Source organism: Ruditapes philippinarum, unplaced genomic scaffold (assembly GCF_026571515.1).
Source record: "Ruditapes philippinarum isolate M1 unplaced genomic scaffold, ASM2657151v2 ctg1323_1_1_1_1, whole genome shotgun sequence".
Taxonomy (NCBI): Eukaryota; Metazoa; Mollusca; class Bivalvia; order Venerida; family Veneridae; genus Ruditapes; species Ruditapes philippinarum.
Genome location: NW_026863126.1, coordinates 59,457 through 131,545, shown reverse-complemented (window position 1 = coordinate 131,545; position 72,089 = coordinate 59,457). Strand labels below are relative to the sequence as shown.

At 32.9% G+C, this 72,089-nt stretch overlaps 2 protein-coding genes across 2 annotated transcripts; both read left to right on the top strand.

The window, feature by feature from the left end:
• The first annotated feature begins 24,411 nt into the window (after positions 1-24,411).
• Positions 24,412-29,120, top strand: LOC132721211 (uncharacterized). The gene is made up of 2 exons (XM_060705474.1): positions 24,412-24,741; positions 27,924-29,120. The coding sequence occupies exon 2, from the start codon at positions 27,924-27,926 to the stop codon at positions 28,854-28,856; it is 933 nt and encodes a 310-aa protein (XP_060561457.1). The 5' UTR covers positions 24,412-24,741; the 3' UTR covers positions 28,857-29,120.
• Positions 29,121-35,839: 6,719 nt separating this feature from the next.
• Positions 35,840-56,248, top strand: LOC132721209 (protein mono-ADP-ribosyltransferase PARP14-like). The gene is made up of 27 exons (XM_060705473.1): positions 35,840-36,043; positions 36,648-36,812; positions 37,062-37,304; positions 37,533-39,188; positions 39,452-39,741; positions 40,437-40,605; positions 40,883-41,004; positions 41,258-41,506; positions 41,940-42,161; positions 42,459-42,567; positions 43,437-43,597; positions 43,851-44,069; positions 44,515-44,733; positions 45,191-45,287; positions 45,670-45,746; positions 46,781-47,002; positions 48,274-48,404; positions 48,735-48,822; positions 49,585-49,642; positions 50,061-50,323; positions 50,668-50,850; positions 51,146-51,242; positions 51,627-51,758; positions 52,451-52,605; positions 53,260-53,446; positions 53,761-53,956; positions 54,323-56,248. Exons 1-27 carry the CDS (start codon positions 36,037-36,039, stop codon positions 54,417-54,419), a joined length of 5,814 nt encoding a protein of 1,937 aa, XP_060561456.1. The 5' UTR covers positions 35,840-36,036; the 3' UTR covers positions 54,420-56,248.
• The last annotated feature ends 15,841 nt before the right edge of the window (positions 56,249-72,089 follow it).

Here is a 72,089-nt window from a genome sequence, read left to right as displayed (position 1 = left end):
TTTTGTTTCGTTGGGGGCCTTATATCTTTATATACATATATAGACCGATTATGTAAAATATTTGATTATGTGACTAGCGCCTGTGTATACGAGTAAAAGAAGTATTGAGTTGAGTCATGTCCGATAAATGCAGCAAAAAAAATCGCTAAAATCGTTGGCAACAAACCAACACAAAAGACAGCCCAGGTTTTATTTTCTGCCAACATTAATTGATATTTCATTATTGTTATGGGATAAATTGCAGAGCGCATAATTCTAATGAGGAACCTATATAAAGAATGTTTCCTGACAAAATCATTACTTTTTTTGTCAGATGACACTGGGTTTATATCTAAATGTTCAAAAATGCGGTTTCAAGTCCCATAAAAACACTGATTTTATTTCGTAAATACTTCTCCAACATGATACTAACTTAGATAATCTCAATCTGACCTTATTAACCAGCATATTTTTTAAGCGCCGAATAATAAATCTGTACTGATGACGTATTATCCGGAACCACGTGGAACACGCTCTCCTATGATTCATTTTTTCTCTTGAGCGGCCATTGAGCACATGGAATTGTGCCACTCGCGTGAAAATTTTATTTTTTGTTGGATTTAATTAGTTTATTTTGTTAAATGGCGGAAGTTCAGATAAGGAAATGTGTAGTAGCAGTAAAAGAAGGAGAAATATCTTTGGATAAAGATATTTCTAGCCGTTTTTCGGACACAAACACTGAACGTTCAGTATGTTTAAACTAACGTTCCGAGAAAAGTAACGATGACCCAAAATCGGGTAAAAGGAAGAGAACATCGGGTTATGACCAAATGGAAGAAAAATGGTCATCTAAATTCAATGGCCTTAGCTCAGAAATGTCTAAAATTAAGCACTCGTTGAATGTCATTTCGTCTTTACTTCAAAACAAAGAGTAAGGCAGCTCTGAAGTTTGTCAAAAAGGCATAGACTTGATAAGAGTGTTTCGCCAAAAAGGCTGAAACGTAGCAATTCTCGCCGTCACCGTAGAAGTGAACGGTTTCCGAGGCAACACATTTTCGGATAGTAGTCCTAGACTAAGTGATGAAGACCAATTGTATTTATATGACAGATCTACCGGTTTTTCATCTGATGAAGGTAATAAAACTCATTTATCGCCAAAAAGGCAGAAACGTAGCCATTCTCGCCGTCACCGTCGAAGTGAACGGTTTTCGATGCACACATTTTCGGATAGTAGTCCTAGTGATGAAGACCAATTGTATTTATATGACAGATCTATCGGTTTTTCATCTGATGAAGGTAATAAAACTCGGTTTTCCTGTTACTAAATAAAAATGTGGAAATGAGACAGGTGATAAATCTAAAGCCTCTGAAAAGTATTTAAGGAAACTTCATTTCAAAATGGACACATTAGGCAGTTTTGAACCTAGTTCAAAAAGGAGACTGGGGTCTAACATTGAACATAAGACGCTTATTTTCACTTAATGATTTACAAGGGATATCGCAAATTTCTTCGTTTTTGTTTCCAAAATCAAATTTATCAATTTCGGGCTTTTTGCTTCGGCCCTAAAGTGAGTCGAAGGGTCTTTACAAAAACTGTAGATACAGTAACAGCAATTTTACACTGTCAGAATATACGTCTAGCATCTTACCTAGACGATTGGCTAGTTGTAGATCAAACCAGAAATAAATTACTTCTAAAGAGTAATCCAATCTTGAGTCTCCTTTTTCGACTAGGATTCATAGTAAACAAAGAAAAGTCAAACTTAATCCCAAGTCAAGATTTAACTTACATAGGCGATTTATTTCTTTTGAAAACGGGCCATGTGTTTCCGACAGAAACAAGAGTAAAAAAAATAAAGACGTCTGTGATCGATTTGCTATCGGTTCAACCAACAGCAAAACATTTTCTTGTTCGTCTTGGCGAAATTGCTTCTTGTCTGTTGCTCATACCAAATGCACGACTGTTCATGCGCCCTATTCAGTTATATTTACTAGCAAATGGGAGTTCAGTCAGCATGAATTTAACACAAATAATTCCATTGACTCCAGAGCTTCGTTTACATCTGAAATGTTAGTTACAGGATCTTTCTAAAGGGTTACTATTTTCAAACAAGGTCATACCCACTTATAATTACCACCGATGCGAGTTTATACGGCTGGGGAGCACATATGAAGGTTATACAGTGCAAGGCCGTTGGTCTGCGAGTCAGAAACTTATGCAAATAAATTGTCTGGACATGAAAGCAGTGTTGTTAGCTGTGTCTCATTTCCTACCATTTGTGAAATCTCAGAAATCTCATAAACAATCGAGGGGGGGGGGGGGGCAAAAAGTTCCCAAAATTATACAAGATGAGTTAGTATTTGTGGAATCTGGCTTTAGAGAACAAGATGTTACTCCGAGCAGCATATGTCAAGGGCAAACTAAATTGTCTTGAGGATCTTTTGTCTCGAAAGGAGATAAAGGATACAGAATGGTCTCTGAAAGATTGTTTTCTTCAGAAAATTTTCCATCTGTGAGGTCATCCATTAATGGATCTCTTCGCCACAGAAAAGAACAAGAAGACAATGTTGTTTTGCACTTGGATTCCGTCCCAGTATGCATATGCGACGGATGCCTTGTCGGTTGCTGGGCAGAACATGTTTGCGTGTGCTTTCTCACATATACAACTTAATACAACTTATACCCAAAGTACTTTCTCACATGAAACAGTACAAGTGCACAGTCATTCTGAAAAGCACATTTTATGCCTCGACAACAGAGTGGTTCCAAAACACTTCTCAGCGTGTAATTGCGAATCCTCTACAACAACCATGCAGTCCAGATGTTGTCTCAATGCGCATGGGAACAGTTTCTCAAAATTGCTCAAATCACTTTGGCGTATTGGAACAAGGAAGACTATAGTTCCAAAATTTAAAAAAATTTCCGTTGTTGGTGTGCTTCACACAAATTAAATCCGTTATGAACAAAAGATTGCATTCATTTTATAACCTTTGATTTGTAAAAGGGTTGTCTTACTAAAACAATTTATATGTAAAGGTCTATGTTTTCTTCAAATTTTTACCTAAGGTAGATGATTATGCAAATTGGAAAGCATCATCCCATGCTATGATAAGAAAATGTTAAGAGCTGTTTTTTTAAAAAAAGACCCCCTATTAAGAAACTTGTTCTTGAATGGGATGTTTGTATCGTTTTAGGTTCTTTTGAAGATCTCTCCATTTGAACCCTTGAAGGATTTTGCTTTGAAACACCTAAATTTGAAAACTTGTTTTTTATTGCCATTAGTACATTTCGTCGATGCAGTGACATACAATCACTTCAGCTTGGTGATGAATCTGTTAATGTTCAGAAGAATGGTATTACTTTCATCAGAACTGACTTAGCTAAACAAGACAGACCAGGGCGACCAGGGCACACGAGTATATATTCCTTAGGAACACAGAACAATTTAGAAAAATCAGAGTCTGAAGAGGTTATCAAGTTACTTTTGGCTGTCAAGAAGCCTCATAAACCAGCGTCATGTCAGACCATTTCTAGATGGTTAACTAATACAATAAACAATACTAATAAATTTGGTTACAAGATAGCTAAAAAGAACCCTGGTAGTGTGCATGGTCATCAAACCAGATCTTATGGACCTTGTTTTGCACGATTCAAAGGAATATCTTCCAAGGACATTATGGAGGCAGCGGTATGCTTGATGTGTAAGAAAACGCACATAAACATTTTATACTGAGCGGGTTGCAAGTAGGAGTTTTTATTAAACAATTGTATATTATGGGACAATTAAATTGGTAAAGACAAGTGCTCTGCCTTTTGCCCTGTCCTGTTTTGTTTGGGGTCCTCCTGGGCTCCTTGCCACTGGCTCTTGTTACTTGGTCGGTGGGGGTTGCGTTCATTGAACGCCGCCTTTCCTTGTTGATCTTATCATATCATATCACTGTGGTACAGTGGATCTGTACATAGTTAAGAAGTGATTATGAGAAATTGCTTTTTTTAGCTCACCAGAAGCCGAAGCTCAGTGTGAGCTCTATTAGTATCAAACTGAAAACTGCTGGGCAGATTTACTACAAATTTGGTCTGTAGCAGTCACACTTGAATTTGCTCATGTCATTCAATTGGTCCCTTTTATGGGTCAGCAGAGCTAAAAAATAGAAAACCTTTTAAACATCTTTTTCTACAGAACAAAATGGATGGATGATCACCAAACTTTGTCTTGTAGCATTCTTGAGTAGTGTTTTATCACGTTTGCTCATATTAATTTGATTGGCTCCTTTTAGGGGTCTCTAGGGCTAAAAATAGAAAAACCTTTTAACATCTTCTTCTACAGAACAAATGGATTGATGATCACCAAACTTTGTATGTTTGTCTGGGCTGGTATAGCTAAAATTAGAAAAACCTTTAAAGGTCTCTTTCTACAAAACTAATGGATCACCAAATTTTGTCTTTAGCATTCTTAGATAGTCTTTTATCACATTTGCCCATATTAATTTGATTGGACCCTAATAGGGGCCGCTAAAGCTAAAGATAGAAAAAACTTTAATAGTCATCTCCTACAGAACTAATGGATGGATGATCACCAATCTATGTACCGGTAGCATTCATAGGTAGCCTTGTATCAAGTTAACTAATATCAATTTGATTTGCATCTTTTAGGGGCTCCTACAGCTCCTACACCTGATAGATGGATGATCACCAAACTTTTTCTGTAGCATTCTTATGTAGTCTTTAATCAAATTTGCTCATATTAATTTGATTTGCTTCTAAGGGCTTCTAGAGCTAAAAATAGATAAGCCTTTAGACATTATCTTGTACGGAAGTAAAAGATTGATGATCGGCAAACTTTGTCTGTAGCGAGTTTATGTTGTCTTCTATCAAATTTTCTCTTATTAATTAGATTAGCTAAAATGCCCCAGGCCATGGCATTTCTTCAAATTATAGTTTAAAGATATACTATGCTCATCCTTGGGTAAAATATTTGTATCACATAACTTTATTGAATTGTATGTAATTTTTAACAAGTATTTCCAATTTGAAATAAAAAAAATGTATAATTATCTATTGGAAGCTGTGTGCCCTATTACGGGTGTAGTAAAATTGGTCTTTTCTTAAAAAATAAGTGCCAGTTTTTTAATGAAACTTTATATTTATATTGTAACCTCCTATAGTTTGTAGAATTTAAAACACAGCTTTGTGTGAAGTTGAAACATGTTTATTTTATATTTACAAAGAGACTGTGTAGCAATTATAAGTATGATCAAATGTGAAATTTGATGAAAGGGAAACAGCTTACGTTGGAATGTCTTTCATAAATGTGATCTGTTATGCAATTATTCTAAGTTGGGAGTAATGACCTGTTTGCTGATTGTATTGTTTGAGGTCATGACCAATGGGGAGAGAAAAAATGATATTTACAAAATCACTTGGACATAATGATTAACAACAAACTGTATAGTGATGATTTATCAATGTTTTCAGAAATAGGTAATACTTAATTGAAAAGGTAGTATACAGCTATGTTATACAGTTAATGCTTTTTTCAAGTTTGTATACATTGAATCAATTATTATGCTTTGTATCTGAACTGTTAACATATCTGTACATAGTTTTTCATTTTAGATGCTAAAATAAAACCCTGATCCCAAAACTCACTAGACATGCACTATGGCAAAGTTCAATGGTATAGAAAAAATAAAGTTCGGATTTTTTTCACAAATGCAGTCTTGTTAAACATAAAATCTGCCCTAGAATTTGGATACACTGATTGTATAGGGTCATTGGTAGGTCAGTGAACAGAATTTTTCTCCAGGAAATAAAATTAGGCCAAAAGAAAGATTTTGTTTTCTGCACTTTAATAACAAAGATGAGTTTGTTTGCTCATTTTTATATTAAGTTCTGTTAAAAAAATGTTTTATTTTATTCAATCTTTATTGAAAGGGATTCAAACTTGGAGAAAGCACATTTCAATTAATTTTGGGGGACATTGTTGAACCTTGTTTCATGTCCATAGTTGAAATTTGATATCAGTTGAGATATCAGATATCACTTATGTGATTTTTTTATGTATAGACTTTATATTTAGACAAGAGGTGTAATTTCTGATGCTGAATTGAATTTTTATATCAGCTGACTTTCTTTGATTCTTTGATATCATTTGACCTACTTTCTTGTTTATTGACATACAAACTTGTAATTTGGATAAGGGGTGTAATTTGTGATGCTGAATTTGATTTTGATATCAGCTGACCTTCTTTCTAACACTAAAAAACAGTTGTTTCTGGTGAGCGACTAAGGACCATCATGGCCCTCTTGTTTTGAAGTTTCAGTCAAGAAACTTCCATCTTATTAATGATGTGGAACACATATTAAGGTAAGTGGAATTAAAATAATTAAATTTAATTTTCACTTAAGAAAATAAAATGATCCTACCACCCAGTTTGTACTGCTTACCTAAGGCAGTGTCAGGTATGAGAAATATTTACGAAATAAAAAAAAATGTTTTATTTTTTAATAAAAGTTTTATGAGTAAATAAGAAACTACCTGACACTGCAGGTTGCCCTCCCACCTCCCCATGTGTTTTATTTTTATGTTGGTCAATGGGCCGCTCAAGAAACTGAGTCATGGGAAGGTGTTTAACGTTGTTCCGGATAATACGTCATCAGTAGAGGTTTAGGTCATTAGGCAGTAACTTTTTCTACATATTTACATAATTTTGTATGTGTTTTATTTATTTCGTCTAATCACACCGTATTACCGGCGGCAGTGATGGCAGATCACTGCAGTGATGGCAGATATCTGAAAATTACCGATCGGTACAGGTAGGTTATAAATTTGGTTGGTTTAATTATATTACACAAATACGGCCCATTTCATTGCTATAAAACTATTGTCCATTGAATGGAGATACTGTAAGGTAATTTTGGACTCGTTTTTTCCTGTTTTAAGACTATTTTGAGCAGGTTAAAAGTGAAAGCCTTGGAAAAAAACCGTGAAAATGTCTGTTTTCTGTTCAAAATATCTCAAGTTTTAAGTAAATGGCAGGATTTCCTGTTATCAATATAGACGTTCATCCATTGGGGTCACGCAAGCCAAATATCTACCCCGTGAGTCTTTTCTTGAAAGTTTTACAGACGCTCAATCTTGTCCGGTCGAAGAAAAAATGCTGCCGTTGTAGGCAGATACATATTATAAATGCTGCCGTCGATGGCAGAAATACCACGAAAGTGGCTAACATTCTGACAGAAAATCAAGTTCAATCTTTTATCAATTCCTCTTTTCTTTGCGTCCTTTTAGTCGGAATTGAGACGTTAAACTATCATTTCTAATATTTTTCTCAAGATAGAAAAAGTTATTAATGCGGTGTGTGCATCGAAAAAAAGCTTTTTAGCAACATGCAGTTATAATACAAAAAGTGATGATTTAGTACGACAAAATTTCACTATAAATAGAGAAATGAACATGAAAAACTTCATTTTTCTATGTTCATGCATGTGTGCTTGATCTGTTCATATGAATTGAAAGGTCAAAAAAGAGAAAAAAGAATATAACAAATAAAAAAATTCTAGTTTTTTTTTTCCTATAAATACAGGATTTATTTTCATCTTGTGATATGAATCATCGAAAGGTTCATCTTTATAAATTGTCATGGTTACAACTAAAATGAATGAAAAAATACATAGTTAAATGGGAGCACGTGATGTTAGAACTGTTGTTATTAGTTTAGCATAGTAAATGTAATTCAAAGGCAAACTACAACGCTATTACAAACATGAAAATTTAAAGAAATGAATCCACGTTGTCGTGTTTTGCAAGAACTTGATAATATAGGAAAATATTTGAACTGTCAATAATATTATCTTTCCATTTTACATTAACACTGATACCAGTTGCGAGGTTAATAGTCTCCCCTTTATTACATCAATTTAATAATTTATAATCTGCGCCGATTAAGTAAATTTCAGCCTTTATTTGTCATAAAGCGATGAACATTATTACCTCGAGAAAATAATGTCATATGCTAGCAAATGAATATCCACTTACAGAAGTTACTTGCTGTAATATGCAATTGGCGTTATGTCTTAAAAGGGAGTGCGCTGCTAAACTTAAGATACATAATTATAGTATTGTATGCATGTAACTGACAGACACAACAGATCAAGCACACATGCATGAATATAGAAAAATGAAGTTTTTCATGTTCATTTCTCTATTTATAGTGAAATTTTGTGGTACTAAATCAAAACATTTTGTATTGTAACTGCATGTTGCTAATAAGCTTTTTTTCGATGCACATACCGCATTAATGAAAAAAATCAAAAAAATCTACAAAACAGCAATTTTCTTCAAATTATATGTGAGGCCATGTTTTAACATGGAAAAACGCGTTTTTGGGTAATTTTGTTTTTTTTCTTCATCATTTTCTGTTAACCCCATTACCAGATATATACGCCTTTCTACGCCTGTTTTCACTCCCCCCCCCTCCTTTTTGCTTTCTCAAATGGTGAAAAAATGCCTTATTTAGGCCCCCAAACACTTGTTTTTGTTTGATAAATGTTGTTTAAAAAATTGACCACTTTTTCGGCGCGGCCCCCACCCCAACCAAAAGATACATCAGGGGGTTGCCAGAAGGGGGATGTGCCCCCTTCTGTTTGGGGGGTTTGAAGGGGGCTGAGTCCCCCTCATCGCCAAGAAAACTTTGGACTTGTGGGAGGCTAAAAATGACCCCAGGTCGATCACAAGGTAACGTGTAACCCAATGCTGAAAAGCCTTTGACTCTATCACAATCCATTGAGAAGTGGCAGCACTTTTGAAATCAATTTTGATGGAAAAAATCAACGCAAAATAGTGATTTTTGGCAATTTTGAGATGTCCCTAGTTGCTATGGTAACAGGAAATTTCAGACTGAACATGTTGTTACAGGCAATGGTCCAGTCAACATTTGTGCCAAGTTTGATTAGTATTGAAGCAGTTTTTATAGTTTTATAGCAACTTGAACTTGTAACGGGAGACCTTTCAATGAAAACAGCCATTTTTCACAAGATGCTCATGGGGTAATGGGTTAATAACTTTTCTATCTTGAGAAAATATTAGAAATGATAGTTTAACGTCTCAATTCCGACTAAAAGGACGCAAAGAAAAGAGGAATTGATAAAGATTGAACTTGATTTTCTGTCAGAATGTTAGCCACTTTCATGGTTTTTCTGCCATCGACGGCAGCATTTATAATATGTATCTGCCTACAACGGCAGCATTTTTTCTTCGACCGGACAAGATTGAGCGTCTGTAAAACTTTCAAGAAAAGACTCACGGGGTAGATATTTGGCTTGCGTGACCCCAATGGATGAACGTCTATATTGATAACAGGAAATCCTGCCATTTACTTAAAAACTTTAGATATTTTGAACAGAAAACAGACATTTTCATGGATTTTTTTCTTAGGCTTTCACTTTTTAACCTGCTCAAATAGTCTGAAAACAGAAAAAAACGAGTCCAAAATTACCTTACAGTATCTCCATTCAATGGACAATAGTTTTATAGCAATGAAATGGGCCGTATTTGTGTAATATAATTAAACCAACCAAATTTATAACCTACCTGTATCGATCGGTAATTTTAAGATATCTGCCATCACTGCAGTGATCTGCCATCACTGCCGCCGGTAATACGGTGTGCTAATGTAACCATGACCATTGTTAGAATTTCACTTGGCGGGGATTAATTTTATATACATTTTCGTGTCATTCATGACATATTGGGGCTAAGAGTGAGGTTTGGCGCGCCTAAAACCGGTTTAAACTCCCCAGTGGTTTAACTACCACTGACTGTTCCAAGGCGGTACCCTTTTGTGTTCATTCATGTGTTTTTCTAGTCTGTATTTTTTACTTGTTTTTGGATGTTTACATGTTTTGTGATGTCTGTCTTGTTGGATTGTCGTTGACGGTAGGTATTTTCTCTCTCTCCCCCCCCCCCCCTTCCATTTTACCCTCCCCCCCCCCCTTTTCACCCGTACAGCCCTTTCCCTTTAATTCCCTTATGGGCCTGTTTTTGTTTATTTTATTTCACATTACATGTCCCGCTCCTTTCGCCCTTGTGTCCACTCCGGGTACTTGTTTGGTGCCTTCTGGGTGTCCTGCTTGGGTGTGTGTCCTGGGGCGGCGTCCTGTGAACGTTGCCTTTGCCTTGTTGATCTTTATTCTTGTTATTTTATTATCCGGCGCTTAAAAAAATATGCGGGTTAAATGGTCAGATAGAGATTATCTAAGGCAGCGTCAGGTAAGGCTCCCACGTTTACAAATATTTGTAACCGTTTACACGAATGTTAAAAAACGAAACGATTCCGTTTAAACGGAAGTTGCATGAGACTCCGTATTATACTTAACATTTTCTGCATGTCTGTACTGAATTTAATTGATGTTTTTTAAAACGAATATTTTGAGTGAAGCAAAACAAATTCAAATAATCATTACATGTTTTTTTATTGAACGAGGTCAAATATTTCTAACTTCAACGTATATATGACTACACATGACAATACTTGAGAGTACGTCGGCAATAGAGTTGAGCGATTTTTTTTATACAGAGTTAAATATACATACTTCTACTTGCTATTTGCTAAAGAATCTAGACTACACTATTTTGAAGTGGCGAACAAGTAAATACCTTTCTACATGAACAGTTTTATCTTCGAAAAATCTTTAAATAGAAATCTTTGAAATTTGGTTGCAAAGAAAACGAAACTGCAAGCGCTTTGATTGTAATTTCCTGCAGTGTGACGTCAGCTGTCACAAGTACCACCACGTGGAAAATCAATCAAGGGGCCGTATATTAGTTATCATTGCAATTTTTACTGCGCACTAAATGAGAGATTTTTATTTCGGCCTTTGAAAAAAAAAAGTTTCATTTAATCTGAAGAACATTTTCAACGTAAATTGAAAGCGTTACAATAAGAACAAAATATCTGCTGCTGTCTGTAGTATAATATTTTAACAAACGAATTGATTTAGATATATTCATTCCAGTAAAAACGACAAAAAACGTCTTTATTATCAAAGAACAACTGTATTACGTACCAAACAACAAGATATTTTATATCGATACCTTTTACAAATTCATGGTATTTTTAACACAAATCATAAAGTGCATATAAGAAGCTTAAAACATGCAACGATTTGAACAGATACAAGTTTTCAAAATTTCTTGAACTTCCTTCATAACACTACATTTTTTTCAAGTGTACAGAAGCTAACACAACCATAAACACTCACGGAAGTATAATATGAGTTTACAAATCAGGTAAGCTAGGTAGCTGAGGCAATGCGTTTGATATGCTGGACTCGGGCATTTCCTGTTAAACGGTTTTGCAAAGGTCCCCTTTTATTGCATAATCCGTTGAGGGCTTTGCGCGAGAAAAGGTTTTATGAAGAAAAACTAATTTATCTACAGAATCAGGGTCAAGTGATGCCCTCAATTTGGTAACAGTGGGACCTACAAGAGAGAACACTCGTTCAGACGGTACTGATGTAGCCGGAATACATGAAAGTTGCAAGCAAGAAACGCCAATTTGGGGAAATTTTCGCAGTTTTCTTTCCACCATTTAAATTGATTTTGGGAAGTGATTTTTGGTTTTTCATTCCCATATATTTCAACCTCTTCTGCGGCGGTTTGAGGGATAATTACTCGGCAATCATCATTAGAAATGCCATATCATTTTACGATTGCAGTTTGCAACGCTTGCTAGGGCTAGGTGTTTGACTGTCATTTAATGTGCATGAATTATCAAATTTGGTAATTTGTGCCAAAATTTCAGTATGGACCCGAGACCGTTTTTCTGGTGAGAAGAAGGGCAGTGACCTATATCTATGATCAAGGAACGTGCAGAGAATTGGCAAGCTTGTGCAAATGTCATCGGAAACGACCCCATGACGTTTAACTAGGTCAGCGTGTACATCGGCCTTAAATTTCGAGACTGCTGAACAGTCTGTAGAGTTTACCTTTATATGATGGCGAATAATGCTATAAAGAATCGGATAAACGCTCCAACCAGGGCTGGGAATCAAAACTGCGTCGTATCCTACAAAATGTAAACAAACGCCGCCATCTTGGAACGAAAAATGTATGTTTTTGTTAATAACTCTTTCTGTTGGAAATGACTGAAAACCAGATATATGTATTAACACGCTACACTATTTTCCGCTTCGTTCGGTATATGTTGCTTGCACAACCTTTTTGTAAAACAAAAGTTATAGCGAACTTGCAACTCGAAGCGGGGCAGAATTTTTATGAAAATGTGTGGATACGACGCAGTTCATATTGCTTTATCTATCGTTTTTTCCTTCAAATCAATTATATATTTGTTTCAGAGTTCACCATAAACTTCGAAATATAATTTTTTCATCATTGACTAAAATTTCATTAAAAAGAGATGTTTATTTTCTAAGAAAATAATGATTTTTACGAAATGATACGACGCAGTTGAAAATAAAATATGATACGACGCAGTTGTAATTTTAGCAGTCTTTTCAACAGGGATAATTTTGGCAATATATTTCTATTTTATGGAATAATCACTTGCGCTAGATAAAAAAAACCCAGATCATTTGCGGTGTATAGCAATGTTCTGTTGCTTTTGATTATTTAGAATACATTGTGTCATGTCCAATATAACATTTAATTTGAAAGTTTACATTGCGGAAGCTACTTTTCAGTTAAACATGAACATGTTACCTAATTGATCATAATATCTGAAATAATTTCTTATATTGTCCTGTATGTTCAATATTATCCCTATTTTTTTCGCAAAAATATTGTAGAAATCTATTAACTTGAATTCATTTTGGCTAGCTACGCTCTAAGTTAACTGTGGTTCTGCATGTTCTTGGTAATGACTGCTTTTTTGTGGTTTGTTTTCAAACTTTCACACTACACATAAGCTTTACTAGGGGCGAGGACCTCAGGTGCGCCTTTGTGCATTATTTCAGGCAAAATGTTGCACCTGCAGAGAACCGATCGACATTTTTAAACTAGCTTGATAGGTTTTCCACACGAAAGAATAAAAAGTCCCTGGTGGTTTTCGAATTCATAGCAGTTCAGTTCAAGTGATTTGAATTCGGTAAACATAAACAGCTCGGCCTCGGTCGGACACACCTGTCTGATTTGTTTTTTCAACAAAATTTGTTAACGTCAGCTGTACATCTAAGCAGCTTTTTATTAACTTCTGGCATGAAGTTTTAAGATTATAAATATTTTAATTAATTATAAAGAGAATAACATTTACATTTCTTGTTTCGGTATGACTAGCAGAGAAATTTTCAATGTAAACAGGGGGCAATCCTCTGTGAAGTCATTTTCTAAAAACTTTTGTGTAAGTTTTCAGGCAATTCATTATCAAATAAAAGTCACACTTTAGTATATATGAAGGTATGTTAAAATGCCATGTCTCTAGCCTGTTGAAAATTCGCAGCGATAATCTGACATAAATTTTCTGTTCAATATTGTGAAAACTTCTTCAATACTGTTGAAAGATCATGTCTGCCTATATCTGTATCAAATTTATCGGTACACAGCGTAAAATACCTTTGCAAAACGGACACCTTCTTTACAAAATGATTTGTAGTTGTATCATATGTAACTCGATTTTGAAAATTTAAAGTTTTTTAATGGAGAAAAATGATATTTAAGTGCAAATATAGAAAATACATTCCGTAGACCTTTCCTTATTGGCGATAAATAAAATCAATACGACAAAATCAGCGGCAAAGTTCCGCGGCGCTGAACATAAAATGACTAAACTGAACGCATAGCCTACTTGCAAAAATATATTGTAGCTTAACCATTTATAATATGATTTTAAAAAATTAAATGTTCAGTTTCAAATAATAAAGCTCATCTGTTCTCACCGATTATTAAGAAAATGAATACAATAAAATCGGCACGTAAAAGACATAAGTAATAACAGAATTGACGGAAATTATTGCTAATTACAAGTAACAAAGGTAGGCATGCAATTTGCGCATAGCTCTCTTCCCATAGCAAGAGACCTTTTCAAAAATTGTAATTCTTTCTCTTTTTTTTTTTTTTTTAAAAAAAGGTCATTCCTGATTAATACAGGGTCCAGGAGAGGTACACTGGAATATTGAATTTTGTATCAAAAATGGTAATCACTCCAATTTCAAACTCACGGGAACAATTTTAGAAGTACGCTAAGGCAAAACTGGAACATGTTGTCATATGGGTGTGCGATCACGTGTTTCAATGTATATCGCATTTGATACAGCTTTTCGGAATTTGTAGATGCTTATGATAGGTACTAAAATGCGACCTAATAGAATTGTATTACATTTCCATTTTTATGGAACCATTGAGTGGCCTCTGCTTTTGACTTAAGTTGTAAACAAGAAATGTTGTTGGACGTTATTAGCATACCTAGCACATAATTTAAATAGTTTAACCAATATGCAGACTGCAATGAAAATACAACTGCGTCGTATCATATTTTATTTTCAACTGCGTCGTATCATTTCGTAAAAAACATTATTATCTTGGAAAATAAACATCACTTTTTACTGAAATTTTAGTAAATGATGCAAAATTATGCTTTGAAGTTTATGGTGAACTCTGAAACAAATATATAATTGATTTGAAGGAAAAAACGATAGATAATGCAATATGAACTGCGTCGTATCCACACATTTTCATAAAAATTCTGCCCCGCTTCGAGTTGCAAGTTCGCTATAACTTTTGTTTTACAAAATAGTTGTGCAAGCAACATATACCGAACGAAGCGGAAAATAGTGTAGCGTGTTAATACATATATCTGGTTTTCAATCATTTCCAACAAAAAGAGTTATAAACAAAAACATACATTTTTCGTCCCAAGATGGCGGCGTTTGTTTGTTCACCTGTGTGTCTATCTTTGACCCCACGTGTGGCTAGAACAAAGTTCTGGTACAGCCATTCTGAAATATAGAAAAAAAATCATGAATAGTTTTACAAAAAAATGTAGATTATTATGAATGTTGGTTTAGATTTTAATAAATACATAAAATGGCTGGCGAATAAATATGTTGACAATCGTGAATATGGTGTACATGCATATAAATGTTAAGTGCAATCACAGTTAAAAGAAAACAAGAAACGCAAAGATATTGTCATTTATTAAATAACCATTAATTTAATAATTGACCACACAGAGGAGAGAAAGAAGAAAACAAAATGACAATTAGACAACAGATTTTTACATCGGGTAATATTTTTTTTTATTTTTACTCGTTTTAGAAATTTTGATTGTTGATTATTTAAACTAAAATTAACTATCGACTGAAATAATATATATGGAAATGTGTCAAATTGATTATGGAATTTCAGGACCGAGTTCAATATTACCATCATCAATGAAATGGCCAGTGACTGTGATATAGCCCTCCGCAGTCAAGCTTGTCCAATGATCTGATGTTAGGGCTACACCTTTCTGTTTCTTAATTAGATTGACCAAATCAGTCTTTTCCGTCTCATATAGTTTTGAAACATATTTTGATATGGTGGTTGCGCATGGAACATCGTAAGCTGGATTAAGCTCTTTACAAAACGCTTTGAAACCTTCCCCTTCAACAATCGATATAGGGCGCAAGTCGCGCGCACACATATAGGCCAACTTCTGTGTACATACTATCCACTTCTCACGAGTAAAAATGCAGTGATTGTTGCTTGTTTTTAATCGCTCCAGTATCTGAACTTGACAAGCTATGATTTTGCTTCAGATTTAGAGATTTGTGGACATGTTTTATGTGATCGTCATTGTACCTGTGCTGCCACCAGCGTAAGAAAGTTCTCACGAACATAAACTGCATTTTACCCTTATAGGTTTACCATTTGTTTCTATAGTTGAAAAATACTTCCAAACTTCAGAGCGCCTTCGTTTAAACGGCTACAAAAATCGTAAACGTTTATGGATTAAAAAATCGAAACGAAAACGTTTAAACGTGTAAACGTGGGGGCCTTAGTGTCAGGTAGGTTCGAATTTACTTATAACACTTTAATTTGTAACTAAATTTTCCATTTTTCCCCTAAATCATTATATGTACTTGTAAGGTATTAGAATGAAGGGTTTCTACACGTTTTCCGATTATAAAAGTGAAATAGTTGAAACGTAAACGAAGAAAACAAAATCCTGAATGTCAATTGCATTGCCTATATTTGGCCCTACGCAGAATAAACAAAAATTGACGTTGTACATATTTATAAGTACCATGTACATGTATAACATGAATATGAAAGGTCAAGGAAATTGTACAAATTAATGGTAGTAATTACCGATTAGATCAGTTACATTTATCGTTTTGGAATTTATTTTTTATGTTATGATTTCTTTATAGAAAATCACAAACAAATGAGCAGCAGCAACGGCTGCAAAAACAACATCAAAAATATTTCAACACACACCCGCTCGAAATAAAGAAGCAGTGCTGTTTCGTCCTTTAATGCTCATTGAAATTGTTACAATCCCATACCTCATAGTTCGAAATGACATTCTGAAAGTGCAGTGTAGCATTGTTAATCACCGAATCATTAGTTTATAAGTTGCTTTGCGATTTCTAAAAGGGGGAAACCGGCAAAAAGACTCTGGTGTGGTCCGACTATTCTTTTCTCAACTATCTAAATGAATCTGAGAAAGTCTAATTAAAAGAAAACATGTTTTTTTATAACTAAATAATCAAAAAAAAATATTCTTAGGATAAAAATGTCCTGAAAGAAGAAATTATTTCATTTAGGTTTGTAAATTATGACCATATGAGGAAGTACTTGAATTTTATTGTTTTATTATGCACGTTCTTTTTCTCTCTCTTTCGATCTGTGAATGATAACCGTATCAGAAAACGAGGGGACATATATCTATCAATATGAAGCATAATTTCGATGTATGGGGTAAGAAACAAACATAATGTGACCCGGAAGAGTAGAAACTTGAATGTTATTGGCTAAAATCAAATTGATGATAAAAACCATTCAACGCATTTGGATAGACACGTATAAGGAGACTCACTTTTGTGTTTCCTTTTCAAGAACGTCACACGTTTTTGAAGCACAAATATCGCAAAAAGATACGTGAAATTTAAATCAGGATTGGACTTTAATATAATTATACTTGCTTCTTTAATTGGAGGAGCTTTTTCTTCGAAGAAATCGATTGACTGTAGCGATATTCAGGTGGCGAATTACAGTTCAACTGGAACATACGAAATATTTCCATACCGACAGGATAAAGGAATTCCAGTCAGATGTGACATGGATACATCTACGGGAGGATGGACCGTGATACAAAGGAGTATATCTGACTCGGACATTTATAAGAATTGGCAGGAATATAAAAATGGATTTGGAAATCCCCAACAAATTTCTGGCTTGGAAATGAAAACATTCATAAGATTTAAGGCAGGTAAGATACGAACTACGAGTTGATCTGACAAGTTTTTCTGGCGAAACAGCTTATGCAGAATATGATGAGTTCTATATTGGTAACGAAGATTCTGGGTATAAACTGTACGTACGTGGGTATATAATGTACCGCCGGTGACGCCCTATCATTGAGAGGCAATGGAATGAAGTTTTCAACATTTGATAGGGACAATGATATCGACACCAGTCAATGCGCGATTAGGTTCCGTGGCGCATGGTGGTATGCAAAATGCCACCTTTCTAACCTGAACGGTGACTATGGGAATAACGCATTCGCCATTGGATCTGTCTGGCAACCGTGGAAAGGATACTACATCCCAATGAAAAAAACTGAGATGAAAGTTCGACGAAGCTGCTAGGAGAACTAAAAATAAAATTTAGACTAATGATTGATATTCAAAATTTAAAGATTTACTATTTATTTAACAGATCCGTTTGAAGTTATTTAAAGACAATATAATTTGATTTTCTGCAGACAATGAAATTAATATTATACACACTTCACTTAATTAATAATAGGTAACATAAACATCATTGGTTTTATCAGTACATGTATTTCCAAAACTGGCAGCAACACCCCAAGCTTTTGGAAATACCACTTGCTAGTGCCGCGACGTTTTTCCAAGTCCTGTCGCTACCACGGTCTCCGCCCCAACAACTCCGGCAATACTTATTCCATTTCCCATAGCTGCTCCTCCTAATTAAACACCTCCAAATAAAAATGTTGTCCATGTTTTATCATCTTATCCGCTAATCTTCGAACTACTTCTGACAGTTCCTCGTGAACATTGCCTTCTCCGTGATAGTTTTTTAAAATGATATGTTATAACAAGCTTAACAAGCTTGGCAAACTTATTTTCGGACAAAAAATCTTTAAATTTACCGTATGATTCAAACATATTGCCGTGAAGACAACTACAGCATATTAAAAATACTTTTCCCCTCAACATATCAATGGTAAACTTTTCATCTGTAGTCATACGGTTTCAGCCGCTGAATACAATGACAAAGGCATGCGGATTTTTGCAAATCTCGGTTGAATACAATATTTCCAGTGCTCTTTCGATGAGGGTATGGTCGCTGTCAAAAAGGCCTGGGGTATGTACCACTTTGTAAATAACGTCGGACGCATTCGTCCCATTTTTCAGTGAACACACTTTCGTCACGGCATTTGCACACATCTTCTGATGGAAAGCATTCCTGTGTAGAACTCTTTCCATTGCCTGTCTTTCCAACCAATATTATACGTCTCTCTCTTTGTCTTCTTTGGTACAGCACCTGAAAATGTACAGACAATTTGCACATGGCTCAGTGTCAAAATTTTCTATTATCATTTTAACGTCGTTGGTGTAAATGAATTATTATACAAAAGTATACCTATGCATGAAAATGTTTTATATTTATTGGAACATGCATATTTTAAATGCATATTATTTTTACCAAAAGATGTTCTCAGTCAGTCATTTGAACAATGTGGTTCACAATCACAACAATAAAGAGTTTTCAAAGTATTCATAAAGTAAGTCATTAATAAAATGTTTAAAATAAAATGTCTTTCATAATCTCCATACGGTCCTTTTAGTAATGAAACATAATTGTATAAATTTCTGGTTATAACATGTGGATATTATTATCGACGATGTTATGAAAATGAATATTTTTCCAAAGTCTAATGCCTTGATTGTGTGCAGTAAAGAACCCACTAAGGTCTCATAGTCAAAATATCATACTATTTGATATCTAACACAGAACAACTTTGGCATTTAAAATGGAAACATATGAAAAATATTATAAAGGAATATACATTGAATTGAATGAAATTTGATAGTGAGTGCCATGCTTAGGTCAACTTGAGGTAAACAAGTTTCATTTAATGTCAGTTTGCAAGCTAATAGTGATAACTCTGGAAAATATAGAGTGAGCAAATTATCTTGAAATTTCACAAGACATTGATCACGACTTTCACAAAATGATATCAAATTATCAAAAGAATATATGAGCCGCGTCATTACAAAACCAACATAGTGCGTTTGCGACCATGGTCGCATCCGCGCAGTCTGATCAGGATCCATGCTGTTCGCTGTCAGTTTCGCCACTTGTAATAGAGTTGCTAAGCGAACTGCATGGATCCTGATCAGACTGCGCAGATGCGCAGGCTGGTCTGGATCCATGCTGGTCGCAAACCCATTATGTTGGTTTTGTCATAACGCGGCTCATATAATTATATTTCAAAACCCATCATGTCAAAAACCGCAGTGAAGTCCCAATAAGATACATTCCTTATCACATAAGCATAACTACGAGTACATTCTACGAATTAAAATATACATGACGGCGGTACATGATTGACCACGATTTTATGTCCAAATCTAAAGAAGGTAATTATTGAACTTAATATTCAAAGATATGATAAAGGATGGTAGGTTTGTTACAAAGTTAGCCAATATTTTCGATTCATCTGATTAAGTTATCTAAGTAAACACACCGTAAGAGATATATATGTACAAAGTGCATGTTGAAAATTGCTATATTTAGACATAACATGTATAACATATAAAATAAGAAATCTCGTCCCTGCTTTTTGTAGCCTTTTATAGAACCCGTTTGTAGTCGGGAAAACAATGTACATCTATAAAATAATAATAATAATTTTATTCGGTAAAAGTGTACATGACATGGCAATGACATAATGATGCATAATGATACAATACATATAACAATAATCAAAATATTAAAGAGACTAGAAATATCACATGACATAAGTATACGACAAAATATAAATATATGAGCCATGTAGTGCCCACCAATACCAGGGATAACACAAAAAAGAGGAAAGGATTCCTCTTATTTCCATTGTGGTCCCTGATATTGGAGGCATGACACAGAAAGTCATGTTAATTTGTATGAAATTGAAATTAATTCTTTTACTAATAAGACATAAATTGCAATAATTTAGTTGAGATCACAATATATCACAGTCCAAGTTTATATCACATTAAAATCACAGTTCAAGTTTGTATCACATCAATAAATCATGAAATAGTGCATCACAGAAATTGTCAGTCAAACTGTAAAAATTTAATAAAAAATTATAAAACGTTAAATGTGCAAGCTAAAAATGGGTAAATTACTAAAGGACACAACATATGTGTGTTGTGCTTAAACTTAAAAATAAGTAAAATCTGGGACTCTATTAAGACTATTAAAAGATTCAAATACTATTGAAAAATAAACTAGAATTCACTGGCCATTAAATGGGCTTTGATGGCATGCTTGAAGGTGTGGGAAGATTGAATGTCTCTAAGATTTTGAGGAAGGCCGTTCCATAGTGAAATACCATTAAAAGCAAAAGATTTTCTACCAAAGCTTCCAACCTTTGGTAAAGAAAATCGTCCTGTGTCACTAAAAGAATAGCTTACACAGGAATCTGATGTTGAAAGTGCAGACACTCTGGATCTGGTACAGCGGTAATGGACCTGATTAAGGGGTACAAAATGCTCCTTAAGGTATTTTGGGGCTGTGTCAGACTTTATTTTATGGACATGGCAAAGAGTTTTCTGATCAACTCTTTTGGAGACCGGTAACCAGTTAAGAACCTTAAATTGCTCTGGCCCAACATGTGACCTGCTGTCCTTATTCAAAACAAAACGAACCAATTTATTCTGGGTTGTTTGGAGCCTTTTCTTCCAATACTGAGTCAAACTTGGGTACCAAAAAGAACAAACATAATCAAAATGGCATTGAATTAAGGACATGACCAAGAGTTTCCTAGTGTGGAGATCCAAGAATTGACTTTTCCTATACAAGTATTTCAGCCGGGCATTTGCTTTCGTAACCACTGACCTTGCAATTTCTTCACAGGAAAGGTTCTGGTCCAAAGTTGCACCGAGATATTTAACTGAGCTGGTAGCCTGGATATTTATACCATTACATGAAATATTTAAATTGCCTTTTGACCTTAACCTTGGTTTTGAACCAAACAAAATAGATTTTGTTTTGCCAAGATGAAGTGAAAGCTTGTTATCGACAAGCCATTCACTAACATACTCCATCTCAAGTGATAAAAGAGATTCAATGTCGGAAGTACTTTTACCACACACAAGAATCCCAGAGTCGTCGGCATACAATAAAAGTTTGTTTCTGACAACAGCCGACATATCATTAACATAGATTAAAAATAGAAGGGGCCCAATATTGATCCTTGGGGTACCCCACAAGTGACGGGAGCCTGGCTGGGATAAACACCAGATACCTGAACTAACTGTTGCCTATCTGAAAGATAAGATTGAAACAATCGGACAGCATCAGAACTGAGGCCAATTGCATTCAGTTTCATTAATAAAATACTATGATTGACCGTGTCAAACGCTTTCTGCAAATCAAGGAGAACCATTCCCACCATGTTACCTTTATCCATTTGAAATTTTACAAAATCAGATAAATGGATAAGACACGTGTCTGTAGAAAAACCGCGTCTAAAACCGGACTGAAAACTGTATAAAATCTTGTTCTTACTCAAATACCCTTCCATTTGATCATATATGGCCCTTTCAAAAATTTTCGAAAAAACACACAAAATAGACACTGGCCGATAATTACCGACTTCAGTTTTATAACTTTTCTTATAAAGAGGGATAACCCGTGCATTCTTAAGATCATCGGGAACAGAACCCTGAATAATGGAGAGATTGACTATATGAGTCAAAGGACATGCTATAACTGTTGCACTGTCCCTTAAGAACCTACTGGGGATACCATCTAACCCAGTGGCCTTATTAGCACTGAGCCTATTAAGGTAATTTAGAATTTTGTTCTCTGAAACAATTGAAAATGAAAAGCTATCTGGAAAAATACCTTTAAATTGGTCATCTAATGGTCAATTTCAATGAATTTATTCAATACCATGATTAAAATGAAATGAACAAACGACTCAAAATTCCGATATGAACTCTATAAAGCCAAAGTTACATGATACATGAAGCCAAAGTTAGATGAATATATGTAAAACAAAACAACCAATGAAGCGATTCTAAGAAAATATATATCCAAATGATTTACAAAAATTAATATTATGAGATGTTAAACATGTGTATAATATCAATTAACTGTATACATGAATCGTAAATTTCAGCATGTTCGGCACAATTTAAGCACGCCTCACACTGACAACAAGAAAAGCGTCCATTGGACACAGATGGCCCCCATACACCAATATCAGTCTGCGGATGTACAGCAAGACAGTATTACAGAAGGACAAAGGAAATTTTACATTACTCCCCTACCCCTAAGTTGTTGGGGCATAAAAACGACATCCAATCTTTCCAATTTTGGCATCTTGATTTTTCCATATTTTAAGAATTTCAAATATCAATTTCATATACTAAAGTATGCTTTACAGAAAATAAAAACAAACAAACCTACGATGCACAACTACACACGCTGACAAACATTCCTGTAAAGTTAGATAACTGTAGGTCAAATAATAATTTTATGTAGGACACAAGTTGAAAATTGCAAATCTTTTACTACGTCAAGGTCAATATCAATAAATCGACCAGCAAACCCCAAGGTGTCTAACAAAACTTGCTTACCAACATTCCTGTAATGTATCATTACTCTAAGTCAAAATAATTTTGGGGTACGCGCGACACAAGTTGAAAACTGCAACTTTTTACCAACCAAGGGCAATAACATTAATCCACTAGCGAACAGGTTCCATTCGCGCATTACTCAATACAAATATGTTCGTCAGCGCAATGCACTCGACTAGATGCAGCGTTTCCGTTGAGTCAAGATGCCTCACTTATGGCAACATGGATTTTTGGTATAAGAATAGAACTGCATAACTATGATCAGGCTCAATATTGTTTGCAGCTCACAGTCAAAGGATAGATCTGCATTTGTTTGATAAGAACTTGTTGGGGAGCTGTGTTTAAACGGCGAAACAAATCAACTTAACCCCCCCCCACACACACACACACACACAAATGATCAATAAATTTATTAACATTTTTTTATTGAGGTTCGTGTTTTTGACTTAATCGCTCTCTGATTGATGGAATATTATTGTAAAGTTGGAGTATCGTGTGACTGCGTAAAGTGGGAGTGTCATGTGACTGTGTAAAGTGGAATTATCATGTAACTGTGTAAGGTGGGAATATCGTGTGACTGTGTAAATTTGAAGTATTATGTGACTGTGTAGTTTGGGAGTGCATTTTACTATGTAAAGTGGGAGCGTCATGTAACTGTGTAAAGTATGGGTGTCATTTACTGTGTAGAGTGAAAGTATCATGTAACTGTGTAAATTGGAAGTATCATGTGACTGTGTAGTTTGGGAGTGCATTTTACTATGTAAAGTGGAAGTATCATGTAACTGTGTAAAGTGGAAGTATCATGTTGCAGTGTAAAGTGGGAATATCGTGCGACTGTGTTAAGTGGGAGTATTATGTGACTGTGTAAAGTGGGAGGGTCACGTGACTGTGCAAAGATGAAGTAGCATGTGACAGTGTAGATTGGGAGTGCCATTTTATTATGTGGAAGTATCATGTAACTGTGTAAAGTGGAAGTATCATGTTACAGTGTAAAATGGGAATATCGTGTGACTGTAAAGTGGGAGTATCATTTGACTGTGTTATGTGGGAGTGTCATGTAACTGTGTAAAATGGGAGTGTCATGTGACTGTTTTAAGTGGGAATGTCATGTGGCTGTGTAAAGTGGAAGTATTATGTGACTGTGTAAAATGGAAGTATCATGTAACTTTGGCTTCATAGAGTTCATATCGGAATTTTGAGTCGTTTGTTCATTTCATTTTAATCATGGTATTGAATAAATTCATTGAAATTGACCATTAGATGACCAATTTAATGTCAATGAAAACAATACAATTATTTTATGTTTACGGGATAAGTCTGGTTAGAAGAAATGCGAGAAAAAAACAGAAGAAAATACTGGACAGAAAATACGCATATGTAGTAAGAACAAGTTTAAAAAATATTTAAACTACAATAATTATAATTATTCAAGTAAGATTACAAATCTTGGTTGACATGACCTTTAATACAGAGGGACACAATTATTCAATACACAATATCAACAAATCCAAATATAACGTCCGAGTTTACATAATCCAAATATTTATAAATGTATTTAATGTACATATGTATATACCATGCTGGCTTGACACGGGGCGAATTATGTACAGATCAATAAGCATGTAAATACACACATTGAAAATTACAACGCCTGCACATAGAGAAGTAACAAACCGAAACTTTAAATATAAAAAGCGGATAATCTTTTAAACTTTAAAAAGGTGAGTCAAATTTTAGTATAATTCATGTCAAGTACAAATTTTTACAGACTTGCACTATAATGTAGAGTGTCGGAATACATCACACTAACAAAGTTCTAAGCTCCTGCGTTTATGAATAAATTATGCAAATGAGCCAGATTGAGCCGCCATGTTGGAGTTTCGGTAAGCGTGTTGGAAATTGCTACCTGTTCGTTTTGAAAGCTCGTCCTTACTTACAGTTTCCTTGAATGTAGGAAAACTTGGTTTTGTTTGATTGCATATTGAATGATAGGTATTACAAAATAAATATAATGAAAATCAATCAATCAATTATTGTATACGAGCGTTATAAAGTCAATTTAATTCGTCAGAATAATAAGGTTCTGTTGCAGGGTATCGGTAAAAGACTGCTTTTTTCCGTTTTTGAAATTAATTTGAACACGGAGACAATTTTTCTCAAACAGGTTTATGAATATACTTTACGTTGCAGCAGAGTTTACCGTGTGTCCATTCCTTATTTAAATTGTCTAAGAAGTTAAATCTGTTTGTTTACATGTAAATGTGTACCGTCATTTTGACCGACTGGAATAAAAATACTATGACGGTGATAATACCGGATATGTAATGAAAATTACGCCGTGTAGTGCAAAGTTTTGGACATTGCAATTAAAATTAACGCTTACGTTGATTCAAACTGTTCCTTGTCAGCAAAATTGAAACCGAAAGTAGTGGTTGTTCTAGAATTTAATCGAATAAAATGGGTGGGATTTAACCACCGCACATGCCCTGTGCGAACGTATTGTTTACATCCGGTCGTAGCATAGGGTAAGAGTGCAAACTTTGTTAGTGCATCATTGGCACTAGAATGCTATACACGACATTGGTCTAAACATGTAGGAAAGTTTAAATAATTTGCGTTTGCTTAGATTCTAATGCTTTTACTGTTGTTGTTTTTTGTTTGTTTGTTTTTTTGTAAATGTTTAGGTAATAAAAAAGTGACGTAATTCTATTACAAGAATGGTTGATCTAAGGTAATCGACAATCAGCGTTTCAGACAATATATAAGAAAATGCTTTTTTACACTGTTTAAGATAAACACTTTTACGAGTATTTAGCCGAGAGGGGTTCCTTCCCCTTACATTATGTTATCGGCAGGGAACCAATCTACGTGTGATACGTTACGATATGGAACATCTCATGATCCATTATAATGCTTTAAGGTACTTATAACCGACACAGCATAGGTCATATGGAGACTATCGAGAAATATTTCATGTGTTCTTCCGTTGATTATTTCTAGCAATGACGGGCACCTCAGTAGAACCATCGACGTTCCATAAGCTAGTTGGATAGCTTCTTTACATGACAGAATTCTAAGTCTGTGTCAGGATTTGAATCCAAAACGATGAGGGGCAAATGCTGTACATAGTACATCATCATTATAGTATAAATATACACACTATAAATGTATTCTAACTCTAGAGGTGTAAAATCTAAGATCCTTAGGTAATAATTAATGTAGAAGTTTTCGTATGAAAATAATTCATTACAATTTTTATAAAGTTCAAAGTTCAAAAACAGAACTGTTTTCTGCAGGTGAGTGCCATATTTATAGATACTCTTTGTTTAGATATAACTGAGTTGCAAAAGAAATTGTGCACTTGGTAATTTGGAAATTTTGTATATTTATTTAAGCAAATTATTGGTATACTTTGTATCAGAAAATTGCAGAAATATATATACTACACGATGGTTTACCATACAGTGTTGTAACACAAATTTACATGTTAAATGAGCCGATTTAATGGACTTTGCCTATTTACATAATGCACTCGATATGAATGGGTGGGTGGGGCAAACTGTAAGTCGGTTATAGATCTACAGAGTTTTAAGACACTTATGTTCCCGCTTAACTCCGTTCACTCGAAAATTAATTTCTTAAAAATCTGTGTATAACCTATATATACTATATACTTTACATTAAACTAAAGTTTAAATGAGCCGCGTCACGACAAAACCAACATAATGGGTTTGCGACCAGCATGGATCCAGACCAGCCTGCGCATCCGCGCATTCTGATCAGGATCCATGGTGTTCGCTTACAAACCCTATAACAAGTAGAGAAACAGATAGCGAACAGCGTGGATCCTGATCAGACTGCGCGGAAGCGCAGGCTGGTCTGGATCTATGCTGGTCGCAAACCCAATATGTTGGTTTTGTCGTGACGCGGCTCATTTAAACTTTGTTAAGCGTAAACAGCTGAAACATGCCGTTTCAACATTTCCGTTTATCCATAACGTCACGTAGCAAGACAAAAGAAACGTTTAAAAATCTCAATTGTTTCATCTTTAACTTCTCATCCTTCGCTATTTACACGAAACTTAACTTCTGATGATCATCACATTTCAATACAAATTAAATCGTTACATTTCTGCAAATTTTGATACTTTTGTATGAAGCAAAATATCTTTTGCCAAAATTTCCTTTCAATTATGAAACATGGTTATCAACATTTAAGTATTAAGATATTGTTTTACCTAAATAAAATTATTGTATCTTATTTCATTTTTAGATTATCAAAATGTCCATGTATATTGATAAAGGCTTTCAGGTTTTTCTATAAATACAGTATTTATTTTCATCGAGAGATATGATATAAATATTACACGAGTGGCGTAGTGAAAATGATAATTTTCATACCACAAGATGAAAAGAAATCCTGTATGTATAGAAAAGAACTTGAATTTTCAGTTTATTATAAACATTTTCTCTTTTTGACCAACCGTTCTTAAGAATTCTCCTTTAATCTTGTGTATTGGCTGAATTAAGAAGAAAGTAGTCCTGCAAGTTATCAGTGAAAATATGGAAACTATGTTTCACTACAGTGAAAAATATTTTTTTACAGCGAAGATACGGACAAATGAAAATACGCATTTTATTTCATCAATATATCTCAATATTTTGTTTATAAGTGTATAATAAACTAAAATATTTCTATTAACATTTTTGACCATCAACGATTGTCCATTGTTGAAGAAAATATTGATATTCAGATGTTCACAAACTGTCTACACGAATTTATTTGTAAAACATCATGATGTTGCAAATTTCACTCCAAAGATTTTATTCTTAATATAATAATTGTGTTGATTTCCTAAACACTTAATATGAAACGTACATTGTGTATGTACATGTATTTTCAGATGATAACCCAAACAGAATATCTCAGCGAAAGACGGATAACTTTGGTCGGTAAGACTGGGAATGGGAAAAGTTCGACAGGAAATACTTTACTTTGCAAAGATGCTTTTGTCCAGAAATCGAGTTCAAATGCTGTGACGGAAAATTGTTCAATGAAAAGTAGTCCGAATGCCTCATATACAATACGTTACAAGGTAGTAGATACACCAGGCCTTTTTGACAACGATAAAACTCTTAGTAAAAGAGCACTTGACATATTGTATTCCGCCGAGCTTTGCAAAAATCCACATGCTTTTTTGATTGTATTTAGTGCCAAAAACCGTATGACCACAGATGAAAAGTTTACTATAGATATGTTGAGGGTCATCTTTGGAGAAAAAATTTTTGAACATGCTATTGTCGTTTTCACCCATGGGGATGTATTTAAGACAGACGGTGATTTGAAGAGATTTTGGTCTGAAAACAACGAGTTTGCTAAGCTGGTAAAGCTTTGTGGAAACCGTGTTGTAAGTGTAGAGAATACGCACGACTATTATAGCCCAAATATAGGAAGACAAAATATTATAGATATGGTTGAAAAAATGTCTGAGTCTGGAAAGAGAGTCTACGACTACCAGCATTTGGCCACTCATAAAGCAGTTATAACAGATCATGCTAAAAACTATCATGGAGAAGGCACTGTTCACGATGAGCTATCAGACATTGTTCAAAGGTTAGCGGATCAGTTAGACGACACAATATGGACAAAAGTTTTGGTTGGAGGTGTGTTGCTAGGTGGGGGAGCTATGAGCCTTGGATATATAGCTGGTGCTGCTGGGGCGGAAGCCGTTGTGGCGACAGGACTTGGATCGGTTATTTTTGAAAACGCTGTTGCTGTTGGAACTACTGTTGTCTCGACAGCTTGGAGTGTTGCTACAAAATTTAGGTTCTGGTGAGACTTTTGTCAGGAAGCAGAAAGCAGAATTGACTTTAAAATTCGAAATGGAATTGAATGTGACACAAAAGTTGAGTTTGTAGGTCCCTGAAAACAGTACAATTCAGTTCATTTATATTTTTGCGGACTTAGTTCAGGGACATTGACTCTTTGCTCCTGTTTACACATGCATGGAATATGTTCGTTTTAAGTCGATATGTTTTGTATCAGGCTGACAAATGTAGCATATTCATGAGAAACAAATAAATTTCAAGTCGAATTTTCACTGGGAGTGCAGTCGTATAGCCCATATCGGCGGTGTTTGGAGAATTATAATTTAAAAATTAAAATAAAAATCCCTAGATTCGAACCAACAAAATTACGTCTATTCTTACGATAGATTCTTAATTTAAACCATTTAACAACTGGTTATATACATTCATGTCGATTGATCGATTTACAAGTAGATCGTACTGACTAAAATCAAATGAAAAAGTGCCAGGTCAATATTGTTGGACAATACCTCTAATCTACCTTTCCGCTCTCCAGGTTTTTCGATTTTCTATTTGTAGAAATGAAAGTCACTGGCATGCTAGAAATAACTATCGGGATACTATTTTAAAAAATGTTCAGAAGTGATTTGATGCACTTTTAAAGTTAAGAATCTTTGTATCTTATAATATAAGTTCCTTATACAATTACCGTTGACATTGATGCAATTTATCACCCTAGAGCCAACATGAACTTGAAAGCTATTTTCTCCATAATGCGCCATAATGCGCACTCCGAATATAGATACCGATAATGAATATGAGCCGCGTCACAACAAAACCAACATAGTGGGTTTGCGACCAGCAAGGATCTAGACCAGCCTGCGCATCCGCGCAGTCTGATCAGGATCCATGCTGTCCGCTTTGTTATATGGTTTGTAATGAAATTTTTAGCAAACCTCTTATCTTTAATTAATTCAATTTTCACGAACATAATTCTTATTTCTAAACTTTGATATAAGGTCTCATATTTATTATTTATTGATTAATAGGGCATCTGCTATTTGAGTTAAGAAATAACATCGGCCTGAGAGGTGTATATCGGCTATTTAACACCGGTTTGGAGTTTTGATGCGTAGGAATTGACCACGAAGGCCTGAGTGGTTAATTTTGTCGCATCAAAACGACAAAACCGGTGTTAAATGGCCGATATACCCCTCTCAGTCCGATGTTATTTCGATTCTAACACGATAAAATAAGGAAAATCACTAATGTTATTTTTCAAGCGGAAATAACTTCCGGTGCCGATTTTCTTATAACGCTGTTCGATTTTCCCACCCTACTGTTGCAAAGATATAGAAATTATCAAACAAAAGAAATAATAAGAAAAAAACTTTATTTTATCAAGTTTTCAACAATAAAAACTTACGTCGTATTGTGTTTACATCAGTGCCCAAATTATCATTCTTGTATGTATGAAATAACGTCAGCTTGTTTATGAATGAGTTGTTTACTTAGGATGACGTCATTACACTGCTTACGATGTGGCGCCGTTTTTCAAAATATTTATTAACTGATATGGATCTAATATGTGGCGTTAGTGTATGTGAGATATAATTTCGGTATTGTATGAAAAGAAATCATTATACGAACTCAAAATATAAATAAAAATGCTTTTTATTGTTGCTTTAAAATGCTTTGTAAACTATACAATCGAGGGTGAAAACATAACAGCGCATTATACAAGTAGTCCCTAACCGGTGTTTATTGGCAGTTTAACACCAGTTTTTTTTCCTTCTTTGTCTATAGTGACAAAATCACGTGAGTGTTAGAATAATAATTTGAAGACCATGGTTGCTTTTCTTGAACGAAAAAAAAACTAGACAGAATATATGAGATAAGGTGACAAAATGCTTTTGTTTTCGGGGCGAACAGTAATAAATTTATCTGGAAAGTTAAACAATGCCATAAATTAACAAGATTGTACAAAGTAGTTAACGATTACTTCAGTGGAGTTTTATAAGTAAATAACCAACTATATTCTGTTACTTTGTTTGTGTAAAAACTATATTTGTAAGTTTTGCTTTTGATATATTTCCTAGTTGTGTGATAATGTATTGAATTGTTCTTAATGCTATGGAACATGTCGTTTTAATGCAATAAAATATTTGTAGCTGTAGTTGTTTGGATTATGTGACATGATGGTCATTATTTATCTCATATTTTTACTAACTTACTTACTAGGTCATTGGATCGGTGTGTTTAAGTTGTATAGTGTAGTAATTTGTAACCATAATTTACTTATATGTATGTTAAAGTGCATAGAATTAAACGTTTGTTAATATATGTTTATCATTGATGATTATGTATTAAAATGTTATACTTCTGTATAAGTCTAAGAAAATGTCTGTTCGGTTCTGTTCTGTTCTTATATGTTTAAGAATTTATTGCTTTGAATTTTACCAAGAAATACAGAATGCGGTCGAGTTGACACATATAGGTATAGAAGCTGAATAACTATGAACGCACTGAAAGAATTCAGGAAAATTTGCAGCGTTACATTGTTTGCAAACGGAACGTCCTCGGCTACTATCTATAATACCCTCGGATGTAAACAGAAACATAGAGTGTAATGTAAAACAAATGCATAAATTTGACATCTAGATGAAAATAAAGTATGTTTCGGTACAATTATGAATGAAAATATGTCTGACAACATTTTTATTAAAACAAAAATGCCCACTGATGTACATTTCAAAACAAATCCGACTTATTGTCAACAGGTTTGCTTTTTGTACTTCCGGTTTCTACAACCGTAATAATAAATATATAAATAATGTATTGTTCGCTTTCGAATCTATGAGATCACTAATTTTAGGTAAAATTTTACTCGATATATTTTGACAGAACCCCCAGCATTAATTTACAATTTGTTAAAATAAGTAGGTTAAACCAAAATACGTATCCGCTCTGTGTATTCATACCCGAAGACTATCGGAAAGGGCCGAAAATTTGCGATTGTCATTTTGGACGTCAAATGATGTTCCCGAGTGTCATCAGGCATCAGGGAAAAACCTTAATGTCACATTATCTGATTGATTGATTGATTGATTGATTGATTGATTGATTTATAGTTTGACGAATGCAAGATTTAAATCTCTTCATTATTTTAAGGCTTTTCATAGATTTTTTGGGGGGATGGGTGGGTGGGGGATGGGGGCTTTTATAATTTCTAAAATAAAGATAAAAGTCGATTTTGTTTTCTATTGCTTTTATTATCATAATCAGTGTATGGCAAATTGGATTGTCTGTACCGCAATATATCGCAATACTGGTTTCACCGTATCGTCCCCCCCACCACACACACACACACATCAGTATACTAAAAATGTCATGATTATATACATTTTTAAAAGAAACTGAAACAATTGCGTGACAACTATAAAAATGCTGGGGAAGTAAAAATCATTCAAAATATGTGAGAAAGTGCAGAATTAAACTGGAAACATTATTTCCATATCTAAATGCTCTAACGCTACGCCACTTGGGTTTATGTGTCTATACAAACTTTTATTATATTGCTATTAAAATGAAAAAAGAAAAAATAATTTGCACAACCTATTTTATAATAATTAAAAAGTTTTTGTAACAAACAAATCTTTGTTGCATAAACATCTTGCTTACAGATTATGAAAGATGACAATTAATTAGTAACTTTAATAGATGGAAGCGATGCTACAAATTGTGAATGCATAATTGGTTAAAAGCAATTATCCCGGTATTAAACATTCGGGAAAAGAGAACATTTTCGGAAGAAATGGGAACAATTAAAGTATATGAAATCTGTTGACTCAGTTTGATAATATCTGTTCTAAACCTTAATCAACATGGTGTCCTAGTGTATAGAGAATACATGGTTGATGTCGGGATGGAAAAGGTTTATCCGGTGAGCGAGAAAGTGTATCTTGGCGAGCTTTAGCGAGCCAAGATTCACTTTCGCAAGGAACCGGATAAACCGTCTTCATCCCGACATCAACCATGTATTTGATTTATCCTGCTATTAATAATGATTTTAGAATAATTAAATGGTTTTATTCTTACTTTTCCCCAATAAAATAGTTTTGTTTTGCTGCTAAACAGTTGACGCCATCATATATGACGTAATGACTGGAGATAGATAAGTTTATCCGGCAAGGCTTTATCCAGCTGATGATATTGACAGTAGCAGGATAAAATGCATTTTCGCTACTTAAAATGTGCATAAAGATATTCGATACCGCCTCCGTGGTCGAGGGGTTAGAGTCGATGACTTCTAATCCAGTTACCTCTCTGGCGTGGGTTCGATGCCCGGGAGATGCTTTGGTAGTTTAGCGCGGAGGAAGGTAGTCTAGTACTGGTGTAACTCTCCAGGAACGATGATTAGGAAACTACCCGCCTATATGACTGAAATACTGTTGGAAAAAGGCGTAAAATGAAACAAACAAACAAACAAACAAAGCATAAAGATATTCGAATTTTAAAAATACATTGCTACAAACAGTTAAGACTCTTTATCAGGCTGCTAAATGTCGGCTACAGCAGATTTACAGGTCAAGTTTGTGTATTAAAACTTTATGTTCTTTTGTGTTATTGTTATTTATTTTCTCTTCCACTGATGCATTAATAATAATGTATAAATACTTCATGAAAAATTGATGCTCAAATCTTTTTTTTATAATTATATATATATTTCATTGTGTGATGTAATAAAAGCATATAATATTGCATTGTTGTCACTTCATATTGATTTTTTTATTTAGTTTAAACATATTTTATTGCATTAATTACATGTTTACAAACATATAATACAAATAATGAGTATATATCAAAATGCAAATGGGTTGGGCAACAAGTTCTTACAAAATCAGATTAAGCCCTTTCCAGATTAAACCCTTAAGAATATTTTTTATAACAAAATATTAATACAAAGCAACTGTTTGTATGGAGATTGTTCAAAAATGAAAAAAATATTTTCTGAAACAGTTAATCATATATGTATACATGTATAAGCACATTTTGCCTTGGAAAAGATTGATTTTCTTGTTTAAAGGGGTTTGGGGCAGATATGTGTTTTGTAATGTGTTTGGATATGAATTTAAAGCATATTAGATTTTCAACGTCGGAGGGAAGTAGTGCTGAGAATGAAATGATTTGTTTAAGGTATCAAAGTGTAAACAAAGTAGTATGCTGCACTTTAATTGTTATAATTATCAAAAGGCAAAATAAACTAAAGATGATTCCCCTTTATGACCATCGAGTACAAAATTACTACTTCGTGGGGGATTATTGGGCCTTTAAAGTGACATTATCCTATTTTTTTACTGTCAAGTTCGGCTGAAATATTGATTTTTTATTGAATTTTATCGTAAGGTTGGCCAATACTTGATAATGAAAAAAAGTTTGAATGAAATATAAAAACTATCGCAATCATAAAAAGACACTACCGTTGTTTTTAAACATTGAACGCTATCAACACAATCCGAACGGTATTGATATAAAAAAAGAATGTCCGTGAGTTGAGTGGATTATACGGTGGCACAAAGGTGACATGTGTGTGTTTTAATTTATCTCGTGGCCACGAGATACCATGTCGTTGCCACGAGTTACTAAGTCGTGGCTACGAGATAGCTAAGTCGTGGCCACGGGATACTATGTCAAGGCTGGTGAAGTAGGGGCATCCTTGTACTAAAGCACATGTCTAGTTAAGTAGGGAAATTCATATAAATGGTGTAATCTGATTGGTTATTTAACTTGTGGTCACGACTTAGCTATCTCGTTCCCACGACTTAGTAACTCGTGGCCACGACACAGAATCTCGTGGCTACGACTAAGCTATCTCGTGCAGTATTTCAAATGAATCGTAACACATTTACTTTAGTAAATCGGCAAACTGTTAATCAGTCTAGTAAATCGACTGTTTATACACTAAGCTGGTTAAAGTTTATTAATACCTGTTTACAAAATTAAATTGGTCGCGCGGCCAATTTAATTTTGTAAAATAATACATACCTATGCATAAAGAATATTGCATGGGAGATAATTGCGTAACTAATAGTATAAGACGTACTTGTACGAATTGAAGCCCGTTACTATCAAAAAGTTTTTTTTAACATCTAAAAACGAATTATAGTCGCATAGTATTATACTGCACATGAATGGCTTGAACGCATATCAATAAAGAATATCTATTGACTGAATAAAAAGTAGACGCCAATTGACAATATAACTTAATGCATGATTGCCTTTTGATCTTTTATAAAAAACAAATTACACTCTTGATACTTTCGGTTTTATATTTATAAAAATTTGAAACGTTATTTGAAGAAACAAAGTTCTGTTATTTCTGTAAAATTCAGTGTTTGTAGCAGATAGAAATAAATATACACAATGCGAAATCCACAGTCGTTACATATCGTCTTTTTCTATAATTTTTACTTTTTTTAGCTTTTGTTCTAAGAGTTATTTTTAATCAAGTTGAAATGTATTTAAAAAGTATTACATGCGACTGTGCAAAAATTTAATCGTTCAATTAAAGCCAGCGCTCTGGACGAGTAATAATCAAACTTAAGAAAAACTTACAGTAATACTTTAAGAAATGTATGAATATGTATGTATATATGTATCTATGAATACAACTCGATTTAAATAATTTATAAGAGGCATAACGCTTTTTAAAAGCGATATCTTTAGCCCGTTTACTAACTGAAAATTGGCAATGTCATTGTAATTGTAATTAATTGCCAGTTGCTTGATTAAGCTCTTTTTTGTTTACAAATGATATAATTGTTTCGTTATTTGTTAGATTTTCAGAAAAATCAATAAAAGGAACAAAGACTCGCGCTCTCTTTAAATTCCGTTCTGTAATGATAATGACTGACAAATATCTACAGTTGTTTTGCTGAAATTATTTATAAACCAGCTGTTTTATCTACATTGATTTGTTTGTTAAACTTCAATTTATGTAGTGTAGAACCTAATTTAAAGCACATTTTAAGTGTCTCGTTAAAGTATAAAATATTGATCTCCATTCAAAACCAGATCTTTAAAATATTAACTTCCTTGTCTTAAACATTGAAAAAGTGCGTTGCTGAACAAGTCAGATCAATGTTATATTTTGTGGTGTAAAAATGTAAATGCTGGATTTAAACAGGGAGAAAATAAATAATAGTCAATATGGCTGGTAAGTAAATATAAATTTTACAGTTATTTTTATCAGTTACAGTATTTTTATAAAAGTAAATGTCAATGCTATGTTTGAAATACATGTAAATTCATACTGACAATACGTACAGTCAATTTAGTGGACAAAAATGTTTTCTTTTGACAAAAGAAATATTTTAGAGCGACATTATGCATATTTTGTCATTGTTAAGTTGAGCTGAATTAACTATATATTTCAAAAGACTGACTGTTATTGTAGTGATTGACTAGTTATAGTTAATACTGGAAAATGTTTAATCTGCCCACAATATTAAAAGACAGCCATACATTCATCCTCGGTAACCGAGGCTTTTTAAAGTTTACATGTATTAAATGTAGTATATACGGAATGTACATGCCGTGACGATGCCATAAATTAAATGTTACAGCTCCCGATGTATATTAATAGAACTAACTTGAACCACTTGTTTATTAATAGTTCATGCGAAGAGAATTATAAAATTGAAAGGAATTATGGTAAAAGTTAACTTTATTTTGACTTATATATATGTTCACTACATTTACCCGCAGATGGGCATAATGTAACAATAGAGCATAAAGTTTTGTTATTTCCTTTATTGTAGAGACCAGTAAGGGGAAGTTTATTATTGTGGAATGGGATGAGAAAGGAACACAAGTGACGGAGAAAAAGCTTAAAACGTTTATCAAAGCCAATTCCAAAGAAGAACCTATCATTAAGTTTGGTACTCACAAGAAAATAGCTCTTTTACAGTTTGATAGCGATAAAGGTTTGAATGTGTGATATTAACATTTTTATATTATGCCATAAATTACTTAAACCATAAATTACAAATAGAAAGATATCAAGGTGTACATTGCTTGAATGATGATTAATCTTGTCTGATAAAACCGCTTAAAGAAAGTAAAACATATAAGCAGCTAAACCGAATATCCTTTATTAAGTGTATCAAATTTATAAGAAATTAACTGGGAGAAATGAATATACACTAATCAACTAAACATTCATTTGGCTTTAGATGTGAATTTCTTACGCAATCAGTGGAAAAGCAACTCATTTTGGGAGATCATAAAGATTTACGTGGTACCTGAGACACATATGGTAAAAGTGTCTAACTTACCTCCCAGTGCGAAGAAGAAGGATGTATACATGTTCTTTACGAATGAAAATATGGTACACTTTGAGTACGAAATTGACCTTCAAGATCAGTATTTCAAACCAAAAGACGGAGTCTGCGTACTGCACATGAAAACAGCTGATGGTATTTTTCTATTCCAATTAATCGGTTACAATCTATTATTCTAATACTCAACATGTTTTAATAGGCATTTAATCATCTATTAAGTTTGATAAATTACAAATACTGAACTAATTTATTGACTATATTTATATGAAATGAATAAATAAACGTTTATATAAATCAGACGCTTGACTTACCTTATCAAAAAAAGATATATCATTGAATTATCTTGTCACATTGCTGTTTCAGATGTTAAACGCGCATGTCAAATGTGTCCAAGATTCAAAAAATTTAGAGGAGGGAATGTACTTGTTTTAGAACCATATTACGAAGAAATAGTCCCTATGCTGCCACTTGTTTCAGATGATATTGAAGTAGAACCGGTTACAATCGAAAATATTGACCACATGAAAATGAAGTTTATGAAGGAATTCTGTAAAGACGAAATTGAACATCGTTTTCAAGCTTCATGCGCTCAAGTCCTTTGGTCTAAAAATGGAAACAAAGTGAAGTTAAAGTTTGAATGCGTGCATGAGTCTAAAAGAAAGGAACATGGCAAAGAATGGGAAAATAGAGTAAAAAAGCAACTACAAGACATTCTTACGGATATACTTGTTGTTAGGAAAACTCTTTCTCAGGGCGTTTGGAAAGAGGTTCAGGACATATTAGTAAGGTTTCCATCTGTCAATATCCTTATCGATGAGGATGCTGTGCAGTATCGATTGACTATTGTTGGACATATTGACGACAAGGTCATAACAAATATTGTAAACGAAATTGATGCTATTCAACCCGCAAAACCACTGGTAAAGAAAGACATGAAGATCATTGACAAGATTAAACTAGCAGCCTTTTCGCACCTTGAATTGAATGAAATGGTTGAAGGTGTAACTGCTGATTGTAAACCAGAAGCTGGGGTTATCAAACTAGAGGGTGAAGAAGAAATGATAGCTGCAGCGGAGATAGAAATCTTGAAAATCTTAAATCAGATTTTGTTGAAGTCATCCAAATTTTCTTCAAAAGATGCAGCTGATATTTTGGCAACTCCTTTAATGCGTGATAAAATTGAAGCAAGTACAGAAGACAAAGGAAAGAGATGTGGCTATTTGATTGAGAAAAACATGCTTCACATTTTTTCTCTTGATCAGTCAGATTTAAACTTTTTTGAGGACACTATTATGACGCTTATTTTTGAAAGTGATGTCACATTTCAAGGTAAAGTGGAAAACGAAAGACTTATTAAAGCAGAACTAAAAAGAATCGGAGACCAATACAGCCCTTATGTTGTACTTGATTCTAAAATATCCAAAGAAAAGATAGAGATACATATTGTTTGCGGGAAAGACTTTTACGGCCCAGTGTGTGATGATCTGAAAGAAAAAGTAGAATCGTTGCTCGTTACAACCGAAGAAATTCAAGTTTCACCATACATTGTTAAGTTTATACAGAAGAAATCACTAGAACGAATTCGTAATAAAATAAAAAACAGTGGTCATCAATTAAACGTGTTTGAAAGCAGCTCGGAAGAGAGGACGTTTAAGGTGAAAGGGAACGCTGCTCTTCGAAAGGAAATTAAAAAGTTTGTTCAAGAAGATGCAAAAAAGGTCCATGCTTCGTGGAAACATATAGAAGAAGAGGGCATTCACGATTACTTTGCTGACGGAGACGGAGAAAGGTTTTTATTGAATGAAATTGAAAAGCATAAATGCGATTTTAGAATTGCGACCCAGTATGAAATGAAGAATGAAGACGTGCATTGCATTGTTCATCTTGACTCTGGTCAAGCTCTTTTTGTAGGGACAGGATCATTAACTGATCCTAATCTTCCTGTTGACGTCATTGTAAATGCTGCCAATCCTCAATTAAATCACAAAGGTGGGCTAGCTGCAGAAGTTGTTAAACATGGTAAGCATCTTCCATAGCTACAGTGTTTAAACGTTTTATAAACGCAATAATCATTTTTCATGAAATTGTGCAATCGAGGGTTAAGCAAAATATTTGGTAACAATCGCAATTGAATCAACACAATTAAATCGCATGCCAATTTTTTATTCTTGAAAATAAAATGTGTCAGCAATCTCAACTATTTGTTAAACTCAGTTGACTGAATCTTGCCGTTTGAACGTTCTAAAGGCTTATCTTTTTTTCTTTTTTAATGTACTTTTAAGGAGGAAAATCTATTCAGGATGAATGTACCGATTACATCAAAATGAATGGCGAACTTGAGCCAGGTGAAATTTATGTCGGAACGGCTGGTCGACTTCCTTGCCAAAGAATCATCCATGCTGTTGGTCCAAAGTGGGAAGGTGGAAATCACGATGAGGATGTAGTCCTTGGAACAGTTGTTGAGAATATTCTTAAAGCGATGAATCAAGATAAAGAGTTCATACTTCGCTCCGTGGCATTGCCTTTGATAAGTGGTGGCATCTACGGGTTTCCTCGTCCTGTTGCAGCAAACGTAAGTATGATTTAATATACTAACAAGTCATAAGTAACAAGCAAGTTGATTATATACGTACACATTTTGTAAAGCATGTTCAACGGATTTGTATAGTTACAACATTTCAGCCAATGGTTATACTCATAATTATAATAGGCTTGAATGTTTGTTATTTCGTTGCCTTTGAAGGACTCTCACTAATACACCTTCTTTACGGTTATTACGAACCTACTAAAATTGATATTATGCTTTTGTGATCCACATTGATCCTTATCTAAGAGTCAGTTATTTTCAAGTTGTAAGGTTTAACGCTAACAACATCTCAGTTATTAACAAGTTCTGATATAATCTTGCAGCCAATTGTTTTTCCTCGAACCGTCACGGAAATGCTAAGATTTGTATTTAGATAAATATTATTCAAGAATTGTACATTACACGAAAATGTTTACTTTATATACACTATTTATGTACATGGGGATTTATTAAGTCCTGAAAATGAATTCATCTATATCCAGGCTATTTTCTCTCTAGATCAAGAACTCATAAACGCAGACCTTGTTTATTGCATTGTTTTCTTACATATTTTCAAGAAAAGTAAATAAAAAATCAAATCGACAAAACTTCAATTAATGTATCCAGTCAAACCTTCATTTAAATCTGTCTCATTTTAAAGTTAACTCTTTTTTTTTCCAAATAGTAATTGATCTTTGCAGATAATGTTACAGACGATGCATGATAAGTTAAAAAGTAATAAAAATGTGCGTGAGATATTCTTCTACGACCCAAATCCAGATGTTGTTAGAACGATTCAGAAACAAATGCAAGGAATATTCGGCGACAACTGTTTTCATCTTCCAGTAAGCAATGTAGGTGTCGGCAAAGGTATTTCATTTACACCATCCATATGTTTGTAAGAAATTCATGAAAAGAAACACGATTAAAAAATGGGAGTAGTTAAGTGAAATGGCAAATAAGGCGTGACAGGGAACGCATATAGATTAAATCAATCAGACACTTAAAAAACTGAGGATAACTTAATAGTTACAACTGAATGGAGGGCAAAATATGAGGGATTAAAGGGAAAAATATAATATTGCTTAGATCTACGATTTATATACATTGTGGTTGGTTAAGGAAATCAAATTAATTAATTCTTCAGGAACGATGACAAATTTTGCTCTATCCAAGAAGTTTAACCTCGCTCGATCGGGTTCAAGAACATTACCTCTTCCTGGTGGTTCCAAATTTAAGATAAGTTGGGGAGAGCTACACACAACAACGGTGAGTAATCTTTTCCAGTATTTCTTTTATAACCGTTTATCTAGCATAGCTAGGTTAAAGTAAACGCACATTGTTTTATTAATGAGGTATTATATATCTGATTACCCAATGGTGTTAGTTTTAAACTTATGTTGACAAAAATTAAATGAAAATGAGAAATCGGATATTGTTCTTTTATTTTTAAACTTTTTTCGTTGACAATAAAAAAACTGTACCAAATGTTAGTTTATTTACTAAATCTAATTCGAAAAAGGCTGAGGTATTGGTAAACGCCACTTCAACAGCGCCAAGGCCATCGGGAAAAGTAAGTGACAGCTTGAAATATGCAGCAGGAGCAAGTTTTGACATGGAAAATCAATGCTCGAGGGAATTTAGGAAAATAAATGCAGATGGAAATGTAGAAAATGGAACACTTGTGAGGACTGACTCAGGACGGATACCCTGCAATGAAATATATCATATCAAAATCGAGAAAGTTTGGGACAAAAAAACCGGATGCAGTGTAAGATTTTTCATTTTTCTCCTGTTAAATTTAGAACACTTTAACGAATAATAAAAGTTCAAAACCTCTTTGCTTTCTATTAAATATGTATTTTTATCAAATGAGTATATGGAAAGGAGATACTGAAGCACTGTTATGAAAATATTTCTTCCTTGTGACCAATAGTTTCAATATCACTGATTTCTGGATGTTAGTATCATTTAAATTTTAATTAAAGTGCATTCCTTAACTTAAAAATAACACAATAAATGAATTCATAAAACACTAAAATTTTATTACAAACCAATAGGCATTTTACTCGTACATTTTACATTTTACGTCTTAGTCTCCAGCTAGTATTTTTTTTTTCGTAATGTTTACAGATTTTTACATTACATTAAAATCATTGGATGTTTATCAAATTACTTTTCTAAACGGATATTTTATATTTCAGTCTTTAGCTGGTTACATAATAACTTGTCTTAATGAAGCAGTTCGACAAAAAAGAAGTTCTATAGCATTTCCAACAATAGGGACAGCAGATTGTCAATATCCTGGTGATGAAGTAGCGGTGACATTTATAAGAACAATCGGTGAATTCATGCAAAGCCATCTCACATGTTCCCTCAGAGAGGTTTTAGTGGTTATCTATGAAAAAGATATTATAAACACATCGGTATGGCATTCATTCTCATCAAACAATTGTTTGATATCTCATATATAAGATATAACTAACATGGTTACCACATATGATTAAGTATTTTCTTTAGACAAACTTTATAGCAAATCGAAAAATAAAAGAATATTTAATTTATTAGCTACGATTTTTTTTATAAATATGACAAAGTTAAAAACTATTGTTTACGTTTGTCTTTAAGTAAGAAATCATAAATTACATTTTTACAAGAGTAGCTATAACTTGGTTTTTCTTTTTAAGTAAAATTAAAACAATAATATATGGTATTTAAATAAGGCATTTGAGGTAACATTGGAGAAGTTGTACAATCAAAGGCCTCACAGACTATTGGCTGATATAGAGGAAAAGCTAAACGCAAAAGATGGTACACAAACAATAAAAAATGGTAAGATCTCCATTACCCCTCCGTTTAGAGACATTTTCAGTTGCATTAGGTTTTTTAACAAGTGTCAAACCGTAATTCATGTATTCTCTGTTTGCTTAGCATATTAAAATGTAAATAATTGGGCGTAAAATGGAATATGTAAAGTACTGAAATTAACATGAACTGCCTAGATTGCTTAGCCATTTTTGCATGAACATGTTAATGTGGTGAGAAATAAATGCATTTTATGTCATGTGATTACAACTACTAAAAGACTTAAAACCAAAATAGGAATTCTGTTCGAATTTCAAAGCTTTATAAAGTGAAAATCTCGTTTTAGTTTGTTTATTTTTTAAGGTAAAAGGCTTTCACATGAAAGAAAATTAAGATATAGATTTGCTACTAAGGATTATGAAAATTATATTTCATATTGTGATTTATATGATTGCAAAAACATTCAAAAAAAGAAATTTTGGCATGAGTTAAATCATCTCCAAACCTGTTAAAATAGCAGGATTATATATTGATTGGGATCTTTTACGTAGAACATTTTAGAATTAAGACAATTGTTTAAGATATTACCGCAAGGTTATGAAAACAAATTAATTTGACACTTCTTTTATTTTATAGAATATATCATCAGATACAATGTATACATGTACCTTTATACACTATAATATACACAAACTGAACATCATTTATTAAAAGTTTTTTTACGTTTTTTTACGCTGTTTCATTTTTGGATACGAAAGGTTTCATAAAGGGTCTTGTTATCATGAGTTTTTACAACTATTAGTCACAGTAGATAAATATAAAATAGATTACCTCCTGATACAAAAGAGTAGCACAATAGTGCTTGCTTAGCTTTGTCAAATTGTTCTTCTTAATAGGCGCAACAGCAACGACAGCAACAAAAGCGCCCCCGAAGAGACCAGGATCAGCTGTCCATAGAAGAAAAGCAGCGAACAAACAAAATGAAGGCTCGTATGCCATTGATGGTAGTGGCGGGGTCATTGTTGACTTGGAAGTTGGGGGTATCGAAAATACAAAGGCATGAATTTGTAATAGTTTTCAATGTATATGAATTTAGCTCTGCATTTAGAATGTAACTTAGTGTCTCCTTTGAACCATTTAAAGTTGTACATGAGCAAATTCAATCAAAGAGTGTTTTAGTGTTTACTTATTCTATTTACTTTTAGTACTCTCAGAGTTTCTTCATTATTCAGAATACAGCTATATTGTGAACATTTGAAAATTTTTTCGTTTTTCTAGATAATATTACTTGTTATTATAAACATTTACAGGCTGATGCTTTAGTATGTACAAGTTCATCTTTTCCCAACCTGAATGGCGCTATAGCAGGTGCAATTTCCAAAGCAGGAGGTCCTGATATAGAAAAAGAGTGTAAAAGATGCTATAAAAGTTATCCAAACAATGGCGTTGCAGTAACAAAACCTGGCAATCTTAATTGCAAGAAAGTATTTTATGTTGTTCTCAAGGACTATGTTCCGGCCAATGCAAAGGTATTTGCTAGTAAGACAAATATTTCTTGTCAATGTTTATCAATCGACAGTTTGTACATTTATTGTAAATGTTTATCAATCGACAGTTAGTACATTTATTGTTAATGTTTATCACTTGACTGTAAGATCATTTATTGTCAATGTTTATCAATCGAGAATTAGAACAGTTATCGTAAATGTTTATCCATCTACAGTTAGTACATTTATGGTCAATGTTTATCAATCGACAGTTTGTACATTTATTTAAATGTTTATCAATCGACAGGTAATACAGTTATTGTAAATGTTTATCACTTGACTGTAAGAACATTTATTGTCAATGTTTATAAATCGAGAATTAGAACATTTATCGTAAATATTTATCCATCTACAGTTAGTACATTTATGGTCAGTGTTTATCAATCGACAGTTTGTACATTTATTGTAAATGTTCATCAATCAACAGTTGGTATATGAGGGTGTAAGTAAGTGTCTTGAACAAGCAGAGAAAGAGAAACTATCATCTATTGCTATGCCTACATTTGGAACTGGAGGGTTTAAATACCCTGATCAAGTCTCAGCAGATCAGATGTTTAAAGCGATTAAAGATTTCTTCAAACAAAAGAGATCATATCTGAAAATAATAGTTATAGTAATGTATGGTCCAGCCCAACAGACATGTCAGGTAACTTGCATTTATTTACAGCTTATTTTAACTTTAGAGGGAACGTGAACTTTATAAGCACAAAAATATCAGTTTTGATATATTACATTCAGTCAATATAATTTGTGAAAAGTTAAACAATTCAGTCAATATTTCTGAAAAGTTAAACAATTCAGTCAATATTTCTGAAAAGTTAAACAATTCAGTCAGTATTTGTGAAAAGTTAAACAATTCAGTCAATATTTGTGAAAAATTAAACAATTCAGTCAATATTTGTGAAAAGTTAAACAATTCAGTCAATATTTGTGAAAAGTTATAGAAGTTATAACATAATAATCATTAATATCATAAATGGTTTCTAGCACTTACTTAATGTATTTTTTTCATATATTTATAACTTATGTTCAGTTCATAATAATGATATAATTAATTACAAATTTACAAATAAAATTGTGTTATTTTCCATAATAACTTTTAGGTATTCTCACAAGAAGCAGCAAACTTCTTTACACACATCAAAGCCCCTTCTTCCCAGGCTGCTGAATCAAAGCAAGTCCATGTCCAAGTTCAAAATGGTACTTATTTATTAAATTTATTATTTTAAGAAATATATACAGTTATTCAGAAAATTGCTTTCATCACATTGTCATCTATTGGAATCTGAAAACGTGTTATGAAGTAAAAGCTTGGAGAACTATTTTTGATGCTGTGAAATTCTTATCAGCATGTTTATACGTCAGATTCTTCAGTTTAAGCCACTAACATGCAAACGAAAAAGGTTTATTATGTAGTTAGGTTTACAACCTTTTTTATAATTTACAGTTTATTTATAATAAAGAGAACATTAACAAGCATATTTTTTCAATTTGCCGAAGTGATTAGATTTGTTAGCTTTTAATGTTTGTTTTCACGAATCGATTAAAATTAATCATTTCAATGTAGATAAACTATTTTCAGCTGGAGAAGATTTGTGGAAAGTACCAAACACTTCTACCTCTCTTGAAATAACATACGGGAACCTTGAACTTGCAAAGGTTAGATCTATTCAGCGAAAACAAACCATTAATAGCATTCTCATGGATGATGTTTTTTGCGTTATGTTAAAAAAAGTTAAAGCCTGATATTTTTCCATTGATTTCTAAATATCATTTGTTTAGGTTAAATACGTATTTGCTTACAATTCTCACATAGTCAAAGTTATGTCTGTTCAATAATTTTGTGTAAATTAAATAGAGGATATTGTTTAGTTCAGTGTAAGATCAGAATATATTTCACCGAGTGAGCACCAAAATGTATATTTCACGAGTGGCGCAGCCATGAGTAAAATGTTCACAAGGTGAAATATATTTCGATGTTACACATAACTAAACAAATTTTCTTTTAATTATATGCAAAGAAACGTTTTTAAAAGACATTAAACGTAATACTGAATGAAAAGCGCGCCAAATAATAATACAACGTGTCGTCATTTACGACGTCACGTTATTAAGTTGGTACCCAGTACTGTGCACCCTGGTATTTCACTGAAACAACGTAAGGGGCTTAAATTTAAAACAGTGAAATTACCAGTTTTATATCACTGATATATTTCTATAATCACCGAAAAGCATGTTATAAATTGTTTGTATACATGGATGGTATCAATGAATGTACTGCTTTTTCGTTTCTCTTCTGATGATTGATATGTTTTAGGTAACATGATCAAATCTTAAAAATTAACATATTTCATGGTAATTGATTTTCATTATTTCATTTTTTCAGAATTTTCATAATTACTGGTTGAATACCATTTGCATAAATACCGAAAATATTAATTTGAACCACTTATTATCAGTGTTATCCAGGCTGATGCTTTATAAGTTCAATATTTTCCTGGCTGATATTACATTAAATCATTATTTTCTGAACGATGTTATTATACATGTATTAGATCGATGTTTTCTAAGCTTATGTTATAATATAGCAATATTTTCTTGACGATGTTTTATTGGATCAAGATTTTCCAGGCTGGTAATTAAAAGGGTCACTTTCCTCTGTGATGATCTTATATTTGATCAATATTTTCTAGGCCGATGTCATATTAGATACAACTACTAGCTTCCCGAATCTCAATGGTATCATTCCTAATTCACTTTGCAAACGAGCCGGTCCTGAACTAAAGAAGGAATGTGAAAGCTTTAAAGGAAATGTGAGCGCCGGTATGATTGTTGAGACAAAGGGTTATGACCTTGACTGTTCTAAAGTGTATCACTATTACATGCCAACATGGAAAGACGCTACTGGAGAACAGGTATTTGACATGTCTCCTTGTCGTCATTTAACGCTAGACTTTTATAGAGTTTTTTTAATTTATTCTTTCCTTACCCCTTTCTCGTCCTTCTGGCAGCCTTCCTCTTCATCATTATCTTTTTGTCATCTTTAATTACCATGAATATATTTCTATGATTTTTTTGTATTTCTGTTTTATAATGACATCCCGTCGGTTTTTTCCATATGCCCGGTCCTTTTGTGTGTTCTGCTGGGCTCCTTGCCGGTGGTAAAGTGTTGGGGGGATGCGGTCATTGAATGCTGCGCTTCCAAGTTGATTTTGTTATTCATATTTTATATGAGAATCATTAGTGATAAAGGTATATAAATAAGTCGAAAGTCATTACAATTAGCAAAATATCATATTTGTAAGGATAGCGAAAGTAATGCAATTCCCTTAATTCCTTTTTCCTTTTCTTTTTCAAGATTAAAAAAAAATGTTTTCAATAAAAAGGAAAGTAAGTGTACATATTGTTATGGATACTTGCTTTCGGCTTCAATTTATCATTGCAGTATCCGCCGTGTACTTGAAAACCAGTCTTTGTTTTAAATTTATGCTTTAAAAACTCTTTTGTCATGCCCAATGTGCAATGTGTATTTGTAAAGTTATACAAAGAAAACGGAAACCATGGATAAACCAATTATGAAAATGGCTTTTATATTTTCTTTTTATTGTATTTTATGATGAAAGATTATTTCTTTAAATTAAAATGAGTCATGTGTTCTAATGTTCGGGGTGAAATTTACACATTAAAATATAATATTTCATTTATATTGTGTCATTCATGATTTTATACACTGACGATTACAATTATAATTTGAATTTTGTAATGATTAAACGACATCTCAGTTTTTTTTCCCTATGAATACGGGATTTATTTTCCTTGAGTGGTATGCCATTAATAATTCATATCTGATATAAATGATCCGCAAGATATAATAAAGTTCGTATATAGAAAAAATATATGTTTATTATATAACTTTTCTCTTATACATACCGTAAATTTTGTTTGCTGAATTAAAAAGAAAGTAGTCCGGCAAGATCCCAGCGAAAATACGGAAAATATGTTTCCCTATAGTACAATAAAAAATACAGCGAAAATACGGAAATGAAAATATGCATTTTATTTCTTCAATATTTCTCAACAAAATCAATATTTTATTTATAAATGTATTATAGATACATTTACTTTTGATACTATTATTTTTGTTGTTTTTGTTTATAAATATATTTATTATATTGTTTATTTTCAGACAATAAGCAACTGTTTAGACGACTGTCTTCAGAAAATGAAACAGAGTGGATTGACATCTATTGCGGTTCCTTCTATAGGATCAGGTGGGGCAGGATACAATCCGAGAAAAGTAGCACGTGGTATTTACAGGTAATTATTTGAAGACATATAACAGGATGGTTTTCAAGTTAAATTGATCACTGTTAGAGGCATGTCCAGCTCAGAAATATTGTTTAAGTATGTATTATGTAAAAAAAAAAATGTTATATTTCATTATAACACTAACAGCTCAAAAATGCCATGATTATACGGTCTAACAATTGTTTGTAAAAGTAATTAGTGTTATGCCCAACCATTAATTCATGGATATTGTCACTTTTTTTCCACGAACTTTATTGGACATTCATTAAACCATTCGAAGTTTTGACATCCGAATGTTAAATGATGACTGATTTTGTTTTTTTTAACATTAAATTTCAGAGCTGTTCATGATTTCGGCACAGCCAACACTAAAGTGAAATGCCACATCAACCTAGTATTGTACCCAGCCACAAAAGACATCAATAAAGTAAGCTTATCTGAATTGAAAACCTGGGTTAAAATTGAACAGTTTATTTCATAAATATTTACTTTATCAATTTCTGTATTTATGCAATCAAGCTTCAATCTTCTTATTTAAAAGAAATATAGTAAGCAAGGCATCATCCAAAGATAATTCTCAATCATATAGATATACGAATAACGTACTATTAAACATATGTCAATAAGTTGACCCGTTCTTCACTTCAGTGATGTTATATTTTTGTTGTTATATTTCTCTGGTCCACCGGGATCATTGATGCCAGCACTATTAATTGTTGAGAATTGAATACCGCTAAAGTCGGTGCTAGGGGGGCGTGAGGAATGTTGCATTTATTCATTATCCCTTATGAACAGACTGAATCAAACCGAGTCTGCAATTTTCATGTAATTTTGTTGTGATTAATGCTTCCGAGAGGGATCGCTTTGTTTCCAGATATTTAGGATTATTCCATTTGTTTGATAATCACGAGTAACAAATGAAGCATGTTTAAAAGTAAACTTCTACTTATACTAGCTCATGTCACTTTCCTTGCTTTTATTGAACCTTCCATTGCTTCTGCAGTTGCATGGACTTAGGAGCAATACAATAATGTTAAACATCCTTTTCAACCCATTTAGACAAAAGTCTCGTAGATGTTATATTACTGATTGTTTTTTCCATATAATTATGACAATATTCAGTCAAAACTCCCTTCATATATTTCTTCTTTATAATACGATATTAAAGCTACATGTTTTGCTTTTTAAGACATTTGTAGACGAGCTGCAAGTCTTCATGAAAGGCGGAGCAATTCCAAAACCCAAAGGTGAAATAATTTTTGTTGTTTTGTTCTCGGTGATGGGTTCAATTCTTTCAGTATGTTAACTTCGTAAGGAAAATCCTATGGAAGATTATATGTTTCTTGTTGTTGCTAAAAATTAAAATTGTTTTGTAGACATGCTTTAATTGTGGTACTTTTGTTTAATTGATGTAAGTGTGTGTATATTTTTCTTGTATGTTACAAAATAAAGTCGACATGCTTTTCAATCAAAGAAAGATTGCATGAAATATGTGGTATAAAGTTTCTTCTATATTTTTGTTGTTGGGAGGAGCGTGTTATCTTAAGGGCGAATTTGGGGGCGCTTTTGTCTTAGGAGCGGAGAAAAGGATATGTTTCTTTTCTTTTGGGGTGTTTTTATTTGTTTTATCACAAAAAAAACGTAACTTTAGCTCTTATATTATAGGTGTAAGATTTGCAAACGACGATGCTGACGAAGATGATGTTAAACCAAAGTTAAAGATGAATGAAGATATCGTTATACCATCAAAAAGGAGGGACTTCGTTCTCATACAATTTATCTCTGACGATTCCAAAAATGTGGATGTTGCTTTTCGTAGTATAAAAGCTCAAGTAACCAAGGAAACCAGGCATAAAACTATAGAATTGAAAAAGGATGGCCACTATGATGATCTGGAGCTTGTGATTGCAGACAAAGCAAAGCATAAGGTAAATATTTATAACATTATGATTATAAAAGTCTACCTATGTATCAGGAATTTACTTCTGTACCACATGTATGCAACCGATTTTCATCTCTTTGAATAGCTATCTTCATGATCAATGATAAGTCTGAACATGTAAACAACAAAATGGTGTTTGTGCACAATAACATATATGTATAACTATTTTGTCTAGACTTAGTTGGAGAAAGCAAACGGAGTCAGAAATGTATTTGCGTAATCATTTCAATGTAACTATTTAGGCAAAACCAATAAGACACTTTGACACTGAAAACCCTTAAAATATGCATTGACAGATGTTCATAACCATTGCAAATTTTTTTTCTTCAGAAAAATATAGAAGAAATGGGTGAGGACTATCATGTCAAAGTTGTAGTTGACACAGGCGCCAGAAAAATTAATCTAAGAGGTATGGGTGGTGGTGTCATTAAATGTTACGAAAGAATTCTTCAGTACTTACATAATAGAAGAAAGGAGGTTACATCAATCAACATTGGAAAAATAGTTTACCAGGTAAAGCTTGATTAGTTATATTCTAAATCGAATCCTTAAAAATTAATTTAAATATGAATGACGTATTTAATTAATTTTCAATTTTTTTGTGTAGGAATCATAATAACAAACAGAGAAATCGTTAAAAATACTTTATTATATTATGTACATTATGCTGGAAACCATTTCCAAAAAAAAAACTATCGTTAAGAAACACTCCGAGATGTGCTGAATGTTGAATTACTCAACAAATATATATAAATATATATAATGTATAATTACCAAGTATAATTGAATTATATCTGAATGCATGCAGTCAATTGAATGGTACTACACAGAAGACAATGGAAAAATATGGGTTCCCTATGCTGGACACATCAAGTATCTTCTTGAAGATGCTTTTCTAACAAACGGTTTGTAGTTTATTTTCCGAATTCTCACAAGATAGCATATGAGTGTTTTATGACCAAAACGTATGCTATTTACTTTTTTAAAATATTGTTTTAAATATGTTACCTAGTACAGTTTGTGTTGAAAATTAATTTCTTCTTAAGCCGGTGATAGGTGATAGTGGGTAAGCATGAGAGGTTATTTTCATTGTCATGATCATACTCAGTGAACCTTAGTCTATGATTTTCATTTATCAACTTTTTTGCGTTGCTTTAAAAGGAATATCATTTTCAAAATGTGTACATACACTTGTGACCACAAAAATAGCATGGCTCAACGAAGCACAATGTATATTCAACGTTTTTACGCATTGACAAGCAATAAATTCTAATTAATTCATATTGTAGCTACGAAGAAGGATTTTCGCGATGTCAATGAAAAGATGTATGAAGTTGATTTTACACAGATGGAAGAATATGTGAAAGAGAAAAAAGACAAAGCAACTACTATTAAAGTAATTAGAAAAGATTTGACAGAAGGTAAGATTATATTTAAAACAATGTTTCTCTTTCTTTTCTAAATATAAGTTTCTTTGTATTGGCACATACTTAAATTAGATATTGATTGTTTGCTCGATTCGTAACCCGATTTGAGTGAAAATTGCTTGGTCATTTTGCACAATAAATGTGATTATTTTTGGAAAATGTGGCGAGGGAATGATTCTTAAATCATTTATCCAGATCTACATTAAGTGGTGTACAATTACCGAAAAAATATTTCCAGTCTCGTCATGTTACAGTGGAGTCCTTTTATAATCGTCAAAATATGAGCCGTTTCACGACAAAACCAACATAATGGGTTTGCGACCAGCATGGATCCAGACCAGCCTGCGCATCCGCGCAGTCTGATCAGGATCCATACTGTTCGCTATCAGTTTCTCTACTTGTAATAGGGTTGGTAAGCGAACAGCATGATCCTTATCAGACTGCGCGGATGCGCAGGCTGGTATGGATCCATGCTTGTCGCAAACCTATTATGTTGGTTTTGTCATGACACGGCTCATTATGATGCTTTTCTGAAAGAATCACGAATCATGACTTGATATCAATCGTAGTCACAACCATAAACAAGATTGGTTTATATGTCTTTCAAATATACAAACTGCGTGATTATAGTGATCTTTAGGTCGGTATATCTACTTAAGACTATATTCGTTAATTAAATGTTTTAGGCACTATAAAGGCATTACCATTAACATGGCAAGGGATGGCAGATTCTGAAAACCTGAAAGAGTGCACACTAAAACCTACTGACCAAGAGTACAAGGATGTTGAAGCTAACTTTAGACAAACACTCGATGGATACAACGTTACGATTATAAAGGAGGTTGACTGTTTTGACTTTTCTAATTTGTATATCTTTTTACGCTGAAAGCGATACAAATTCTTTCAACTAACATTATTTGATCTAATTATAATAAGAGTCGTTTAGAAAACGTGGTCGTGATCAAAAAAGGGTTAAAGCCCATTAAATTGCAGACACCTTAACCAATAGACCGCCACCCTCCTTTGTATGTTATCATAAGTACTTTTTTGACAAATGTCCTAACCCATTACACACATACCAGTTGATGTTGACTTTTTTATGACATTGTTTAGTAATTGAAGTATCACTTTTTATGAGCTTTTCTCCTCTTTTATTTTAGTAAACCTACACCATGTCAAACTTGTAAACATATATCATGCTACCACCTTTTCTTAAGTCACACAAGCCATCAAGCTTAGGTCTTGTAAGCCGAATCGTTTGCTTCGGGTTTTAAATCCGCTAGAAACTTTGGAATAGCTATCCAGCATACAGAGGGTCGGTGTCTCTAGAGAAACGTGGGTTGGTGAAGTGAAACCTACAAAAGATTAAAATTATATATGGAGGGGCACCTGATGTCTTATTTCAATAGTTTTGTTGGAAGCATTTATTTGTGCTCCTTTTGTATAAAAGAAATATGTGTGCAATATACTATATTTTAGTCCTCTATATATATAGATACGAAGAATTCAGAATCGCACATTATACCAGCAATATCAGACCAAAAAGGAGCAGTTGGAGACGGAACATGTAAACAACCCCGGGCTACAGATTGAAAGTACTCTTTGGCATGGTACTCAAGAGGATAAAGAAAAGTCAATTACCTTCAACGGCTTCAATAGAAGTTATGCTGGTCTCACTTTCCGTAAGTTTATTTATTTCGTTAACATGAGACAGAAAATGCTGCATATAAACAATATCAAGTAGCAGGCAACGGCACTTCAGTCTATTATTCATCTTTGTAAAAATAGTTCATTCTTAATATAGATATACAAGGAAATGCCGAAAAGAATTCGATTGAGGTATATTTGACCGTGTATGTCACCTGCTGTATAAAACGTTAAGTTCTTTTATTAAGTTGTACGATTATTTAATCACTTTGTTATGTTAATTTTGTCGCCAGGGATAACAAGTTTTTGTCTACTTGATCCTAAATATGATTATTTTTTCAAATTGCAGAAAATGTGTGGTATGGCATGGGTGTATACTTTGCTGTAAGATCGAGCTATTCCACTGCACAGTTTTACTCACCTCCTGACAAAAACGGCTTAAAGAGGGTGTATCAGGTCAAGGTCCTTACAGGGTTGACAACAGCTGTGCAGCAGGGGTATCAAGAACGTTATGCACCACTGGTTCCTGGCTCGAACATCGATAGGTAAACATTTGTTAATGATGACTGGCTCCTTGTGCTCATTTTCTTATAAATAAACTGTTTTATATCAATTTCAAAAATGTTTGACACAAAGATAAACAGGGAATATGTTTGACGCTAAGATTAAATTGCTTTCTGTAAACAACGGGAAACAAAGTTACCGCATTGCATTTTAATAATTCAAATTATAGTAATAATTTTAGTCCATATCTATTCGATTAATACGGCTCAGTATTTACTGTTCCTAGTAAATATTTTATATTTCAGTCACATTTTTCTTTGTCCTATTTAAAGATTATAGTCACATGACTTGGGAGTATATTTCTTCTTTTAGTAAATTTGTCAACCAATCTTTAATATCTTTTTTAGATACAACTCGACCTGTGACGACAGTGTTAATCCATCAGAGTTTGTGATTTATAACGATACTCAAGCGTACCCAGAATATATCATACTGTTCCAATAAGAATGAACAGTTGATAAATAAACCTTTGTGACATATGAACATAAACTAGAATTGTGATTTTTTTTTGCTCGCTCAATATTGTACATGTAGTTGAATCTTCTTTTGCTTCTTTTAAATGTATGATTTTATTGTATTATTTGTATTCTGTATGGAATACAAACTACCACTTTTTACGGTTTGCTATTTTTTAGCATGATAAGAGCATCTATCTCTAACATGCTATAATTTTTTTTTTTAATATTATCAAACACAGATTCTACAAAGGCAAACTCATATTCATTTCTGAAGTTAAATGTGCCATTAATCGGATTTTGTAATAGAGTATGAAAGTTTTATTATAAGGAAATTTCTCTTACTGGCCTTACAACTGAATGAGTTGTATTTATAATGAACTGGTGTTGGCATTCGAATTTAATATATTATTATAATATTTATGAAAATCCTATTCATATCTGAAATCAATTTACTTTTTCATATTACATTACATGTGATGTACTGTGCGTAATTGTCTGATATACTAACATACGTTATGTGTCAATGGCTAATCTTATTTTAAATCTTTGCTTGACAATAACTACGGTTTAATTTCATTTATTTAAAGGTATGTTGCATCAATTACCGCCATAAATTATCTATGATATTCTCCTTATTGTGTATGAGATCACAGTGTATCATTAAAAGATTGAAACTAGATACTTGTACTCAAATAAAATATAATCGTGACATAAAATGAATATTCAGGAAATTCGTTTTCAATATTAATCGTATTATATAAATATGCAAGTCTTAGTCAAATTTTCTAATAAGCTTATCGAACCGTATGTGATAAATACCACATGTAGGCTTGAATAATTTATGCAGTAAAATTATTCTCTATTTTCATATGACAGCAAAACAGAATTTTGAAGTTTGTTTAGTTGTATTCAACTAAAAAAAATTTATTTGTCAGTTTAGTATTGTAATTTCCGACCTAATGTTGCATTTCAAGTTACTTTTTCACTAGCGTCCATAGTGCGAATGTTAAGCTTTAATCTGATAAAGAAATAGCTGGAACCAGGTAAGAATGATCCATTTGATGTACTTGTTTAGAATCGTACTTTGTAAAGCCAACAGTAAAAGAACAATATAAATTCTTATACATCTCTATTATGCTTTCATTCTAACTGTTTATTACAGTACATAGTGCAGGTTTTGTTTCGTACAAAATTCATACCATTTGTGTTATTATATTAAACGTTTGAATCCCTTAATGTATTCCCAGTAATACCACTATACATCATATATTTACAAAAGAGTTTGTATTTGTAATATTTCAAAGTAGGTTCCTATTGCAGAGGAGGATTTGAATATTTTGCTAGTACCGTTTTACATTACAAGAAATGACCGCCTCCGTGGTCAAGGGATTAGAGTCGATGCCTTCTAATCCAGTTCCCTCTCTGGTGTGGGTTCGATCCCCGGGAGATACTTTGGTAGTTTAGCACGGAGGAAGGTAGTCTAGTACTGGTGTAACTCTCAAGGAACGATGATTAGGAAACTACCCGCCTATATGACTGAAATACTGTTGGGAAAAGGCGTAAAATGAAACAAACAAACAAACAAATAAAACATTACAAGAAGATACCGAACTAAATTTACATTATGTAGTTGACATATTGCTTGTAAGAAGAAATCAATTATGCATGATATATATATTGTATTGTATTGTTCGTGGTAACATTTTTATATCACAATTTATATTGCTTTGGATATGTTGATATTAAGTATAGATTTTTTACGTTTTGTTATTTTGTTTTAACGGAAGAAGGAGGGAGCATGTACTACATTTGTCATTTAAAAATGAAGAGTATTAGTTTAGATGTTCCCTTTCTTATGTGATAACTTGATAACACCATTCTGATCTTTCAGAACACGTGATGTTTAACTTACAAGTATTTTAATACTCAACTCAACTCAAATGATTTTATTGCATTAAACATACAATATATGTTTATAGCACATGTACATTAATTCTAAAGGCAGAAGACCTGGATTTTTCAGTGTAATTAACTCAGCGATATTTTTCAGGTCCTTCGGGATCATTGATGCCAGCACTTTTAAGTTTTTCGAATAGAATTGAATACCACTCAAGCCGGTGCTAGGGCGTGGGGGATGTTGCGCTTATTCATTATCCCTCATGTACAGACTCAATCAAACTGAGTCTGCAATTACCATGCAATTTTGTTGTTATTAATACTTCCGAGGGATCACTTTGTTTCCAGATTTTTATATTCCACTCATTAATGCAAAATGTGATAGTTTGTGATTATATTAATTGCTTGTGTATTGTCATTTTGTTTATTTTTCTTTATTTGGATTTTATGTGGGTTGTTTTAATTTGTGTGTTTTTTTTTTCTTTTTATACATGGATTTTTAGATTGTTTTTTACGTCTTTTGTAAAATGATTTTTATTCTATCCTATTGCTATTTTCTTTCCTACATCGTCTTAATAGATGATTCATTTCAATTATAATAACTTTTTTTTCAGAGAATGTGTTGTTTTTTTTTTCCTCTACTTTTTTGTGTTTGTTTGTTTTGTTTTTTTTTTCGTTTCTTTTTTTTTAGTATCAAGATTTTTCTTTTCTTCTTTTCTTACTCGTGGATGTGTTACTATGTAGTATTTTGTCAGGGCAGAAGCGAATATCCTAACTTTTAAATTAGTTCTTTAAAACTGTTTTCCGGCTTTGTCAAATCTTTTTTGTTGTTAGCTGATCTAGTTTTGCCTTACATTCAATGCTAATTTAATAGCCTTTTAATGTCCGTTTTGTTGTCAACTATATATGAATTATTGTATTTGTAACATCCGCTCCACTTCATGTTCATATATTAAAAAGAACAATATTTAATCTCAACCAACGTTGTGTTCTTTTTATAAATTATACACCAATCTAAATCATTTTCGATTTTCAGACATATTGGGCAATGGTTCTTATAATGCTGATACTTACAGTTTTATGTGTTAAAACATGTCGACAAGTTACATTCTGCTAACGTTTATAAAACTGTGGTTCTACTTCAGATATGGATGTATTAAGTTGGAGTTATAAATTATAAAACATCTGAAAGATAAACCAGGCACTACCATTGTATAACATTCGATATATCTTTTGTTCCGTGTGCGTGTGAAAGGATTTTCTGTGGAAAGGCAATTTATGAAGCTGTATTTAACATCTTTTCACAGAATAGTTAACGTGACGTCATTTTGTTTGGTGACTTCAGAGCTGATGCTACATGACGCTACATTACATCAATGGTCAACGTTTCTTTGTCAGCATGGAATAGTATATCTACGCCTTAGTTTTACTTTAGGAAGTAATATTTACACTGTTACCATGTTAGAATACTGTTTTGCAGATGGATCTTGTTCTGGTTTTTTAGATATATACAACTTTGTTACATACCGTAATAGTTCTAATTTAAAAGATAAAAAAGATCTATGCTTTTAACAATGTAAACCATTTTTATACAAACTCTTACTTATTCTTAATAAAATGATTATTAAAAATATAAAATAACACAGTCCCTATGTTTCAAGTACATTTAGCACAATATTACACGCCTGTCATACTGTTGTCCTAGAACCAGCTGGGGATATTTCCTTTGTGAGAATTTGAACACCTTGTTCCATTGTTTGTAATGTTCAATCAGCAATTGTTGTTTGTTTGTTGTTTAGCTTCTCTGGCTTTCCTCTTGACTCCTTGTTTGCAAATAACAAATGCTGAGATGAAACCAACTATCTAGAAAAGAAAAAAAAACGTATATTCATAAACGTTAAAGATATACATGTACTATGCTTATCCTTGAGGAAAATATTTTAATCAAGAAATTTATTGAAATCTATGAAATTCTTACTGAATATCTCTCGTTTGAATAAAGAATTAAAAACTATGTATGGAAAGCTGCGTTCCCTGTTACAAGTCAACTTTATAAAGTTGATCAGTTTTTCGATGCCATTAAACACTGATATTGTGACCACCTAAAGTTTGTAGAATTTTAAACATGACATATCTACTTTGTGTGAAGTCAAACATGTTTATTTTATATTTACAAAGAGACTGTGAAGAAATTATCATATATTTCATTTTACTTTTATTAATATTTTCTTATATCAAATGTGCCCTGTTGACCGTTAATTTTAAGAAAAAATAATGACAAAGTCTACCACATCATATATTAAATGGTGTAGTTTCGGAACACCTTGTTGATTTACATTATTCTATTTCGTTAGTGGAGTATTTTGGAAAGGACCAAAACAAATGCAATTGTCTTGTACAACAGCCAATTAAACATATATATTACATTATGGCAAAAAAAAATCATGCTGCCAAAGTTTCTGATAAAGTAAGACGCTGAAGTAAATGGTATCGAATGAAATGAGGTGGCTCAATTCTTTTTCTTTACTGTATAAATGACGGTAAAATTGTAATGATTTGATCAGTTCGTATGTCAAACAGACATACGACTATTTGCAATTGCAACTATTCTTATTGTTTACTTTATGGTTCTTACCCTATGTCTTAGTATGTAACATTTACAATAGTCATGACCATCAATAAAAGTGCTTATTTCGAAAATTCATAGTTTCAAATGTTGAAATATTTTAATCAGTACTACATATTAGACAAATGAAATCACGTATCTTAAATCATACTATTTCGCTTCTGTCGTTAATGATTATAAGGATGGTAATGATAATGAATGAATGATGAATGATGAATTTATTATTATTTTATTGATGTTTTATTGTTGTTGATCTTGTTGTTTTACCTCTATAAGTATAATAGCGCCCGAAGCTCCTATTATATAAACACTATTGTCTTTAAACCAGCCAAGCATTCTTTCATAGCAGCCCTGAAAGAGATGGTAAAACATTACGAAAAATGAAAACAAAAATGTTATCTTTTCAAAAACGCCCAAAATTATATTAACGTTATTTATCTAATCTCGAATTTTGAGTCGTACATTGTAAAACATTTGAATGTCAAAGTATAATTAACAGCAAATAGTAAAAATGCTGGTCTGACTGGAAATAAGACTTGTCTTTGTATTGGAGGAAATTGTGATATTTATCATCACTGGAGCACTATTTTTTTTTTTTTTTTGGAAAATTTGAAGCTTTTTACTGTTTCATAATAGAATCCTGCAGTCCCAAAGTGACATAGAAGTTTATTTGAAGGTTCTGGTACGTCGGCATCCTTTGATACTAATACACAGCAAGTGTCCGGATAATCTGTCTAAATAAACAAATTATAAATAGACAAAGTCACCATAGCAATTAGTATATTGGCATTTGCGTACTCAAGTCACAATAAATTCAACAAAATTCGTCTTATTTGCAATATGTTGACAAGATCTACTGGCGGGGGTTCTTTGGCCGAGTGGTTAAGATCGCTGACTTCCAACCAGTTTGCCCTCATCGCTGTTGGTTTTTTCCTACCAGCCATTTTGAAATATTTCATGTTGGGAATGTTTCATGCGATCTAACGTTCTACCAGGTTTCAGCTTTTGATCTATGAAAATCGCCTTATTATCTGCATAGTGTCGATGTGACTTAACACCAAATCAAAAAAGGTGGAAATGATCTTTTTGCCATGTGTCCACAAAGGATAGGGTTATAATTTAAAAGACCTCATAACATGACGGAAGATGATGCAAGCAAGATAAGTTTCCTTTTGAAATAATGCGCTTTTTAATATATTTGTAAATGAAAGTTGATAAAAACATTGATCCTAATATTAATCAATTAAAATACAGTCAAACATAAAGCAATTTTACATATATTAAGTGTACATAAGATTGCGGTTTCCTAGGTCAGGAAAGAATCAAATGTATTCCAAAATAAAATAAAAACTTACTTCCGGTCTTGTTTCATTTTTCCAGCGGCTAGTTTTATAATCATCAGGTCCTGTAGCACCGCAACACTCAAGCTGAATTAGTTAAGATGCATTTGGTTATCAGAAAAAAATGTCAATAAAACAATGTGATAACCATATCACATCATTCACTTGTATAATTGTTTATCAGATTTATTACGTTTTATATATAATATATAGATATTCCTGCCGTTTCTTTCGTTTCATTCAGACAAACATGAATAATTTATCACCTATGGCCATCTAAGCATGTGTTACATATAAAATTTAGTGGTGGGGTTTTGTTCACTCTATAAAATTTTGAGTGGTGGGATTTTAACTGGTGGGGTTTTGTCCGTCTTCCGTTACAAACATACATAGAGTAGGAGTAGACCAAAAGGTCAAACAACTTTCGTAGTTTCTTACGATTAAACAGTGGTAACAGTGACAAACGAAGTCTGTGTGCACGAAAAAATGGTTGCTCAAGAATTTTGACTAACAACTCTGGTCCCAATGTTTTCGAACGTCAAGCTATTATACACACCATGGTAAATGCAAGTACGTCATTTCCTTTTTCTCTAAGTTTTACATACATAAAAATAGACCGATGCATAAGTTGAAGATATAAAACAATATAAAAATTCTTTGTCCGATGTTTTCTGAGAAGAAATTCAAAACTAACTTTCATATGTATATATTATATTATTTTCTTCAACGGCTAAGAGAAAAGAAAATGCTATATATTAATATCTTGAAAACTAATTATGTTACCTCAATTTGTACTTTATCCCAGGTTGTACCAAGTAACGTATCTGTCACGTAAAATTCGGTTAAAGAATGTTTAAGCTGTGTCTGGAGCGTGGTTTCCATCTGAAAAATAAAGTATTTCATTGTGAGAACAATCAATAGGAAGTTCCAAAATATTCATATAATTTTGTTCGTGTGCTTCAACATATACAGGGTAAAAGTTAAAGAAGCGATAAGTATTGCATTTAACTAACACTCAATGGCAAATTTTCAAAACATTTATACAATGATATTGAGGCAATTGTAACTCATATTCAAATTAACGTCTCATTAGCGTTAATTGATAACACTATGTGTGTAGGGTAATACAACCACGGTTGTATCGTTTGCATATTCTCGGCCTTTTCCGTCAAACATCGGGAAAAATGAATAATAGTCGAGGTGTTCCGATTTGTATCAACCGTCCATTACCAAGACTTATTTTTAGAAAAAATGCCTATATATAAACACAGTATATACTTATAAGATGATTATAATGCTGTATTTTTTTTTTCATTTGATTCTTTCAAAATACTTTTCGTAAAATTATTATATTTTCTTGTTTATGTTATGAAAAGTTTTTAAATTATTGAAATTCAGAAATATATAAATTATCAATTAGCCAGACCCCTGGCATGTTTATTGCAATTTCCGTGTCTGACACATTTATGTTTATTCACGTCACATGTATGACAACGTGATTATTATCATTAATTTTATCTACGACATTTATTTGAAGTTTTCTTATCTGATTATCTGTTTGACTTAAAGAAAGGAATTAACAGGCCGCTTACTTTTGACATCTGGTGTGTTAATCAGTCTTAATCGAACCATTTTTATTGGTCAAATATATAATTTCATATTTGATAAAAAGTATTTTCATTGGTTAATATTTTCCCGTCTAAGGGTCATTTTTCATTGGATAATTATTGAAACCTTTGTTACAATTATTTTTGTTTTAATAAAAGAGACAGAACTTTTTGATATAGAAGGATTCAGACAGTTATACAGTAAACATGTAATGGTTTAAGTTTAAAGTGTTGGTGCCGCAGTTTTCTGCGGTGCATTTCAATGTACATGTACTTATATATATTTGTTATTTTGACCGGTCGAAACTGTTCGTGTAAATATGAATATAAGAAGTTAATATATATTAAAAACAAAAAAAAAACGGACTTACTGAGTTCTGTATTTTTATGATAACTAAAGGATCTTTAAATAAATACCAAAGATGAATAATTACTGAATGATTAAACGGACTATTTTACAACTGAGTAATGTGCGACACAGAAGTGTTTTATTTGTTAAAGAATAATAATGGATATGGAAACCTTCCCTACCTCCCCCCTCCAGTACCACCACCACCCTTTCAACCCCGCACCACATACTGAAGTTTTCTTCTTTCTATTTTATTATTTATCTTTAGTGTTGTGTTTACAAACTTCTATAATTATAACATTGCTTTTAAGTCGTAAATTATGGGATATACATCGACATCAATTAACGAAAACATTTACTTTCAATAATTAATATTCATCAGTCTACTTACACCAAAAAATGAAGCATTTTTCAATAATTCACACTGAATGTTTTTGTATCAATGATTCCTATGAACTAGACAAACTAACAAGATGATTAACTAATTGACTTACATCTGACATAAGGGCAGATAGTACGGGTATTGCAGTGGAACTCTCCTTGTTCAACAACACCATGACACCGAGTCCAACCTCCATAACAGTGATTACAGCCACCGTGATTAAGAACTGAAAAGAAAATATTTGAATAAACTCTCTTAAAACACAGCAGTCCTACTATTATCACAGTGTTAACAACTACTGTGAATTAAAACTGAAGCGGGAATATTTAAATTAACTTATAAGCTATTCTTACTTATCATAACTATAACACCGAATCCTACATTATTTACAGTGATACGGATGTTTTCCCTAATAAACACTACATCTTTACAAATCACCGTTTTCTCTGTAAGTCGCTTTTAATTATTAAATCACCATAAAAATCGAGCACACGATACTTTTAGAATAAACAGCAGAAAAGAGACATGGTATACGCTAAAACAGATCAAAGAACAAAATGGACATGGACATTATATTGTGCCATGTATACATGTTTTACGTGTGCGATTTACAAATTGTATGTGAAAAGAAATTTTAATGATTATAATTCTGTGTTTTTATTACATTGCAAATGTTGGCTTATTGCAAATGAAATCATACCACAGTTAATAAACATTTGCTTTTCTGTATGGCTCCACAACATCCCATGAAGGCAATACCGAGAGCAAAGACGCCGACACCCAGCAGCGTATAGCATATCATCTTGAAGCTCGAACTCGACTTGTTCACATTCAATATATCAAAATAGGTCTCGATCTTCGGGTCCGTCAGCATCCATACTCCAAGACCAGACAGTCCACCCCCGGCAACCTACAATACGACAGCAAACTTTATGTTGTAGGCCGTCATACAATGTATACAATGTATTTATAAAATTTGAAAATAATCAGACAAAAGTCACTCATGGACTGATACAATTTTGAATACATCCTTCACAATTGTACTGCTACCATAGACTCTAGACTACTTTCAACAATCAACAATCCTATTTTTCTCAAATAAAGAAACATTTTGTTAAAAAAAATTATAAAGGAATGTTTGATAATAATCGTCAATCGACGTTTCCCTACCTAACATGACCCTCCGACAACATAGACCATAACCATAATTTTTTTACATGAATCAGGAAAACGAATTAAATACGTTCTAAGACAATATCGTTATTCTAACGGTAAGTTAGTTTTAGTAAAAACACATAGCTTTATATGATGTTGAAAACGAGTGACGTCATGTGAAAAAAAATCTGTACTAATGACTTACCAGGAAAACGATATTAGATAATATCAGAAAAGTTCTAGCACACGAAGACATTGGGATCTGGCCTATTTCCAAAGGTTTTTCCTTTTTCTTTGAAAGCGCTGCTATTGTATCGGCAATACTCTGTACAGGGGCGAGAACTCCTGGGGGAAACGGTTCTGAATAAAATCAAAACTATTTTTCAGCATAAGGAATAAACTCGTGTTTGAGTGAACAGTGGCAACATATTAACGGAAAATGACGAAGTTCGGGGAATAATACGAGTACATTGGTTTATCGAATTTATTTTAGTTCGATTGTGTTGGAAGCTAAAAGCTTATTGAAACACTCTCGAATCCGTTCCTGGAACCAACCAGTACTAAGCAATGAATGTAAAGTTTCTTGCTCAAGGAAACAGCGGCTTGCCCCTGACAGGGTTTGAACCCACGCGGTCAGCAAGCCTTAGATTACTAGTCCGACGCGTGAACCACTCGGCCACGCCGCCACGAGTACATTAAGGTTAACCAACTGTAAAGTTTATTTCTTATAGGTTCTAACATACAATAAATTGTGCATGAAAGAATCATTCCCCTTGTAACATATCGCACAACAATTTACGGAGAGATCAGCATTTAACTTTTAAAAAGGATTGGATGCACTGTGATAAAGCAAACAAAAATCATATAAGAAATAGTCTAGCTTAACGCGCTAAAATGCTTGTCAATGTTAGTTTTCTGTCGGCATTTTAGAAGCAATTGTATGGTAAATACTCAATAGACAAGAGATACCGGAATGCGTATCTGTTGAGTCACGCACATGTATACATTTATGGAAATTCGGACACAGATACGAAAAACATTTTTTCCTTGACTACAACAGTTTTATTTCATGGAGTGGCTCAGTAGCTACATGTACGTAACATATCAACAAAAGCTATAGTTACAATCATTAAGCAATATGAAAGACACTACATTATTCATTGAAATATAAAAAGATATGTGAAGGAAACTGAAAAATCAATTTCAAAATAGTATTGAGCTATCGTTTTAAAGAAAAGTACATAATAATAATATAGCTAATCGACTTAAGTAAATAAAACATCTACAGAACAACCACAAAACGTTTAAAACTTAATGAAAAGCGTGTGACTAATCATACCATTTAAATGCGCTTCTCAGACATAATATTTTAACATCGGAACTATTTTTCCTCCTATTTACGATAATCTATTATTACCTATCGTATCTGTGGAAGCCGGTTTATTACTCTCATCTGATTTACTTGATTCACCTTTTACAGGTTCTTTCTCCCCTTCGTCTTTAGATTTGGTACTGTTTTGTTCTGCCTGCTTGATTGTTTTATCCAGAAGTTGCAGCGCTTTACTGAAATTATCCATTCCTTCTCCTACCAAGGAGGAACCATCATGTAGGGGAAGATCCAGTGTTGCAAGTGTATGCCGTCGATTTTGTAGCCGATTATTTGAGCCCGCAAATCGGTTGTAGAATTCGTCCTTTGGCACCTGCATGGTGCCGAAATGATCATCGTAAAAGTTTCCGAAGCTTCCCTGTGCAACAGAATTTCGTCTCATTTGATGTTGCGGTACGCCGAGTGATTCGTCCCGAGATGATAGGGGAAAATGCGGTGATCTTGAGACATTGAATGAAACACCCGCCGACGGACCTGTTACTGGAGGCGGAGGAGGTGGGGCTGGTGGAATGTGTGTTGACGGCATATGAGCAGGTGACGGAAACTGTGGTGTTGTATGCTGTGCATGTTGTTGCTGGTTGCCGTAGTGACAATGATAAATTTGAGGTGATGGTGGTATTTCATTGATTATGGGAATCATTTGGGCCGGTGCTGACCCGTTTAAAGATTTTTGTAAAACACCATTTGCTTCTTGCACCACTGCTTTTTTAATTATCCCTCTTAGTTTGTCTTTATCAAGTTGGGCCTTGATTTGCTTTTGTAAAAGACCATTTGGTAATTCGGTTGAATGAGAGCTACTTCCAGAGAAGAATGTTTCAGTTTCCGTAGAGAATGAATCGCTCCTAGATAAGCGTCTCTTAGATTGTTCAGAGGTTAATGATTTCATTGCAGAATTGACATTCTTTTTTATTATATCATTTAGATCATCCATAGTTAGATTTACTGAGAACCGTCTATCCTCGTCATCATCACTTACATCAGAATACATTTCTTTTGCTCTTCGTCTTTGTTTCATATGTTTTCGTACTTTCTTTTTGCCAAAGAGAGAGGGTCGACCTGTACTGTTCTCATTGTTATCCCGTCGATTTGGAAAGCTACTGAATCGTGAAGGCGGCACAATTTCAGACCGACGTCTACCTTGATGCTGTTCAAATTGACGCACGCGGTCTGTAACAGGAGAACGTCGCCTAGGATCAATAAAAAGAGAGCGCGCTGTTTCACCGCTGTTATGTATATTGGCCTTATCTTCTAATACATGATGTAGCGTATGCCTTCGACTTTGTTCTCTTTGTACAGTTTCTTGATTTGTATAGAAACTTTTTCGTCGCTGGTATTCATTTGATAAGCGGGGACTTTTCATAAACTGACCATCGTCGACAGGAGCAACCATCTCGTTACGCATTGCATGTTCGATTTTGCTTTCTAAATCCCTCTCGGAATATTCTCTTATTTCTGAAGTTCCCCTTTCCTTGTACGCATCAATAATGCTTGTATCACTTCCAATGGAATAATTATATTCACTTTCGTATTCCCACTGTTGATCATCAGAATCTTCACGATGGTCAAGTCTCGTGTCCATAGACTGACGATTAAGGTGTCGCTGCCATTCCTGGCGACGGCGCTCATCGTCGCTATATTCATCTGAATCGGCGTTCGTTGGATAATCATTTTGAAGTTGGGCTTCAGAGACGGACTTTCGACGGAAAAACTTCATGACATGCTTTTTCTATGAAATAGATAAATAGATGTTAGGAATTTTTTTTATTTTTTCTAGTTTAGACTTATTTTATATATATAATTTCTATAAACCCCTTTGTAAAACAAAAAAAAAGGATATTTAACATTTTTCATGTTCTTTCACAATTATATGTGACAAAAATTAACTTGCAACAAAATAGTAAGCATTATGTCGTTTGTTAAGAGAAAGAGAAGTATTCATAATCCTTGTCATATTTTGTATAATTGTATAATAATTTGACAAAATTAATTACTTTGTCACTATATATTACACTATATATTACACCGATACCTTTGTCACTATATATTACACCATTACCTTTGTCTATATATATTACACCGTTACCTTTGTCTATATATATTACACCGTTACCCTTGTCACTATATAATATACCGTTACCTTTGTCACTATATATTACACCGTTACCTTTGTTAATATATATTACACCTTTACCTGTGTCATTATATATTACACCGTTCCCTTTGTCGCCATTTATTACACCGTTACCTGTGTCACTATATATTACACCGTTACCTTTGTCACTATATATTACACCGTTACCTGTGTCAATATATATTACACCGTTCCCTTTGTCGCCATTTATTACACCGTTACCTGTGTCACTATATATTACACCGTTACCCTAGCTTATCACTATATATTACACCGTTACCTATGTTAATATATATTACACCGTTACCTGTGTCAATATATAATACACCGTTACCTTTGTCGCTATTTATTACACCGTTACCTTTGTCACTATATATTACACCGTTCCCTTTGTCGCTATTTATTACACCGTTACCTGTGTCACTATATATTACACCGTTACCTTTGTCACTATATATTACACCGTTACCTGTGTCAATATATATTACACCGTTCCCTTTGTCACTATATATTACACCGTTACCCTAGCTTATCACTATATATTACACCGTTACCTATGTTAATATATATTACACCGTTACCTGTGTCAATATATAATACACCGTTACCTTTGTCACTATATATTACACCGTTACCTTTGTCACTATATATTACACCGTTACCTTTGTCTATATATATTACACCGTTACCTTTGTCACTATATATTACACCGTTACCTTTGTTAATATATAACACCGTTACCTGTGTCAATATATATTACACCGTTACCTTTGTCGCTATTTATTACACCGTTACCTTTGTCACTATATTTTACACCGTTACTAACGCAGAGGAGATATTTTATTGACTTTTTAAGCTAAACTTTATTGTTTATTTATTCAAGACTAAACCGAATCAATTATATTCACAGACTTCAGACTTCACATTCTTTGTAATTATTAACATTCATGTATATATCACATATATATTTATATTCGGCGTCATATGCTTAACATGTTTAGATGTCAATATGCCGTAGCATTGATCACTTAATTCTTTCTATTTCTTAATTTAGGTGTCTTATGGGCCTTTAAGTCTGGGTGTTGAATTATCTTATTTTGTAAAAAATATATTCATTGTGTATGGTGAAACACAAAGAGGATATTCAGGTTTTGTCTATAAATACATGATTTATTTTCATCGAGTGGTATGAAAATAAATATTTCATGAGTGGCGGTAGCCATGAGTGAAATATGGTTATTTTCATGCCACAAGATGAAAATCAATCTTGTATTTATAGAAAAAACTTGAATTTTCTGTTTATTATATACATTTTTCAGTTTTTTGACAATAAAACTTGAAAGACTTTCCCTTAAATTTTGTGTACTGGCAGAATTTAAAAGAAAGTAGTCCGACAAGACACCAGTGAAAATACGGAAAATATGTTTCACTGCAGTGAAAAATAAATTTTTACAGTGAAAATATTATGGAAAATGAAAATACGCATTTTATTTCATCAATATTTCTCAATATTTCATTTGTAAGTATATAATAAATGTCATTATAATCAAAAAATAACTGTATATTGTTTTTGATAAAAGCAAAGTTCTGAACATAGGAAATTTTACTTCATTTCTGTATTTTTCAATTTGCAAACAATTTTAAATATTTTATACAGTTTTTTTCAGAAATCTTGAGGCGTAATGCTTTATAGTGTAGACTAAACTTTTCAGAATGTTGCCCGACTAGTATCATTTTACAGAACAGAACAGAACAGAACATTATTTTATTTCGACTTGTACATAGTACATAATCATAATCATACATAGTGTGATAATACATTGCAATACATTACAATACATTTTCAATACTAATTTCCAATGCATTAAAACAAACTTTAAAGACAATGTCACGTTACTTTAGTTATTATTCTAGAATGTTATTTCAAATTAACAAAAATTGATATTATAGTGTTGAGGATAAACTGTTTTAAACATAATTAAATATACATGTTTACATAGCAAACATATCTTCAGAAAAAATCTATACATAAAAATGTTGAATGAAATTTATATATTCTTTAATAAAGACATATATAATCATAAATCAAATTTATCTGACAGAATTAACAATAGTATTTCTGTAATTTAATGACTCTTTTATATATTTTGCCAGATTAAATAATATATTCTTTTGATTGCTACATAGAAGTTCAATAAACTTTATCATGGAAGGCCTTTTATAGTAGTATTTTTTAATAAACTTTTTTCTAATTTCTAAGAAACATGGGCATATCAATATGAAATGGTATTCGTCCTCTATATCAACATTGTTACAGCAAAGGCAATATCTTTCATTACGTGGCAATCTATTTTGACCATACCTTCCAGTTTGAATTCTCAGTGAATGAGCTGACATTCTCATTCTTGTAATAAAAAATCTATAGTGTTTTGGTAAAATATCTAAATAATTTTCATATAACAGTGTTGTTTTACAACTTTTATAAAGATCTAATACTAAACTGTTTTCAATCGCTGTATTCCATTCTTGTCTATAATTATCCAACAGTCTTTGTTTAAACAATCTTGGAAAAATTTTACAATCAACTTTATTAATATTAACAAAATAATCGGAAAACCAATACATATCAAGCATATTCTTAACATCAGTAACCCAATTATTACAACCTTTATGACAATCGTATAAACTTTGTTCATAAACCTTTTGCAAGATAATATTATCTGTAACTAATAATTTACACCAAAATTTTATAATTCTAACATATCTATTTATGAAAAGAGGATATCTACCTAAATCTCCGTATACGCTTGCGTTACATGTATTTTGTCTAACATTTAAAATTCTTTTACAAAATTTCATGTGTATACGTTCTATGTCTTTGGACTTATTATAGCCCCAAATCTCCGAAGAGTATGATAAAATTGATCCAACAAATGCATCAAAAAGCTGACACAATAATGTAGGCTTAAAATCAAAATCTTTACAATTATACAATAACATATTTAAAGCTTTTAAAGATTTACCAATAAAATGTTCCCTGTGCAACGAAAAATTACCAGTGTAGCTGAAAACTGTGCCAAGATAATTAAAATGGTTTACAATTTCTATTTCTTGTCCGTTATAAAACCATTTTTCATTGTTAAAAATATTTCCCCTTTTTCTAAATATCATTATCTTGGTTTTTTCAATATTAACTTCTAATCCCCATTCTATACAATAAGTATACAATAAATCAGGGCTATTTTGTAAATCATCCTGACTTTTGCCTATAATAGCCATATCATCTGCAAAAAGTAACAAGATTAATATAATGTCGTCAATTAACAAACCAGAACTTATGTTGCTTTGTAAATGTAACTCTAAATCCTCTACAAAAATGGAGAAAAGTATCGGTGAAATTACCTCCCCTTGTCTTAAGCCCACGGCATACTTAAAGAAATCAGAATAACAATTACAACATCTTACACATGACTTAACTTTATTATACATATCTCTAATGATTCGCAATATTTTACCTTGAATGCCGCACTTATACATTTTCAACCAAAGCGAGTTTCTACATATGCTATCAAAACAAGATTTTAAATCAATAAACCCTACATATAACCTTTTATTATTATTAAGATAGTGTTGAATTACACTTTGTAAAATAAATATGGCGTCTATAGTTGATTTTCCTTTCCTGAAACCAAATTGACAGTCTGATATAATGCAATTGTTTGAACAAAAATTTTCAATTCTAGTATTTAATACAGTAGTAAAAAGTTTAGATAAACAACTTAGGAGAGTAATTCCCCTGTAATTTTTTACGTCACCTGAGTCACCCTTTTTGAACACAGGCACAATAACACCCTCTGTCCATTTATCTGGGAAAAAACCTGACTCTAAAATAATATTAAATAAATCACATATATGTCCACATAAAATATCTATGGACGATATAAAATACTCATTTAATAAACAGTCTGATCCGGAAGCTTTATTTTGTTTTAAGGATTTTACAGCTTTACGGATCTCCTCACATGTAATGGGTATATCTAACTCAATGTGGCCATACCACGTGACTTTTCGGGTACGGAACACGCCGATTTTTCACCCGATTCAGGTATGTTTTTTATTCATAACTTATTTATTACTCAACCGATTTTGATCAGATAAGGCGCAGAGTACCCGTAATTATATCAGCTTTCCACGGTATATCAACATTCTGAAAACCCCTAAATGGTTTTTGAGAACATTCGAGTACAGTTTTCTTCTCATAGCCGGGGCCGAGGGGAACGGTACACACTCATTTGTCATAACAAGCGATTTCTTGCAAGTCATATGTTTTTTGTCACTATTTTATAGAAAAATACATGTTAATCGGATATATTTACTATGTCAATGTATCGAGTGAATGCAGTGATGTTTTAGCATATTTTTCATAAAGTTATGTTGAAATGGTACGGAACACACTGTTATTTAAAAAGATACGGTACACACACAATTTCTGTCTTTGAAATAATTCTAAAGTAAAGTATATGAAAATTTAATTTGCATTATAATGTGAGTGATTTGTTTTCATAGTTATACATTTTATTAATTTAAACGAGAACCCTGGGGTCTGTTTTGCAATGTATCATTATGCTTACAGTTTGATGTAAACAGGATTACTAAAAAAATAAAAGAACATTTTGAGAGAACGTAACGCAAAATTCGATTTTAAATGTTAAAAAATTAATATTTGGCTATAAAATGTTAATATTTTAGGGAGGGATACGGAATACATTCAAAATTGTGTTTG

What these genes read in the sequence shown, in the direction of transcription:
- LOC132721211 (XM_060705474.1), top strand. Translation starts at nt 27,924, where the DNA reads ATGATAACCCAAACAGAATATCTCAGCGAAAGACGGATAACTTTGGTC.
- LOC132721209 (XM_060705473.1), top strand. An exon ending in CCACAAAAGACATCAATAAA is followed by an intron (nt 48,823 to 49,584) that starts GTAAGCTTATCT and finishes TTGCTTTTTAAG; the next exon opens with ACATTTGTAGACGAGCTGCA. An exon ending in TAGAAAAGATTTGACAGAAG is followed by an intron (nt 51,759 to 52,450) that starts GTAAGATTATAT and finishes TAAATGTTTTAG; the next exon opens with GCACTATAAAGGCATTACCA.